Source organism: Asparagus officinalis, chromosome 10, assembly GCF_001876935.1.
Source record: "Asparagus officinalis chromosome 10, Aspof.V1, whole genome shotgun sequence".
Taxonomy (NCBI): domain Eukaryota; kingdom Viridiplantae; phylum Streptophyta; class Magnoliopsida; order Asparagales; family Asparagaceae; genus Asparagus; species Asparagus officinalis.
In genome coordinates, this window is record NC_033803.1 from 22,524,800 (window position 1) to 22,586,511 (window position 61,712).

The window sequence follows — 61,712 nt, forward strand, 5'->3', positions numbered from 1 at the left end:
TATTTAATTTAACTTGTTTTAAGTCTAATTTCATATTAAGTCCAATTTGATTCATCTTGATTCATGTTAAGTCTAATTCGGCTCATGTTAAATCTAATTTAATTCCTTTTAAGTCTAATTTATATCATGTTATATCTAATTCAACTTATTTTAAGTCTAAAAACAAGTTAAATTAGACTTAACGTGAATCATGCTAAGTCTATTTTAACTTTTTTAAATCTAATTTCAATCATGTTAAATTCCTTTTAAGTCTAATTTAAATCATGTTAAGTATAATTCAAAATTTTAAGTCTAATTTAATGTTAAGTCTAATTAAATTAGACTTAAAACAAGTTGAATTAGACATAACATGATTTAAATTAGACTTAAAAGGAATATTAAATTAGACTTAAAACAAGTTGAATTAGACATAACATGATTTAAATTAGACTTAAAAGGAATTAAAATAAATTAACATGAGTTAAATTGGACTTAACATAAAATTAGATTTAAAACAAGTTGAATTAGACTTAACAAGAATTAAATTAGACCTGAAACAACTTGAATTAGACATAACATGATTTAAATTAGACTTAAAAGGAAATAAATTAGACTTAACATGAATTAAATTGGACTTAACATGAAATTAGACTTAAAACAAGTTGAATTAGACTTAATATGAATTAAATTAGACTTGAAACAAATTGAATTAGACATAACATGATTTAAATTAGACTTAAAAGAAATTAAATTAGACTTAACATGAATTAAATTGAACTTAACATGAAATAAATTGAACTTAACATGAAATTAGACTTTCATGTTAAGTCTAATTCAACTTGCTTTTTAGACTTAACATGAAAGAATAGAGGAGATAAAGACATTTTGAGGTTTTTTTATTTTTTTATTCTCTCTATATACTTAGTTGGCATGTAATAATTGCTAAAAAAAAGGCTGCAGAACATAAATCTTTAATTTAAGGGCTAAAACACATGGGAAAAGTCAAAGGGACTGCAACACATGAAGTTTTTGCTTTTGGAGTCTTAACACAATTTTCCCAAAAAAGAAAATCTGGGCCACTCCGCTTTGGCCTGGGCACCTCGAGTCCGGGTCTGGGCTAGGCATTTTTCCCGATCAGACTAGGAAACCCGACCCGAATAGGGTCGGGCCGGCCCGTTTGGATAGCTCTAGCTGCCTGGGAAACGAGGGCTCGATTTTGGGGGACCAAATTAATCAGAGGGAAAGTTCCCTCCGGTATTTTAGTGGGCCCCACGGGTTTTCTGGCGACAAAACACTATAAGAAAGCTCATTACTGACGACAATTAAAATAGTGCGGGCTAAGATGCATTTTGTCTGGATACGGCTCGGATATGTACTTATCATACTCAAATCCACTAACCATCTCGGATACGGATACAAATATATCTCGCTAAGAAAAATTCATATCCATATCCGCTAAAATTAGATACAAATACGGATATACATGCAGATATATAATCAGATACACAAAACGAATATGATAAAACTAGATACTATTTGGGAAAATATAGTTCGTATGATACAAAAGAGTTCATTAATATTTAATTATATATGAAAAGCTAATATTAGACATCTTGATAATCAAAATCAACCTCAAACCCATAATCTAAGGATTAAAACTATCATAATAGTATGACTAATATGTATTCAGATATTTCAGATACGGATTCAAATATTTTATTATAAAACCATATCCGTAGCCATATACTATCGGTTATATATTTGAGTAACCATATATGTATCCTAATGGATACGGTTACAGATATTTCCTCGAATACGGATATGATTTAGCACCCCTAAAGCAGTCCCACTTTATTTCTAATGACGAAATGTTAAAACCCGTCAAGGATTCGTGACAGAGTTTGCCGTCTGGAATAGGTGACCATAAATTTTCCTTTAGAATGTGCCATCAAGAATGAGCCTACCTCTACTATGGAGTTGATGTTAGGTCACAGATTTAATGGAGAAGATTGTTATTGGATCTTAAATTTCTATCCTAACTTTTTACTACACTATATTGTCACGATGAGGCAGCAATCAATATATTGTGTAATTCATGCATTCAAGATGATGGCATCCAAGCACATGATGAACTGTTTCTTGGGAGGAGGTTGGACATGAAGAACTTGTGCTTCATCGATTAATATTACCTATGTGCAACTCTTCTTCAGTAATGAATGCAAGGAAACGCCTTAATTTTGTTGTAGTCAGAGTTTAGGGCATGTTGTATGCACATAAGTAGCTATGAAGCAGCTGTAAAAAGGGGGCTATTTCTACTAGTTTCGAGAATAAAAATTTGTTTACTTCTTTGGAATCCGGTCTTTCCTAAAAGCTGATGTGGTACCTACGTGTCATCTCCACTTCTTAAATCTTCTTCCTTCCCTCAAGATTCGGAAGTACCTTGAAAGTAGCTAACATTAAGTCAATTTAGGAATAAAATTATTTTTGTTATTTCATGGATATTATCTTATTCTAAATAAAATCCCAAAAGACCCTCTTTCTCTCTTTCTAATAATATTTATAATTGCTACCAGACAAAAATAAATAAATGAAATGGATGAAGCACTATTTTCTCTATTTTAAAAAATTATGAAACAAAAAAAGTAGTGCTCCCGCTGCTTCCTATTTCATAATTTTAGATGTAACGGATTTGATTTACTTCTTACTTAGCATACTTCCTATCAACCAAATATGCCCTTATTGAAGGTGTATAGGGCTTGCAATGGCTGCAAGTTTTCAAGAGATTCATGTTAAGATTAGATGTCATCGGGAATCCAAGAGGAAAATAGAATGTCAACCAAAAAGATTTTTAACATCGCATAAGATTGTATTATATTCAATTTTGGTTTCTAAATTTAGAGTATAAAACTATAACTTCAACCTAGAATATAACTTTAGAATGTAGTGGGAGGGTCTTTTTGTTAGAACTGGGATGCAAGCCTAAAGTGGGCCAGGGGGGTGTTGTGAATAGGACTGCTACAATTTTTCGACTAAATCAGAATAAGCAATAGAAATATAATAAGCTAAAAACTAAAAGAAAACCAACATAGGAACACACGAGATTTTTATAGTGGTTTAGATTAAAATCATATGTCCACTCTTTCTTCTTAAGAATGATCTTCCTCAATATGAGCAGAGTTCACCTGAATCACAACCAAATTCGATAGGCTTCAAAAACCATGCCCTAGAATCTACCCAAAACTAATCGTCTAACCTAACTCTTCAAAATGATTGGAAAAAAAATCAGCCATAGCTAGCCAAAACCTCAATTATCCTGGCTTGAGTGCCTACCTTGAGTACACCATCAAACTCACAAGTTTGGAAAACAACCAACCAAAATAATTAAAGGACAAAAGAACAATCTTACAGCCCTTTATAAAACTGTTCTTCAAGCCAATATAGATGACGATCCGTGAAGAAGTGATGTTAAAGTCAAACGCAAATCACACTTCCCCTCGTTTAAATAATTCTTCAATGATGAGCGCGACGATAAGAAGTTGAACGAGGCTCCGGGGTTTAAATTCTCAAATCTAACACTCTCTCAAACCTTAGAATAAGATCTCTTTTTTTTATTCAATTGTCTTCTCTCTTCTTGGTGTTAAACTCTCTTTCTCAATTCCTTTTAAATAGGTTTTAAAAACATAGGAAAGAGATCCTTTAATCAGAGTTCCAAAAAAAGTCCAAATCTATCAATGAACGGCTAATATTGAATCTTAAAATCTTTCCAAAACTACCAAATTACATCTAAAACATCGATAGTGGGTCGCGACTATCGATGGTCCGTTGATGATCTTTGATGGTTGACTATAGTCCATCGGGTGTGTAAATTCTAGTTTCTAGATTTCTATGATTATTGATTGATGTCCATCGATGACCCTTGTGATCATCGATGGTCGACTGTAGATCATCGATGGTTTAAATGCTAAAATCAATGTTTGTGTTGATTTTTATATTGTTTTGACCCACAACTTGTTCATACCTGTTTATACCTGAAATATATCATCTCATAAATATATCAGTAGTAAATGAGATTTTATTATTAGTCAAACAAGAGATATTGCACGAACAACATTCTAGCCCATCAACATTCTTACAATCTCCCATTTTTTATAATAACAAAACTTCAAAAATTAAAATATAACATGTAAAATATGGTGAAATATATGTATTCAGATCAAAATAAACCCATAACTTATGTATGAAATGCAATACAAAGTTCCACTCTAAATATACATATATGAAAAAAATACAAGATTCCAAAAACTTTCCCTCAATTTAAGAAACTCCAAATTTGAAAAAACATATAAATTTTCTCCCCTTAAAACAAACCAAAATTTTTGAAAATTTTCAAAATTTCAAATCTCCACTTTTTCTCCCTTTTCAAATTTTCAAATTTCCATCTTTTCTTCCCCCTGTTTGTTGTTGTTATAAAAAGAACACACCTAGGATATACAGTATGCCTGAAAATCCAAATAAAAATTATCCAAAGGTAAAAAGAAGAGAAATATATACCAGTTCACAAAAAATTATAAAAAAATAGCACGAGAGATAAATATTTACCTTCAAAACATGTGAATCATGATGATAAGTCATATTAAAATTCACACACAAACTATGAAGATATTAATAGAAAGTTTGTAAAAACAAAAAAAAAATTAATTATATTAGTTCTTAAAATGACTGTAGATATATCATATCTAGTTTGAGCTTCTTCTTTTGGTCCAAAATCTCGATCTATCACCTCAACTATATAGGAGTTTTTAAAGGAAGAACGATAATGTTTGGAGGCCGATGTACATCATCTCTAGATATTGAAAATATTTAACATAGGATAGATACCTTTGAGATATTACACAATCATATCCACGAGTGTGCATCTTTTACCATCTTTTAACAAATGCACTCGAAATTTGTTGTGTATTTATGTAGTGTGGGTCTTTGACCATTTTTCCACGAATGCACTTTTTTTGCTTGAAGTTTTACAACATAGATGTACTTTGTACATGTATAGAAAAAAAATTTGGTGTTGTATCCAAGTATAGATAGAGCACAAAACTATTTGATCTATCTAAACTCACTTCATGAACAACATATGAAACATTTTATTCTTACTTTTACAAAACTATACATGATAAGATAATACTAAGGTGTAAAAAGTAATATAAAACATATCATGAATCATAATGTTTATCAATCATACATGTATAACTAAGTCTGCACATATAATATAAATAGATGTGAAAAATATGTGAACCAATATGATATACTCATGCCTATATATCAATAGATAACTATATCTAAATATTTCATGTAAAAGCATACACATAGACATTTTAATTTTTTTTATTTTTTAGAAAATTAAAATAAAGAAAATAAATTGTATTTTATATTTGATTTTTCATAAGAAAACAAAAAAAGAACAATAAATTTTTATTTTATTTTCAATATATAAAAATAATCAAAAATCAAGAAAAATCAAATTAAAACCAAAAAAGAAGAAACATAAAAAATGTACATACAATAGATCAGGTGACCATGCATATAAGAACTAACTAAATATATATGTAGTATAAATAAATAAAAGTTAGTACATGCTAGTGTACCTCATGCATCATTTGAATATACAGGTCCAAAATAATAAGAAAAGAAAAATAAGTGTAAAATAAAGAAAAAAGAAAAATAGACATGAACTAAGAAAATAAAAAGATAGAACAATCGTAATCAGTCGCCATCTCTCTCTATCTCCTCTCGACCATATCCACGGGCTACCTCAAGCACAAAATCTCTGTAGAATGGTGGTGTGGGAAGTGTAGGATCAGATCGTCGATTTGCTCTCATCAAGTACCGGAGAGATGCATTGTAATACTGGTACTACATCCTCATCTCCATGTGTATCTGCTCCATCCTCTCTCCCATTAAATCCAGAATCCATTGAGAATCACCACCAAATGAAGAGCCTGGAAGATCATCTCCTTCATGGTGGGACCTTGATGATTGACCAATTGAGGACTCTCCCTTTCCTCTCGCCCCTAAGCTTTTTTTGCTAGTCTCATCACGTATGACAACTCTTCCCTTCTCCATCTGATCAGAAGGTGAAACATGAATCCTTTGATCCTTGCAGAAGTGAGTGATCAGGAAGGAATAGATTAGCTTTGTGATCTGCTTATTCTTCTTCTCAACCATCTCCCTAGCACTCAAAGCAATAGATTGTTGGCCTTCTTGTTTTGATGATGTTTAACAAATAATTTACTACTAATGTTGTTTGTCTAGTATTTGTGTTTTCTTATTTATTATAGACAAACAACATAGTTGGAGGATTGATGGAATAGAGCTTCAACGATCATATCAAATGGAGGTTGGCGGAATAGTAGGTGAAGCTTATGCAATTCAAGTTCAAGATCCAAGTTTAGCTTCATCCGCACAGCGTACCAAGTTGAGCTACAATGAAGATCAAGATCAAGCTTGGGTAATCTAATTTAGGTTTTATATTATGTGTGTTAAGTACGTTAAGCTCAATATCTATACACACACTTTTATTGGTTTCTTCGTATATATATATAGTTATATATATACATAAGTTTTGGTTTCTATGCATATATATAGTTATATATATTTATATACATGCATGGTTTTGGGTTTTCATGTTTATAAATATGAAATCACATATTTCATATTTACTATTGTGTTTTTGAAAACATTGCATAGAATATGCAATTTTGTGAAAATATTATTTTCTTAGTTTTTGGACTTAACAATAATCATATACATATTTTATTAAGTCTATATAATCATTGTGCAAAGTTTCAAAACATGGTTTAGCCTAATGTCAAAATTCACATGTTTACATTTTCGTGTTTTGGACTATTTTTACAAAATGATGATTTTTCACAAATGGAAAATGCAATTTGGAAAATTCTTTTTGCAACATGTTCATTTACATGTGTATATACATTTCCTAAAGTTTTATAATTTTTGGACTTCATTTGTTATTTTTAACAATTTTCTAAAAGTCAAAAAATCTGTTTTCAAACCTGTTTTTCTGTTGTAATTGTTCGCGGTCGACCGCCACGGTCGACCGCCACGGTCGACCGCCTATGAGTTCAGAACTCAGAATAGTTCTTGTTGGCTCACGGTCGACCGTGGCGATCGACCGTAGCGAGTTCAGAGACTTTCGCGGTCGGTCGACCGCCGCTTGTCCAGATTTCTTTTGACTGTTTTTCGTTGCTCGTGGTCGACCGCAGCGGTCGACCGCCGCACTGTCAACTCAGTTCCAACGGCTATTTTTAGAGCCGTTGCAGAGTGGTTTTTTGGTCTTTTTCTTGGCTTTCTCTTGGCTTTGGGGTTTGTATAAATACCCCATTTTACCTTCAGCTCCATAGACAACAAGAGAATGTTTTAAAGAGTTTTAAAAAGAGTTTAAGCTTATTTTAAGCTTGTTTAAGGGTTTGGTTTATGAAGAAAGTTTTACAAGAGCTTGAGGAGATTATCAATTGTATTTTGGGCATTCAATCCATCTCTCTCTCTTGTCATCTAGAGAAGTTTTCCTAAACTCAACTCTAGCTTTTATTTATAATTATTTGTTGATTATCATTTCTATTAAAGCTAGTTTTATATTGAGTTTAGATTTGATTTATCTCTTTGTTTACACACACCCACTTGAGCTTTATTGTATTTGTATACATAGTATATTAGGGTTGTGAGAGATTATAACTTTGAGTTGTGCTTAATTGAGTTCTCCCCTTGTGTGAGAGAACAAATCATTTATTGTTACATTGTGAGATTGTAAGGTTTTCGGTGAGCTAGAAAACCGAGTGTGTTGTGAAGTTTTCGGTGAACTAGGAAACCGAGTGTGAGGAGTGAGCGTTGTTCGGTGAGCGTTGAAAACCGACACTGTGAGGTGTAAACGTTATTCGGGTGAACGTAGAAAACCCGGTTGTGATAGTGGATTTCTCCCCGGGAGTGGGGAGCGGAGACGTAGGACGGAAGGTCCGAACTCCGTGATCATATTGCTTGTTTGAGTGTGCTTTGGCGTTCTTTGTGTTAATTTGTATATCCTTGCATATATCTCATAGTATATCTCATTGCTAGGATATTTACCTTTGTTCATTTTGCTTATTCTTGCACATAACTCTTGTATATCTATCTTGCAAGAATACAACTTGTTAATTAATTTTAATTGGCATTTAATCGGATTAGATTAGCATAAGACCCTAATCACCCCCCCTCTAGGGTCTAACAATTGGTATCAGAGCTTGGTGCTCTTTGATTTAAGGTCTAATCGCCTTGAGTTAAAGATCCAAGTTAGCTTATTGTGCTAATCTAATTTTGAGCTTTATTTGTATCTTGCTTGCCTTTTATATTATGGATATGCATGGTTTAGGTTATGCCATCAATATTGCTCCTAGATTAGATAATTTCCCCTATGCCCAATGGTGTGTTAGATTTAAACTTTTTGTTCAATCTAAACACTTTGATTTATGGGAAATTATAGATGATGCTTATATTGTGCCCACTTTGGAGAAATCCAAGTGGAATAAGAATGATCATAGTATGTTTACAATGAACAATATTTTGTTAGAATATTTGCTAAATGCTTTTAATTCATCTATGTCTAACAAGTTTGTTCATTTTGATAGTGCTTACAAACTTTAGAAATTTATAGAAACACATCAAGGGGACTTAGAGGCGATCCAACAAGCTTTGGAGGATCCCGCTTCAAGTTCAAAAGGAGCTTCATGCATACGTGCACTAGGCGATAGCCCTAGTGAGGTTTGCGAGTTCGAATCTATTAATGATTTACCTAATGATGAACTTGCTTGTGCTAGTGAGAAACTATTGCATGCCTACAAGAAATTGCAAAATAATTTTATTGATTTAAAAAGCAAGCATGAAGATTTAAAATCCGATCATGAGAAGTTAGCTTCCAAATTTGATATCATTTCTCAAGAAAGTATTGCTCTTCAAGAAAACAATGATATGTTAAATTTGGAAAATAAAAATTTGAAATTGGATATTGCTAACTTGACTCATGAAAAAAATAATGCCATGTTAGAAGTAGAGAACATACAAAATGATACTGCTTCCTTTATAAATGACTATTTATGTTCTACTTCTAAAAATGCATATGTGCCTAAAAATGAAGATTTGAATCTTATGAATAATCGCATTTCATCTTTAGATTCAACTTTGAAAATATGCTTTGATAATCATAAGAGGCTTATGGATATGTGTGTCAAGTCTAAGAAATTATCCACTCATCATGCACACATATATAGTAAAATTTACCAGTGCTCTATTTGCGACCGTAAAGGCCATCTAGCTAAATTTTGCTATGATGCACACAAACATAAAAATGTCAATGCTCCTTGTGCATCTCATGTAGCTTCTTCATCACATGTACACTCACATGCACCCATTGTTCATCATAAGCATGCTCATGTGTATAGATGTGATCATTGTGGTCGTTTTGGTCATTTAGCCGAATATTGTTTTGATTTGAAAAAGAAATCTCATTTGCCAAATGTTTCTAGTAGACCACATGTTTTTAAATGTGATGTTTGTGGTAAATTTGGCCATTTGGCGAAGTTTTGTTATGATTTGAAAAAATATTCAAACTTGCCAAATTTCTCAAGTAAACCACCTTTGTTTAATGATGCTTCTCATTTGCGATATAATTTAAAAGAAAAATCTTTATTTGCAAATGATTCCCGTGCACGAGCTAATGGTCCACAAAAACAAATGTATCTCTTTCATTGCACAAATTACAATCGGAAGGGTCATTTGAGTGAATATTGCTTTGACCATGTTAGTGCACCATATGCGCCCAAACGGGTTTATAACCCTAGGGCTTTGAGCTTAAATGATAGGGGTCATGTCCCTAAACCGTTTGGTACCAACATTACTTGGGTACCAAAACAAATTTGATTTTAAACCAACAATTTTAGTATTTTTATTTTTCTTTGTCTTGGTTTTGAAAATTATGCTTTGAAATCTTTTTATGTGAAAATAATTTTTAATTGATAAAATCTTTTGTTTTCATGATTATTTGTTTTGTTTTGATGAGAGGTTTTGTATTTATTTAACCCCCCGGATTATTGGGTGTTTATTCCTAAATCTTGTTTACCGGATTAGCTCAAGAGCTAGATATGGTTGCCTCTCTTGTTTTTTTAAGATCAATGATGATTTGGTTTTATGTTCTTATATGATTTACTTGTGATTTATGATTTCATTGGTTGATTTGTCTTCATTTGAAAACCTTTTACATGATTTTCATGTTCCTTTTCTTTTAATTTCATAAATCTATTTTTGATCTTTATGTTTTTGTTAATGAGAAACTATTTTCATATTGATATATTTATATGTGTTCTCGTTATCTTTTTGTATGTGAGTGATATTTAGCATATTCATGTATGCTTGCTCACATGTTTTACCTTGATCTTTATTGTATATATTTTATATGGCATTTTGATAGGGGGAGCTATTCCCTATTCTATGTTTGTATTTATACTCACCTATGCTTATTGATAGGGGGAGCTTTCGCTCTCTTAATTCTTTTGTCCCCTTTTTGATGTTGTCAAAGGGGAGAAATATTGTGAGTATATTCTTTCTTGTTTATATGCATGTGAATTATAAATTATATATTCATTTCCTTCATGTATATATCTCTTTTTATAAATTGTTTGTCATCATCAAAAAGGGGGAGATTGTTGGCCTTCTTGTTTTGATGATGTTTAACAAATAATTTACCACTAATGTTGTTTGTCTAGTATTTGTGTTTTCTTATTTATTATAGACAAACAACGTAGTTGGAGGATGGATGGAATAGAGCTTCAACGATCATATCAAATAGAGGTTGGCGGAATAGTAAGTGAAGCTTATGCAATTCAAGTTCAAGATCCAAGTTCAGCTTCATCCGCACAGCGTACCAAGTTGAGCTACAATGAAGATCAAGATCAAGCTTGGGTAATCTAATTTAGGTTTTATATTATGTGTGTTAAGTACGTTAAGCTCAATATCTATACACACACTTTTATTGGTTTCTTCGTATATATATATATAGTTATATATATATACATAAGTTATGGTTTCTATGCATATATATAGTTATATATATACATACATGTGTTTTGTTTTGGGTTTTCATGTTTATAAATATGAAATCACATGGAGATGTTTTACTGTGTCAAATCGATTTTACAAAGTTGGATGTTTCAGCAGTTTTCGGTATCTGTAATGTCTGTGTTCAATCAATTATTTCTCACAATTAGGAAGTGATATTTGAGAAATTATTTTTCTAACTTGTTCATCTACATGTTTAGAAACGTCCCTCAAAATTTCATAATTAATGGAGTTCATTTACTATTTTTAATTGATTTTACAAAACAAGATACGCAAAATTCCAGCTCTCTGTAAAATCTGTTTTTCACCAAACGAGGTCATCAGTCGACTGATGTATTTTTTCAGTCGACCGACGACCTCATAACGACTATAATTTTCAGATTTTGATATATCCGTTATTTTTTCTTTTTTGCTTTGTTTTCTTGGGTTTTTGGGTTTTGCCTTATGATCCTATATATACCCCTTGCCCTCTAACTTCTGAAGTGACCAAAAAAATGTTTTAAATAAGTTTAAAGAGTTTTAAACAAGGTTTAAGTTTGGTTTAAGTGTGTTTATAAGCTTTTAAGCATTTGAGTGTTTCGATTTTGTGAATCAAATTCCACAAGAGCTTGAGGAGATTATCTATTGAAGTTTGAGCTTCCAACTATCCTCCCTCCATCTCTTGTTATCAATTGAGAAGTTTTCTAAACTCAAACTCTAGCTTTACATTTATATACTTGTTTGATTATCATTGTTCTTAAGCTAGATTTTTTAATTGAGTTTAGTTTGATTTTGATTTCACTCATTGTTACACACACCCACTTTGAGCTTATTGTATTTGCATACATAGTATATTAGGGTTGTGAGAGATTGTAACTTTGAGTTGTGCTTAATTGAGTTCTCCCTTTGTATGAGAGAACAAATCATTTATTGTTACATTGTGAGATTGTAAGGTTTTCGGTGAGCTAGAAAACCGAGTGTATTGTGAAGTTTTCAGTGAACTAGAAAACCGAGTGTGAGGAGTGAGCATTGTTCGGTGAGCGTTGAAAACCGACACTATGAGGTGTAAACGTTATTCGGGTGAGCGTAGAAAACCCGATTGTGATAGTGGATTTCTCCCCGGGAGTGGGGAGCGGAGACGTAGGACAGAAGGTCCGAACTCCGTGATCATTTGATTGTGTTTGAGTGTGCTTTGGCGTTTATTTATATTTGTGCTCATTGCTCATATCGCTATTGTCTCATTATTCATATCATCCTCTATCTTGTTTCATTTTGTTTACCCTTGTGTTAGTTTATATATCCTTGCATATATTTTTATCATATAAGATATATCTCATTGTTTACATTACTTATCCTAGCTCATATATCTTGTGGTATTTCATACTTGCTAGGATAACTTGTTAATTAATTTTAATTGGCATATAATCGGATTAGATTAGCATAAGACCCTAATCACCCCCCCCCTCCCCTCTAGGGTCTAACATAGATGACATCCATACAAAAATATTATGTACATGATCAAATGATTGACCCTCGGCAATTCAGTATAAATAGATGACATCTCTAACCAATAAAGTAGTGTAAGCAGCACTAGGATAGAGATCAAAATTGAGAAAGAAATTGAAAAGAATATACTCAGGTTTTAGATAACTTGAGTTGAATACACTGGAGAAAGATTTAGCTGCAAGGAACTTAGCCATGCAGTTGTAATCCTTAGAACTTATAGAGATGTTATCAAAATATATAAATACATCGTGGCATCCCCGCTGTGGCAGTGGTAGACGAAGAATCCTATGGATGTAATCAACAGTAATCATAATCTCACGTCCTCTCACTACAATTTTAGCCTCTGAAGATCCATAAGGCCGGTTGTAGTTCATGTAGAACTCCTGAACCTAAGAGATATTGGCTTGCTCCCTTCCTTTTCCCTTCATAAGACTACATATAAAAGCCCTATCACACTCATATAATCCTATAAATGTCTCTCATCTAATCCTCTCTCATATATGATATGCAGCTTCTGATATTTCTCAAGCAACTCTTGAGATGAAAATTGTGAAGATCAAGCTCTTTTGTCGAACGACATTCTCTACAAAGTCCGAAAAACATATATTGGTATAGAGATTATTCATAAGATAGTTTAGAACCAAAGAAATTGAGTAAAATGTGAAATAGGGTCAAAAATAGCAATTTCAGCCTATATCTCATCAATGGTTTCCTGACAACCATCGATGATCCAAGACACCATTCAATACACCATCGATGGTATTCTTCGATCATCGATGGTCTATGAACTGAAACCAACGAGTTTTGCCCCGAACCGTTTAAAACTCATATACAACTCAAAAATTTATGTTCTAAACTATACTAAAACTCATTCATCATTCATCTACACAAGTCTTAATAACAAAAGTACATGTAAAAACCATAAGAAATAATCAAACTTCAAAAACTAGGGTTTTGAAAGTTACCTCTTGATTTGATTTGAATCAACAATAAGGAATAGGTGATGATGATGATGATAACAATGACAAAAAACAATGAAATCCACCACAAAAATGAAAAAACAAAGGATGTTTAGAGAGGATATACAAAATGGGGTAAAGATAAACATATAAGAAAATATTTGATGGTTCCTTTTTTTTTTGTGATGAAAACCAATACTTTACAAAGTTAGGAAACTTACCCGTATGAAGAGATAAAAGGTTAGGAAACTTACTTGTATGAGGAGATAACATATTGAAAAAAATATCAAACCTATATCTCCTCATAATACATACCAAGGATTGAAGTTGATAACTTGAATCTTTAAGCAACCACCGTGTGTCGCCTCAATTCCTAGTCGATCTGTAAGTCTACATAAAGGCAGGTAATTGTGACCTAGGTATCCACATTGGTCCATATTAGTTAGCAATAAGGCCTTGCAATAACCAAATCTATTTGACGGTTTTAATCTTATATCTCATATGATAACTTATCGAAACATGTCCAATTTTTCTACATAATGAGCATATGGAATGATAAGTTCTATTGTGAATTGGATCAAAACAACCAAGATTATTACCCTTCACAAAAGGAGGTTGAAACTTTTTATGTTTTTCAGAATATGAATAACCAAGTCCAATTTTAGCTTTTACAAATCGTTGATTGAAAAGGACTTTGTTAAGACTTTTTGAGCCTAATCATTAGTTTTAGTATTTAGTTGTTCATTTTTGGAAATAATTATTGTGCGTCGAGTTTCAAACTTAGTCTGTTCAGATGACAAATCACAAAATAACTCATTTATCCTAGCAACTAATTTTTCTTTTCATATTGAATATTTTCAAGTTGTTTAGATAAACAAGAAATTTAATTTTGTAATTCAGAATATTTATGCACTCAAAAGAGGTTGAATCAACTGAATTTAAAATTGAAGAAGAAAATTTAACTTTCTTTGATAGAAGTTTATTTTCTTTATTCAAGTTTGTATTCTTCTTTTTAGTTTTTTTATATTTATAAGTAATATTTCTCAAATGAATTAGCATCTTTTAATACTTAGAAGAAAGCTAATCATAAGAAGGAATACTTCCTCATCCAAATACTCACCATCAGACCCACTTGTGTTACTTTGGCCTGAATCTGAAAATAGTGCGCCTCTTCCTGTAAGACACTTATTCACTTATTTTTCATCTTCACTTGTCTCAATTTCAAACTCACCCTCATCTGTCAAATCACAAGTTGTAACTTTAAGACTGTTATCCTCCTTTTTTTCCATTCTATACAAAGGGCATTGATTCTTATAGTGACTTAGTTTCCTGCAATTATAATAGATATGTCTGGTTTCAGAATCACTTGAGGAATAATTGTTTACTTGTTTAGGAAACGTTTAGCAACTGTGGCATTTTTGTCGTTTCTTTTTTTTTAACAAAAACAAAGAAACGTGTTTGGCAACCGGGACGTTTTTTTGACTTGTCCCTTTATAAAATCTAAAAATTAAATACTTTTCTCAAAACACCAAAAAGGTGTTTTGAGATTCTGTTTTTTCATCTAAGCCGTCGTCGCCCGCTCGCCTTTTTTTTAACAAAAACAAAGAAACGTGTTTGGCAACCGGGACGTTTTTTTGACTTGTCCCTTTATAAAATCTAAAAATTAAATACTTTTCTCAAAACACCAAAAAGGTGTTTTGAGATTCTGTTTTTTCATCTAAGCCGTCGTCGCTCGCCTACTGTCGCTATATAAATGGTCAAACTAGTTTGACCAAAATGGTATTTTTAAAACACATTTGAAAAAGAAACACCATTGCATGGTGTTTTTTACAAAAACAAAACAAAAAACACATTGATTGCCAAACATACCCTTAGTAAATTGATTCTGTTTTTCTGAAGAAAATTTTGTCCTTTCTTTGACTTTAAAAAAGACTTGAACCCTTCTGCAAGAAGCAGAGATTGATCATCTTCATCTTTTGAACATGAATCTGATTCCATCTTCTTCTTTGATCTAGATTTCTCCTTTTTTGCTCGTAAGGCTAACGACTTCTTCTTCAAATCTTCTTCTGATGTATCTTCTCTTTCTTTTAGCTAGACTTCATAAATGATGAGACTGCCTAAAAGTTCATCAAGTGAAAGTTTAGAAAACTTCTAAAGTTCTTTTATTGCTGTTACTTTTGGTTTCAATCTCAAGATAAAGAATTGATTTTGCATAGGTCCTTGTTATCGTACTCCTTCTGTGAAGCTTTTGATTTGTTCACTATATCAGTAAATCAAGTGAACTTCTCTTGTATGCTCTCGGAGGCCTTCATCTTGAAATTCTCATATTTTCTCACCAGCATTACAAGCTTTGCCTCCTTAACCTATGAAGTTTCTTTATGTGTGATTTCAAGTATTTTTCAAATTTTCATGTGCATTAGAATAATTGAAATACGGTTAAATTCTTTAGTAGTAAAAGATCAAAATAAAACATTCATGGCTTTTGAATTATAAGAATAAATTTGTTTATCTTGTGTGGAGTCCACTTCTCATTGGTTTGAACAACTGTAACACCATCTACCTCAGTAGTAGGTTCCTTATACCCATATTCTACATTCTCCCAAACATCCAAACTAGTAGACAATAGAAAAGCTCTCATACATGCTTTCCAATATGTGTAATTGGTGCCATAGAAAAGAGAGGGTTGATTGACGGCGCATCCTTGAGGAAAAGCTGGAGCGATGGTAAAGCTTGATATCTCTACCCAAGGTTGTGACACCTAAAGATGGGTAATGATGCTCTGATACAACTTGTTGGAATTGGGATCCAAGCCTAAAAGAGGGTGAATATGATTGCGACAATTTTTCGACTAAATTAGAATAAACATCAAAAATATAATAAGTAAAAACTAAAAGTAGATCAACATAGGAACATGCGAGATTTTTAATCAAAATCTTATGTCCACTCTTCCTTTTTATGAGGGCCTTCCTCACTATGATTAGAGTTCACTTGAATTATAACCCGATTCAGTAGGCTTCAAAGACCACGCCTTGAAATTTATCCGAAACTAGTCATCTAATCTAACTTTTCACAATGACCAGAAGATCCTACTCCTAACTAGCCAACCCTCAATCAACCAGGTTTGAGTATGTCAACCCTTACTTACCTTGGTTTGAGTATATCGTCAAATTCACAAGTTTGAAAAACAATCAACCAAAACAATTAGAGCACAAAAGAACAATCTTACAGCCCTTTATTAAACCGTTCTTTAAACCAATGTAGATAACGATCGTGAAGAAGTGAAGTTAAAGTTGAACGCAAAGTGAATTTCTCCTCGCTGAAATAATTCTTTGATGATGAACGCGATGAGAAGAAGTTGAACGAGGCTCCTGGGTTTAAATTCTCAAATCAGATGCTCTTTCTCAAACCCTAGAATAATATCTCAACTCTTCTTGTTGTTAAATTCTCTTTCTCAATTCCCCTTTAAATAGATCTTGAATACATTTCAAAGAGATCATTTAATTAGAGTTTTGATAGAAGTTCAAAACTATCAATGAATGGCTGAGATTAAATCTTAAAATCTTTTCGCGTCCAGACCATCGATGGCGGGTCACGACCATCGATGGTCCATTAATGATCATCGATGGTTGATTGTAGTCCATCAATTATGCAAATTCTGATTTCTGAATTTCTGTGATTGTTAATTGCAGTCCATCGATGGTCCTTGCAATCATCAATGATCCACTGTAGGCCATCGATATTTAATGGTGCATCGTGACCATCGATGGTTCAAAGGCTAAATCAACGTTTGTTGATTTTTGCATCGTTTTGACCCGTAACTTATTCGTACCTATTTATACCTGAAATATATTATCTCACAACTATATCAGTAACAAATAAGAGTTTGTTATTAGTCAAACAAGAGATATTGCACGAACAATATTCTACCTGAACAACGTTCTAACACTTTTAAGGCTAAACACATTCGAAAAGTATTAACATCTAGAGAGAGAGACATTAGAAATTTGTAAGATCCACTTGTGCATCCAAATTTGCTGCAAACCTATGATTCATTGCGTAATAAAATTTATCACATTCTCCTTTCGAATGATCTAATGTTTTATATATATAAAACAAACAGATGACGAATAAATATATCACTAAACTGGAAAGAAATGGTTTGCAGCTTAACCTTTAACTTTAATCTATATATATCAACTTTAAATCAAAACAATATAACATTATAAAGACTTTATTCAAAATATTGGACTATGCCTGCTCAGTATTATACCTACTCAAATTCACACTTCAATTGGATGGAAATAAATAAGGTTTCATTTTGTTAGACTCCAGATTAATTCTTAATTGTATACTAGGACTCTACATCTTCATATTTCTAATTCACATCTCTGGAAATGGGGATTTTATAATATAAAACCCTACATTTTTCTTAATTTTGTTTATAGACCCTCCAAATCTTCATATTTCTAAATAGCATCGTTAAATCTATTAATTATAAGAGTTAACCATACCAGGACAATAATTATAAACAAAATTCAACCTGAGGTTGTTATCTAAATTACGTTAATTGATTTGGATGTAAATTAGAAATATATAAATTTTGAGGCCTAATATACAATTAAGTAAGAACAATCTCTAATATGCAAAACCCCAAACAAATATTAGCATTTATCTGAAAATGAAATCGAACTCAGAACAAATTATTTCCATCCCTCTACTACTTTTAATTTCTAACTTAAAAACAAAACCTTAAAATATTATTCATAATACAGTAACAAGTATTCACTCTAAAGTATAATTCAGAAAACATTGAAATTACTGTTATTGCTGCAGTATTCCGGCCTCCAGAGTTTAGACCGATTGTGCCCGGTGCATTGATTTTTTCCGTCGTACATGCTATAATAAAATTAGGCTACCGTACAATTTTATCCTTTTATCCACTGCTCAAGTTGAAGTAAAATTTTTTGTTCTACCACTTTTTATACACTGTTCATATCTGCTACTTTTTTCCCATGCAAATGATGATTTTAACTTTTACCAGGCATTTCACAAAAATCAATCATTTTTCTCTATTAAAAAAATTGATAAAATCGCTAATTTGCACATTTTTTTTGTTAACTAGTTTTGAGATTTAATCTTTAAATAATAGTAAAAAAACTATCATTAAAGTTCTTATAAATAGTTATATATAAAAACCATATTATCAATTTGATAATACATATATCTTGATAAATAACAAGCGCAGCAATGCGCTGGCCGGATACTGCCATTTGCATGCATGTTCGTGTACAGGTGTGTAATTTACCAACATAAGTTAATATTGACATCAAGGCCTATATATGACAATTTTTCAAGCAATTACGATTATACTCTGATGAACTGGCGAATACATCATATGATTTTCAATAATCATTCTAAATTATAATCAAGCTGATGCATGGACGCACCATAGAAAACTCTTGCTCACAAGCTCCTATACATGGCGACAATTATGGACAAAATCCGACCAGATATTTCAATCAAATAGCTTGCGACATCTGGTATCTAAAGGAGAAATATGAAGACATGGGGCCTAATGTAAATTAAGAAAGAATTCAGGGTCTAAACTGATAAAACCCCAAACATATATTAACATTTGGCAGAATATGATATCAGACCCAGGTCAGATTATTGTCATCCATTCACCCCCAAAAGGCCGTACCATACTGGATCATTAACAGAGCTAGAATCTATCCAACACAAGCTGATGACATCAACACACCCATATTTGAAAACTTTTCAAGCGGTTAAGATTATACTCTCATGAAATGATCAAAATCCCTCACAAGCTTTTTCAAGGACCATTCTAAGCAACAATCATACTCTGAAACTAAACCTAGAACTCCTACACGTTGAGAGTACTAGTCACATACACAGCCAGCGGAATTCTCACTACATGCCTCTGATCACCATGCAACACCACCTCACCAAAGGCATATGTGTTCGTCACCTCCCTTGCCACCAGGTCGATCCTCAGACCTCTTGATGCGTTCGGGCTGATCGTGAACTCCGACGGCGTCACCGTCACACTGACGCCCGTCAGATCACGGACCACGGCCCGATACCTGTTAGATAGACATTTAATGTACTGGGAGAAAGCTGCAAACTTATACAGTGTTTTACTTTGCCCAGCGCTAAGGAATCTTTAAGGGGGTTTCTCAACATTAGTCCCCCAAATCTTCATATTTTGAAGTAAGCCCCCCAAATCTTGTACGTTCTTTAAAATTAGTCTCTTTGTTACATTTAGCATCCAAATTATTAATCATGGTTGGCTTTGCGGTTAACCGAGGATTGATAATCATCAAATTATTCAAATAAACCAAAATCAACTCCAATATCCAACAAAATAAGTTCAAAATCAGTGGATTTAGTTCTAACCTTATAAGTACGCTAAAGATGGCATAATATTCACTCAATTTCAACCAAACTATAACTAGAAGGACTAATTTCAAAATGCATAAAATATTTGGGGGGCTAGTTTGAAAATATGAAGATTAGGGGGACTAATTTCAAGATATAAAAGATTTTGGGAACTAACATACAAAAAGCTATCAACTAATTACTCCCACCATACCTCTCTACATCGTTCGCCACGCTCGTCACCCTCCGAAGAACCCTCCTCGACCCCACAAGGTTGGCCACCGTCACGCTCGGCATGTTGAGGTCCGAGCACCCAACACGAAGCCCGCGAGCTCGGACAGATCGGTCCCCACCAGCTCTCTAACCGACTCATCATCAACCCAGGGAACTGCACACAGGAACTGGATGTAGTTCTTGTAATCAATGTCGAATATCAAGCCGGGATCGATGGCTTTGGCTGGGTTGATGAGGCCTGCCCCGTAGTCAAATGGGGTTGCAGGGATTACGTCCGATGAGTGTTGGGCGAGGGTTGGGAAGCCGGAGCTGTCAGTGGTGTTGGCAGTGGTCATGATGGCTGAGGCAATGGCGGCAGGGCTCCAGTTTGGGTGTCGCTGTTTGATTAGGGCAGCGATACCGGCTACGTGGGGAGTTGCCATGCTTGTGCCTGAGAGTAGCGCGAAGTCCTGGCCTGAATTTTTAGATAAACATGAAAAACTATCTATTAAATATTTGTACGGTGGTGACTAATTCTAACTCTAGCACTTACCGGATTCGGATCCTCTCCACTACAAAAAAAATAGTGGAGGGACCACTACATAATCACAGCCATTGATTATCTAGTTGATGGTTATGATTTTTTCTTTTAGTGCAAATTAGGAATGAGTGCAATACACGGGGGTATGGTAAGTGTTAGATTTAGATTGTATCATAACCGTCTACTAAATAATCAATGCTTGAGATTAAAAGTAGTGGTCTCTCCACTACTTTTTTGTAGTGGAGAGGATCCAAATCCGCACTTACCATAGCAACTGCGGTTGGTATTTATTTCCATGTTTTACTCAATATAAATCTACCATCCACCAAAGATTAGATGGTGGTTATCAAAAGTAGCATTCAATCTAGGCTAAACCCCTTATAGTACGCCAAATGGAACTTACTATCCCTGTAGGCTATAGTTCTATTGCTGCAGATAGACCCAAGTGAAATGTTTTTTGACCCGTAGCTAATTGTGATTTGCATTTATTACCATGTTTTACGCAATATAAATCTACCATCTACCAAACATTAGATGGCTGTTATCAATAGTAGTGTTAAACCTAGGGTAAATCCCCTTATAATGACAAATGGAATTTACTACTCCTGTAGGTTGTAGTTTTATTGTTGCAGATAGACCCTCCACGTGAAATGTTTTTTGATCATTCTCAAGGGGTTTATCTGCAACAATAGATTTTCACTTAGGGGGTAGATATGCAACAATAGAACTTTTTAGAGGGTCTATCTGCAATAATAAATTTTCACTTAGGGGTATATCTGCAATAGTAGAATTTTTTTAGGGGGTCTATCTGTAACAATAGAACTACAGGGATAACAAGTTCAGGTTGGCAATAGTACAAGGGTCTATCCGCAATTAATGCTTAAACATATTGTTTTCTAATAGTGGAGAGGATCTAATGTATAACTGTCATCCCCATCTCAATTGGTAAAAGATACGAACATGTTTTATTTTTAACGATACTAGTATGCACCCCCGCAAAGCACAACCCCCTATTTTTTAAGTATTATATTTTGAACTTACCTCCCTCTAAATTTTAATACATTTAATTGATTACTGTATGCTTAAAACTATACTTAGAGAATAATCCAAGTTTTAATACATTTGATTTAGAAATCATATCTTCTTCATACTTAGAGGAGGATCTAAGTTTTTATATATTTGATTTGATTTACTGTTTATGAAAAATACTGTAGCATAAACAGTAACATCAAAAAAAGAATAGTTAAGGTAGCGTTTACTGTAGCATGAGTAGTAATTCTTTGGATCCTCCTATAATATAGAAGAGTAGATATAAGATAGGTTTCAAACTTTGCATTTAAATTAAGTTATTTCTTAATGATCCTTCTGATATCAAGGACATTGGAGGTTTGTTCTCTCTGCCATCTATTTAAATATTACGTAACCCAAAAGAGTTGCTGAACCAGTTATAATGGTTGCATGATCAACTGCAACCTTTTTGGGCTTATATTTTGAAGCTTTTCAGTTTATGTCTTCAATTAAAATGAGCACAATTCTCCATTCTAGTAAAACTGAAACATAGTTTGAAAAGTGAAGTTTTTGTTATACCTCTGATGTACTGCTCATTGTTAGCCTTGGGGCTCCATGAAGCCCAAATGGAAGAGCCAGGAGCCATGATGTTGGGTTTTAAGATATCAGCTGTCTGCATGTTTGCATTGTTCACATCAGGGCCTCTTGATGAGTAGGATGTGGATCCTTGCAGTTGCTCCGAAGCTGACAACGCCTCCACTTATGCCTCTCAAGGTGTCAGAGTCGTAGTACTCCCACAAAGCCTAATATGTGAAAGGGAAAAAAATAGTCATGACTTATCAGGGGAGTTCAAGCAACTTTCAGTCGAGAATCCATCTTTCTTCCGTCTCCATAAACTTGCATGTTCACATAAATAGCTGAAATGTTTCAAGTTGAAGGACAGTCACCATGTCGGTCTCTTGATTGGTAGTGGAGGTAATTAGTTGGAACTAAAAACTTTTCTGTATTGGGTTTGAATGGGTATCTGAATATGTTGACGAAGTTTGATACCAGGTGAGGACCTGTTAGTAATGAGTTGGTGCCTGGTAGTTGCATTTGAGTTAGTAATCTTGGTTAAGTTTTTAATAGGTAAACCGTGGCCTCCTCGGTTCCGACTTTTAACACTGTAGCTTCTGCAACGAAATGGAGTATAATTTGGATGTTTTTCATTCTCCTTGTCAATTTCGTAGAGGGTGTTTGGGGGAGCTTACTTTTTGGTCAAACTAGCTTTTTAAGTTAGCTTTGTCACATATACCTATTTGGTAAAGTACAAAATTAGTTAGCTTATAAGCCCCATTTTAAGAAGCTGGTATACTCCAAGTTTTGAAAAACTAGCTTATAAGATCACTTAAATAAACTAGCTTTGACCAAACAAATTACTAATCTACCCAAACAACTTTTATAGCACTTTTTTCCTAAAATCCAAAAGCCACTAAAAACCAGCATAACTTATAAGCTTTAAAATATAAACCCTTCCAAAAACCGTCTAATAGTCTAAGCATTTTGGAGGTTCATCCACTGTTGCATGAGTTAAAGTAGGATAAATTTCAGAAACATATCGTAATGAGTTTTTGCACACAACTACCGTGAAGCTTGAAAATTAGAGACAGAAATACCAGGAACTATTGGAAATTGTTGCTAAGTGGCGTTAACAGCTTAGGTAAAAGGTTTAAACTACTCTTGAAAATTGGAAGGGGGGTGGGGGGTAGTGTAGAAGATAATGTATAGTACATAATAGAAAACTTGTCTGAATCATGTCGCGTGCAAGTCACATAACAATTTAATCTGTCACCAGATATGATAGTTTCATGAAAAAATTTCGTTGTAGTTCTCTCCAATAAAAAGTTCTATGGTAGTTTGTGCAAGATTCTTTGAACTGGTAGTTTCCTGAAAGTCACTCTTAAAATTACATGATCACTAAGCTGGATGTTATTGCTTCTCAACTAGCTCTGTGTGGTAAATCCTTTTTGCATACAATTTTTTTCTTATATCACTGCACGATTTAGAGGTCTAGAATCTTATCAAAGGAGTCTATTGGTATGAGCGTGATCCTATTTCTATGGTAGAACACCCAAAAGACATAAGCATTTAACTGTGAGTTAAGTTGATGGATAAACATGCTCTAGAGCATGGCCAAAGTGTGAACATCCACCTACTGAGGACCAAGGCTTGATCCATATAAAAATGTTAATACTGAGTAAAACACTCCACAAAAAGGCAGAGAATTTCATATAGATGGATTGTCTAACCATTAAATGCACATGCAAACATAAACAGAAGCAAGGTCAAAATTACCTGAGAGGCTTCCCTACTACTGAGAATAATGCCGGGAACCGATAGAGGTAGATTGGCATCTGCTATCGGCTGAGAATCAAGGCTTCGGCCCATAGTGAAAATGAACCCCGCTGCTCCAATTGTCTGGATAGTATCAATGACAGACTCAATGCTTCTAGGTGTAAACACATAGTCAGAAGTATATGAGCAGATGATAATCTTCCTCCGAGCAATTGCTGGAATGAAGGCATCTGGTTGCTGGCAGTTTTGCACTGACATATAACTAGCATTCGTGCTGCATACATCTTCTGCAGCAGCTAGTGTATAGAAATGGTTTTCAGCAGTTGGAGCTGAAATAGGAGCAGCAAGGTGAGAATGTAGAACTTGGATGACATCCAACAAATTTGTCAAATCAAAACAGAATTTGCTAGATACAAATGAAGGCAGAAGCACAAAAAACATAGTAATAATATAACCTATGTTAATGAGTTTTTCATTCATACGTTGACTGTGAAATCTTGCAAACAGGAAAATTGTGGAAAATAATTAGAGAATAATGGAACTCATGATTTTTTAAAGTAGTTGGACAAACAATAGTCTTAAGTATTTTAAGGAACTCGATCAAGAAATCTGAATGGCTTAACAGAAGATGAGAAAGTGCTATATTCGTATTCTGAAAATGATAAACTCAGAAATTAGCAGCCTCAACAAGGAATGACATTATTAATTAATAATTTACAAGTTGAATAAACGATGGAATTTGTAAATGACTAGTGAAATATGTAATGCATTCTTATATCTCATGAGTACATTTAGTTTAGCATGGTTCATGAAAATTGATAATTTGGAAATAAATTGGTCACTGGAGACAATGAAACTGATTCCCTGCTTTTTAACATTTATCTTCTCTACACATTCTCTTTGCGAAAATAATCCGACACTTTTAAGTAGTAAAATATTGTTGTTGAAATGTAAGTAGAGAAGATTACGTAGTATGAATTTGAGCATGCATGAAAAGTTGACCGATGACTCTAAAAATTTGAGATTATACACGTATAACTTTTTCAACCTGACTAACCTATTCATTTAACATAAATAAGATAGAATTCATGAAAGGAAAAGAGAAGTCATGCTAGTGTTTATAGAATTAGGAGGAAAGGCATAAGAGCTATACGTGATAGCCCAATCCCAGACAAGCTTTGCCCGGAGCCTAGCGTCATGGAATTATTGTACTTGCGGTCAGTGGAAGAGGCAGCCACACTCATAATCCAGGGGCTGAAGGAGAGGATTGAGCTCGGACCAGGCCCTCCATTTCCAGCAGCCTGAACTACAAAAACTCCCGCTTTTGTTGCAAGCAACAGCTCCATCTCTAAGATATTGAGAAAAGAAGCAGGTCCTGGTGGAATTGTTGAAGGTCCTATTGAGAGGCTCAGAACATCAACTCCATCTTCCACTGCCTGGAAACTTATAATTTGTTAAAAATATTTACATTGTATGATTAAGGTGGACTATAAGGATGATAAAGTACTAAATTAAACCTTATCAACTGCAGCTACAACGTCAGACATATACCCACCAAAAGAGAAGATAGCTTTATAAACAGAGATACTGGAAACAGAAATAGAGGAAAATCCATAAGTAATTCTTCTGAGGTAAATACAACTTTGACATGTTTATAAGGTCAATTACTTACTGTGCTCCTGGGGCCATCCCACTCGCATATCCGAAGTTATAGCCGTTGGATATGAGTGCGATCCGATAATTTCCAGCAGCGGTTGAAGCAGTGTGGCTGTTTACATAAATTATGAATCAGATAATTTCATATATCTCTGCCACCTACTTGTAATGATTAAAAAAAGAAATATGATGCTATTAATGCCCAGACTTAGTGGTATCAAATGACAAAGACAATAAGTAAACATGCCAATGGTATGGACTTGAAAATAGTCGCCACAGAAACAACAGAAATAAGATGTCTTATTAGCATATATAAAAGCCATGAGTAAAAACAGGACCTAGCTTCATCATAAGGTTTTGAGTAGCTTGACATCTACAGGGCTTGAAATCTACAGGTTGCTATGTATTACAGGCAGTATTATAATGGTTATCTAATGATCAATCAAAAGATGAAATGCGTAGAAGTGTAGGCTAATCAATCTATATTTGAGTGGCTCGTAATTTGAATGGCTCGTATGTGACTTGAACTGGAACAAGAGAATTGCTCCACCTGCATGTCAGAGCTTCAAATGTCACAAGTGACATTGTATAACCACTTGAAAATATTTTAGCCCCCCACTTGCACCAAGAAATTGAGAAGGCACCATATAGAGCATGTTAATATTTAATAATTAAATTTCAGAGCCTCTTATCAAGTAAATATCGCATGTTCCCCAGTTTCACCAAGAGAGTAAGAAACCTCCGAATAGATACATGTTTACTTCAAATTTACTTAAGAATATACTACGCTTCTAGTTTTATTGTTGCAGATAGACCCCCTGAGTGAATGTTTTTTACACTTTTACCCTCAGATAAGGAGAAATTTCTTGACAAATAGGCTTCATGAGGGTAAAAGAGTAAAAAAAAAACGCTCAGCAGGTCTATCTGCAACAATAAAACTAGAGGGGTTGTAAGTTAAGAACGACAATAATACAGAGGGTCTATCCACAAACCCTTTAATTAAACAGCATCTTTTAGTTTGAAATTTACTACACGTGGTCACCTACTTACTGGAATTTACCTTCCATGGCCATCAGAATCAAATGCTGAAGCAAACTCACTCGAGGAGTTGAAGTCACCTGCAGCAATTGCTGCACGGGCAAAATGCTGTGCACCCACTATTTTCCCATTGCATGCACTGAGAGGAAACTCGCTTCCACTTTCACATCTCCCTTTGAATTTTGTAAGCCGAGGACTCCGTCCAGTCCTCAAATTAGAAAAGCTGGGGTGATCGGGATTGATCCCAGTGTCTATCATTCCAATCACCACTCCTTCACCAGAATGCTCAGCTTCTCCTAGTACTGGCCATACTTCAGATGGAATGCCTAGATAATCTGGAGTGTGAGTGGTCATCTTCACCATTTTGATATCCTCTTGGATGATTCGGATTCCTCTTGCATCTCGAAGAACTTCAATTGCCTAATCTCCAAATAAAAATAGTTCCCATGCAGAATAAGTAGAAATAGTTTCTGTGCATTTATCAATAGAAATTAACAAGTGCATGTGTCTCATACCTTGCAAAACCACAAGTACGAATTTAAATTTCTGGAGGTCTACATTTTTCAACTATTTTTCCAAAATGCATCTCAGGATATCCAGTTTTAGAAAATTTGGCTAAACAACAGACGACCTATGTACATATGGTATATACAAAACAGTGGATAACTGAGACATGGAGGAGATTTATTTTCTGGCATTGTATCCACAGAAGGATATAAGATATAAGAGAGAGGTGGAACTGGCAAAACATCTTTGAAGTTTTAATGCAGGCTGGGATTGTTAGAATAACTTAAACCGTAGATTTCTTGTTCATTATCTGGTTATCCTTCTTTTTGCTTATTGAAATTTGACATGTTTCAATGACTCTAGGTGGCTTCAGCTGCCCAGCAAGATGGTAAAAAGACTTTGAGAACAACTCAAATGGTTTGTTGTGATTAATTTTTTAGTCCATGGAAGATCGTCCGTGAATGTTTTATAATGACAACGGGGAAAAAAGAACCCTAATGCATATCTAATCTATGCAAGATAAGTGTGGTTGCATTATGTAGGATATATTTTATTAAGCTAAAGATGTATATTAGTATTTATGACCCCAATGGTTTTAGATGACAATGGGGAAAAAGAGCCCTACATGCATATCATATGTGCAAGATATGTTTGGTTGTTTTATATAGGATATATTTCATTAAGAAAAAGATATATTAACACTGGTGACTCCACAAATTTTCTTAGACTGGTGATATTACTGTTGTGTAGGATCAGACAGTAAGTTGTGATTGGACATATCTGTCCATTTCATCTTCAGGAACAACTTCAAATCATAACAATTTATACCTTTTCCCCCTAATTACTTTGAGAAAAAGAAGATATAGATAAAGATGAACCTCTTCAGATGATGTGTGCAGTGCAAAGCCATTGAGGAGGTGAGTGTAGCTGTAGAGCTTTGTGTAGGATCCTGAAGGGAGGAGGGACTCCAGAAAAATGTCATGCCTGCTGATAACCTTCTCCTTGTACTTCTGAGCATCATCGCTGCTCCTGCCAAGTAAGAAATCACATGGCATACATAAGCTAACAAGTCATGAACTGTACCACAAGCAGAATTTACATCAAATGAAGTATGACTTACATCTTGTAGTTTACACTAGATTTGTAGGTGATAACTGGATCATCTTCCATCAATACAATAAAAACCTTGCCGCTTACAAAGGGGCGATGATTTTGAATCAAAAAAATTATAACAGTGGTCAGAAGCAAAAATATGAAGTTAGGAGCCATGGCCATGGAGAATGATAAGAGTTAAGAGGTAATAAGCCAGCTATCTATAACATGGTATTCCTACTGCAGAGCTTTCTTATTGACGATATAAGGCTGGTTAGGCGCACCTTTTTTGTGATACCTGGTAGATAGACTGGAAGGGAAAGGCTCATTATTTGATAATAAGTGAGGATTTGGTTAGCAGTAGATTCATGCAGATCACATTTGGATGCATGTCTAACTCATTTCTCAACAGCTACTTGCTAATAATACATTTCCCAACCAAACCTTTTCTATGCACCACTTTCTCATGTGAGCTAGGTGACGCAAATATTCACTAACATGAAAATAAAAAGCTTGACAGCATAATATAAATGGTAGTCAAAATTAAGATCATGAAACAAAGTGAGTAATAGCATACTACATAATGGCACACAGAAAACCACCCAGATCTTTTACAGGTAAATAGCATCTGTCAGACTTGAGATGGAACAAAATAATTATATGGCACATTCTTCTACAGTGAACTTTATTGCTCATTCTGCTCAAGGTAATAATATATGTTAAAGTTCCCTTCCACTCCACCAAAACTTGAAATTTGCGTTGAGGGTCGAGGGTTGATGGTTATAATTGTTCTAACATGCTCTCTCAGATAGGGCAGCCTTTTATGACTGGAACTTGGACTCCCACAGCGGTTTCTTTATTTAAATCGGCTTAATTCAAGGCAAGTGAGATTTGAAACTAGGTTGCTTTGATGTCATGTTAAAGGCCCCTTCTACTATACCAAAACCCCAAAGTGGTGAGAGTCGAGGGTTATAATGTTATAGTCTACAATATATTTGAAAACTATAAATCATAATTCTCAATCGTCACCACAACTTGGGAATTATGGTGCAGTGGCAGGTCCTTGGACATGGTATCAAAGCAACCGATGTTCAAATCTACCAACCACAACTTTAAAGTGGATTTTAGAAAAATGACACTATTGCCTAATTCCAGGTTCCAATCCATGAAAAAGGCGCTCTACCTACCGGGGCATGTTAAAGCATAAAAATACAACCCTCAACCATCATCACAACTTTGAAATTTTGGTGTAATTATAAGGACTTTTAACTTTGCATCAGAGCAACTCATGTTCAAATTACCGGCCACAAATTAAAAGTGGATTAAAATATATTGCTTCATAGATTCTAGCTTTCAGCCCATAAAAAAGGGCCCTCAATATGCAAGGGAATGTTAGTATAAAATTATAATCCTCAACACCAACTTTATAATCTGAATCTTTTGATGTAGTGCCAGGGTCTCTTGGCAATATAAATATTAACATAAGGAAGATCAAATTCTTTTTTGAACATATAATTAAGTTGAACTCGTCAAATGTTCAGCTTCCTCTCGTTTATAGCATAAATGTAGCCAGTCAAGCTATAGCATGCCTTGTAAGTTTTTGTATTGCAAAGCTTTGGGAATTATGGTGCAGTGGCAGGTCCTTGGACATGGTATCAAAGCAACCGATGTTCAAATCTACCAACCACAACTTTAAAGTGGATTTTAGAAAAATGACACTATTGCCTAATTCCAGGTTCCAATCCATGAAAAAGGCGCTCTACCTACCGGGGCATGTTAAAGCATAAAAATACAACCCTCAACCATCATCACAACTTTGAAATTTTGGTGTAATTATAAGGACTTTTAACTTTGCATCAGAGCAACTCATGTTCAAATTACCGGCCACAAATTAAAAGTGGATTAAAATATATTGCTTCATAGATTCTAGCTTTCAGCCCATAAAAAAGGGCCCTCAATATGCAAGGGAATGTTAGTATAAAATTATAATCCTCAACACCAACTTTATAATCTGAATCTTTTGATGTAGTGCCAGGGTCTCTTGGCAATATAAATATTAACATAAGGAAGATCAAATTCTTTTTTGAACATATAATTAAGTTGAACTCGTCAAATGTTCAGCTTCCTCTCGTTTATAGCATAAATGTAGCCAGTCAAGCTATAGCATGCCTTGTAAGTTTTTGTATTGCAAAGCTTTTTGATTAAGCCGTAAATTTAAGGGTCCACTTTATGGGTCTCAATTGCCCCCTCATTTTAGCCTTAGGTTCAGCCATTTAATCTTTCCCTGCTGCATTGAACTCCTAAGTCGTTTTCTCCCAACAATACGAGCATCACTTATCCAGGTTTCAGGTTATGGTGCCTACTGATCACAATCCTAAAATATTTACCAAACTTCCGATGGAAGAAAATAATCAACATGCACATCATGGAGCAATCTTGCACTATATTCTCTTGAATGAAAGAACATACAATTGAAGAGAACACTAAAACATCATGGCTGCTTAGATCTTTGTTTCCAAGTGTATTCTACACAAAAGCAATGGCACCACTGACACAAACATAGAGTGATTTATAATACCCGGCTATGGAATCTCAATTCAGGCATCTAATATATTGATGATGTCTACAAATATGGCCTCCGTTTCTCATCCAAGGACCAAACTGAAATACATGTGAGGCATCGGGATATGCCATTTTCACCCAAAGAAAATGATAGACGAAAAAGATAAACCATTTAATTTGGAAAGGAATAAATTAATAGTGGTGAGCTATATGTTATCTGCTCCTAACCTAAGTGAAATTGCCATGCCTTTTCTTCTTTTTGCTCCTAACCTAAGATAGCGAAATGGTCATGCCTTTCTTCTCCAGGAAACCTTTCCTACTGCTCAGTGTCAACCTCTAAGATAGGTACCGTGTATCAGCTCTAAGTCTGAACAACAAAATAATAAACAATCACTACATTTATTAGCATAGTGCTCATAATAGCATAAAAAAATATGCCGACCATTAACCTGAAAGGATTGGGACTTTCAAAAAGTAAAACTCAGAGGAGCAATCGGATTTGGATCTTATGTATAACACATTTTTGTCTAGTATAATATGAATTTGGATATGGATATTTCTATGAAAGGAAATCTAATATCCATATTTGGTAGAACATATGGATATAGATCAAGTATGAACAATGACCATATCCCAATACAAATGCAACAAGACACGAAAAATGACCAAATTCAATAAAACTAATACAGGTAAAAACCAAGAAAATAAAACCAATCCTAATCGATGTGCTAAGTGTTAAGCCTTCTTTATTTACATTTTATTCCGCAAGCTGTAATACTTAACTTGTTTCCAATCTACAATATATCAATTTCGCCTTCATGTGCCCCAAAAATGTGTTGAACGCCATCATATCTGTGCCAAAGACATATCAGAATAAGCAAATCTGGTGGATACATGCGAAACACATCCAACATGTGTCTGGCCCTGGACCACTTTGGTGATGACAGTTTGGTTCAACCCAATTTATGTTTAGTTTTCATGATTTGTACTGTTGACATTTTTTGAGTTAATATGAAACTGCGATCATACAATTTATTATGAATCTTGAGGTTGTATCATGCCTGCCCCATGTGGGTAGACAACTAACAGTTGGGGACATCAAGATTTGATGGAAGAGAAGACGTGGGGTACGGGATTTTGGTCTTTTAATGAAGCAGCCATTCTCTGCCTAGAGCCTTCTTTATATGATCTGGTTCACTTATGGACCTTTTTCTTCCTCCACCAATTCCCTAATATCCCTAGAAAGGCTGGGGTCACATTACTGTTCTCCAATGGGTCGACAAAAGAGCACATCATGTAATTGTTGAAGCATGTTAGATAAGGACAATGTACACCAAATCCTGAGATATGCCTCTTTCACCTCCCGAGCTTTGACAAGAGAATCAATGCAAATCTACTTATCCACTCCTCAAAGCCTGATCTTTCCAATAGTGAAGCAGTAATGTCTCAACTGTGATCAATACTTGAACTGGGATTTGAACGTAGTAAATATTTTTTTTTTCTTGCCCACCTCTAAACTCTGAGACCAGGAGCTCCCACCTTACAATCTTTAATTTTAAAATTGATACGAGTTGCCGTGCGAGAACCCTTAGGTTGCGGAATTACCAAAAGGTGGGTTGAAAAGAAGACAACTAAAACACAAGACAATTCAGTATGGCGAAGAAAAATACATTCTTCTAGATTATGAAGAACAAAAGATTACAATCTCTCCCTCACAATCTCACTAGAATCGAGAACAACCTCTCAATCCTCTCTAAACCCTAATACAAAGATTAGAATCTCTCTCTGATCTAAGATCATAAAACTGATTCTAAGATCTCATAGATCCTCACAATCTAAACCTTAATCCTTTTGATTAGGATCTCACTTAGACCTAAAACCCTTTAGATCTACATCTTGGTCTCTCCCCCCTGTTTAGAACCCTAAACAGCCCCTATTTATAGGGTTTACAACATGGTGGCAATCTGGTAAATAACCAAAACCAAACCTAACTAGGATTCCTTCAAAACAGAAACCAAGTCTGCCCAGGAAACCTCGATGAGTCGACTCATGACTGCATATGAGTCGACTCATGACTGATGAGTCGACTCATAAACTGATGAGTTGACCGAACAGAAACTTTTGACAAAACGGCTGGGTTTCGTGAGTCGACTCATGACAGACATTGATGCGGCATAAACATGTACCAAAAAGGTTGCAAGTGCACAACCGTGTCAAGTTATAGTATTTAAGATATCGATCCCACGAGGAAGGTGTTTTGTAGGAGAAAATATAAATTCGGTTTTTATGTTGTGTGCGTGACAAGTAGGAGTGATAAGTGAATGTGATTGTGAAGAGATTGAGAGAGTGAAAATGGTGTGTGAATAGGTGCAAAGTGTAAGTGAGAGTGGATTTGAAAAAGAATGAGTATGATCAATAAGGTGAGAAGGAAAAATGAATAAAATCAAGAAACAAAAATAAAAAAATCAAGAATGAAGAACAAAATTCAAGAATAAAAGAAAATGCAAGAAATTAAAGATGGTGGATTCAATTATAGATATGGGTAATCTAAAATTGAACCCACTTCTTAGAAAAGGGTGATTCCCTAGAGGGTTCTAGCCTAAAGGTGAATCAAACAAAAAGAAAAATAAACAAAAAGAAAAACTAAACCCAAAAGGGTTCTAGCCTCAAGGTGAATAGTATAAAAAATTAAAATCTAATTACAAAATAAATTACAAAGTCTAAACTACAAAATAAAATTGCAAGAATTAAATGCAAGAAAATAAATCTACTCTATAAGCATGAAATAAATCTAAGGCAAGAGGGTTCTAGCCTCTTGGCTATTTAACAAGAAAATAAAATCTAACTATAAGCATAGAAATAAATCTAAACTAATAAGCAATAAAAGAGAAAAAGAAAGAAAAGCAAAACTTCAAATAAGTCTCCATCTTCATCTTCATCTTCATCATCCAACAAAGAGAAGAAGAGAAAAATTTAAAGTGGTGAAAAAATTATTATTATTAATTACAACTAAAGTTATAATTTTGGAAGGCCTTCTCAATTAAGAGTAGCCCTCCTCTCCAAAAGGAGTTACAAAAATTTTCACACCTCTAACCCCTCACTCTCAACCCCTATTTATAGTAAACATCAGTGAATGAGAGCCATTGGATCAAACTTGAGCCCCAAGACAAGCAAAATCAGCCATTGACGCGCGCTACAGTAATCTGGTATCGATGCAGGCATCGATGCAGGTATCGATGCCAGCATCGATGCCCACATCGATGCCGACATCGATGCCCACTATTTCCAAATTCTGATTTCACGGATAGCTTCGTCTCATCGAGATAGGCGATTTTCATATATTATATGTTAAATTCCGCCTTCCGGATTAGGAGATATCGTCGTTTCTTTGTGGCCAACCATTTTGAATATGATTTCTTTTCATATTGGATTTTTGATTTTCTCCGGCTTCTACAGGCTACACGACTTGATTCTGGGCTTTTGGATAATTTGGAAATTGATTTTCCAATGTGCTTCTTTGCTTCATTTCTTCATTTAATCAATGGGTTTTTGTTGAGAGATGAGAGTTTGAGATTTATTCTTCATTAACCTGCAATTAAAAGATAAAAATAATTATTAGTGGTATATTTATTCATATAAAATAGATAATGAGGGTATAAAATTATAATAAAATATGATTATCAAATACCCCCACACCTAAACTTTTGCTAGTCCTCTAGCAAAGAAAATAAAAAGAAAATCCTAACTCACTTTCGCAGGAATCGCGGTTGTATTTAGCGCATACAACAAGCCTTTAAACCCCTAGGTTACCCTAGTGGACGAGTTGTAGTCTCGTGAGGGTTTGCAGTGAATATACCCACAAAATTCGGTCAACTTGCCAAATTAAAGAAGTCAGTAAATAACTAAATTCACTTGATAACTTTTAGATAATCTAATTGGAGCCAGTTATTCCTCAAGAAAATATTTTTATATATAACTCTAAGGTATATTTTTCAAGAAAATCTTCTCATTGTAGTAATACAAAACCAAGCCAAACTTAGAAATTTAATTTAAAAGTTTTGAAAAGAACATGCTAACTCTTTGTTTTAAATAATTTTCAAGTTGCTTGATCTAAAATATTTTCCCAGACCATATATACAACTATAAAACATTTATTATTATTATTATTTTTTTTAACTCTTTCACCCTTGGTGATTTTTTTCTATTTTAACGGGCTTTCTAAGTGACCTTTTAACGAGTTTTGGGCCAATGGATCCCAACCCAATTGGGCTTAGGTCATTAAGTATGGAAATACTCCTTGGGTTTAATTACTCGGTCAGCTTAGGCTTTATAAGATAGAATCACCTAAAATTCAAGAGTATTATTTTTATTTCTTTTTGGTGCCCATTTTTCGCACTCTTCTTTTGTAATTTTTTTTTTGTATATGTATATATATTTTGAAAATATGTAAATCAAGACACTTTGAAAAAAATTATTTTCAACTCTAAGTTAAGCATGCAAAAATTTCATTATTTTAAATAAAAGTCCAAGTTAAGGCTTAAGTAAAGTATACTACTTTGAAAATCATTTCTTAAGAAATTTATTTAGAGTTATCATGAAAGATGAACTTAAGTAAATAACCAACTAGTGATTAGAAAATTTCAAATTTATCAAATAAATCAATTATTACATAACTCTATCAATTTGGCAAGTGACGATATTTTTAAATTTTTTTTTTAAAAAAACAAAAATGTAACTAAAAATGTAAAATAAAGAGAAAAAATAACTAATTCTCACCCCCCCACACCTAAATTTTGCATTGTCCTCAATGCAAACTCTATGATGCATAAAGTAAAGCAGATAAGAAGTGAAGCACTTACATTTGGTCGGCTGATAAAAATCTGCAATTACCTTTGGTCTGAGGAGGATGAAATCAAAATTTTATTCTTTTTTTTTCTTTTTTCTCTTTTTTTTTTCTTTTTTTTCTTTTTTTTTTCTTTTTTTTTCTTTTTTTTTTCTTCTTTTTTTTTCTTCTTTTTTTTTAAACAATTGAACAAGAAACTCTCAAATGAGAGAAGAATAAATTCTTTTTATTATTTTGAAGTCAACAAAATAAACAATGTAGAATAAAATATTCAACATGAAGAGTTCTTGTTCTACATTGAATCCTACCTTACTGTTGAAAATTCTTCCCCGGATTTTAAATAAATTCAGCATGATATAATCAATAATGTGAATTTCCAAGCATTTCGGGGTGTTCAGTAATTCATGCAACAAGGTAAGGTAGGTATTATTGGTGTCATGCATTTTGTATTTCTTAATGAACTTAGACTCTTGTACTGTGAAGTTTTATTTTCCAACAACCAATTCTTCTGTGAAGTTCAGAAAATTTGGTTGTTGATTATTCTCCAAGAATCTAAGTTCATCAAAAAAGAGTTCTTCAAAATTTAATTCAAAGCAGCAAATGTTTAACACAGTTTTATTATTCTCAAGGACCTGATCTGCTTCTTCTAAAAACTCTAACTCTTCATCAAAAATTTCCTCAAAACTTAAATCACACTCTTCTTCTTCTTCTTCTGATCTTTCCTGAATGTAGTTTATTTCTAGAGGCTGATTATTTGGTTGGTCCCCTGGATTAAAAATGTTGAGATCAGCAGTCAAATTCCCAAAGGACAGCTTCATTTGACCAGTTCTACAGTTGATGAGAGCATTAGAAGTGGCCAAGAACGGTCGTCCTAAGATGACAGGTGTCTGTCCTTTGGGATTGAAAACAGGCTGTGTTTCTAAGACTACAAAATCTACTGGAAAAATAAAATCTCCAACCTTAATCAGAACATCCTCTAACTCACCCATAGGGACCTTAACAGATCTATCAGCCAACTGTAAGGTGCATTTGGTTGGGTTCAGTACACCTAGACCCAATTGCTGATAGACTGAATATGGAAGCAAATTGACACTGGCCCCTAAGTCTAAAAGCGCCTTATCAATGTGAGTATTACCAATGATACATGAAATGATGGGGGAACCTGGATCTTTACGTTTCAAAGGTATGGGATTTGACAGCATTTCACTGATATTGGCGGCTAAAAAGACTTTCTTTGGAACATTTATTCTCCTCTTCTTAGTGCACAATTCTTTTAAAAATTTAGCATAAGATGGAATTTGTTCAATTACATCTAAGAGAGGAATGTTGACCTTAACCTGCTTGAATGTCTCTAGGATTTTCTCCTCCTGAGGAGAGTGTTTCCTAGACCTGAGTCTATCTGGAAAGGGAGCAACCGGTCTAAATCTATCAAAAGCAGGCTCAGGTTCGGGTTCAGGTTCTTGGTCATCTGAGGGGAGTGATTGTTGAATAGATTCATCAGAAGGAGAAGGAGAAGGAATTTGTACAGGATCAAGAGTTTGACTTGGAGGAGTTCTCACTTGATTATCGACCTGTCTACCTGACCGAAGTGAATGGATTGCATTCACTTGAGCTTCATAGGATGAACTGCATCCTGTGTTATTAGGGTTGACCACGGGTTGACTCGGAAATTTTCCTTTCTCTCTTTCACTCACGGCACTAGCTAGTTGACCAAGTTGGGATTCTAATCTAGCTATAGCTTGAGTGTTGGAGTTGAGCATTTGTCCGGTTGATTGCATGAAGGAATTCAACGTGCTAGATGTTTGAGTCAACATATTCGTGGTTTGAGTAGAGGCCTTAATTATGGTTTCTAAACCCCTTTCCAAGACATTGAGACGTTTATCCTGATCTGGATTGTGAGGAGTCTGAATTACAGCTTGATGAAGAGGAGACTGATTTTGATACGGCAGATTGGGTTGTTGAAATTGTGAATGAGAATTGAATGGAACTGTGTTTCCCCTAGGAAAATGTTGGGTCGAAGCGGGAGTGAAATTTTGAGTTCCGGGAGAATTTCCTAGATTCCATGCAAAGTTGGGATGATTTCTCCAACCTGGATTGTAGGTTGGAGAAAATGGATCATTTCTAGGGTGCTGGAATGCAGCGTTCATCTGTTCTAATGAATGATTGTTTCCTAAGAGAGGGCATTCCTCTGAAACGTGGGTAGGAGACTGACAATTATGACATCCTGGGAAAGAAACATGATTGAGTTGAGCTGGAGCTCGTTCCTTAATTTCTAAGGCTTCTAACCTCCGCAGAATTGTCGCCATCTTCGCTTCAGAAGCAATGTTTGACTCCAAGGAAAGACCACTAGACTTAGAATGGGGAACTGATGAAACCCTGTCATCGCACTGTTCCCATTGCATTGTTTTTTCAGAAAGACTCTCCAAAAACTCCCAAGCTTCATCAGCATTTTTCCTCATAAAATCCCCGTGGCACATTGATTCTAAGGAAGTTTTTGCAGAATAATCTAATCCCTCATAAATTATTTGGCACAATCGCCATTTCTCTAAACCGTGATGAGGACATTGGATGAGAAGATCTTTAAATCGGTCAAAATACTTCCAAAAAGGTTCTCCCGGGATAATTTTAAAGTTTTGAATGCTGTTCCTAAGCTTTACCGTTTTATGAATAGGAAAAAATTTCTTAAGAAAAACGGTGACAAATTCATCCCAAGTTGAGATGGAATTTGTTGGTAAGCTGTACAGCCATTTTTTAGCTTTATCCTTAAGAGCAAATGGAATAAATCTAAGCTTAACCGCATCTTCATTTAATTCTCTCATTTTAATCATAATACACACTTCCTCAAATTCCGAAATAAAAATATATGCGTCTTCTGTTTCATTACCAAGGAATTTGGGAAGCATGTTTATGTATTGCGGTCTAAGCTCAAAACTTATTCCATTTGTTTCGGGGAGCCTAATGCATGAGGGGATTGCATTCCTAATGGGATAGCACATATCATGAAGAACGGGTGGATTAGGATGCTCCATTTCTATGATTGGTTCAAAGCGAATTAATCGATGTGTATTATCCCTAATCCACTGTTGCATACACCAAAATATTTCTTTTTATTATTTTTTTTATTTTTTATTTTTTTTCAAAAAAAGAAAGAAAATTAGTTTTTTTTTAGAAGATAAAGAAAAAGAAAAATCCTAACTGAAACAAATCAAAACAATCACTTTTCAATCAACTCTAATTCTAGGGTTTAGCCTAACTCAACTAGACCAGCTCCTAACCAAAAACTCCTACAGTGAAAAGATCAAAGTTTTACCCAGGTAGTTAGCCAGGTAAGGATAGTACTAGAGGGTGATCAAAGATCAATTAAGTACCTCTTTCCTTGCGGAGCGCTTTACGCAACCCCTAAACCTTGCCTTAGACACCAACTAATCTGAGAAAACTTAAACCGGTTCACTTAAGGATTTCTTGTTCCTTATTGAGCTCGAATCCTTAGGGGCCAACGTCTAATGAGTTTTATTAGGCTTGGGTGGTGTAGTGAGGAATTAGTGATTTTTGGGCTAAGGAAAGGGTGATGAAATCCCTCACCTTATCTTGATTATGGGGTTTTGCCCTTAAAAATATTTTTAAGTGTGTGTCAAATCAAGATGCTCAAATCACTTGGTGAATTCCTACACTATATGAAATGCAACCCTATGAATTAAAAGCAACTAAAAAGGATGGAAAAGAAAAATCTTTTTTTTTAATTAGGGTTAACAATCAAACAAATGAGAAGGGGGGATTTGTTTGAATTTATTATCTTGTTAGTAAATGTCAAAGTGGAGGATGAATTTTATTATGGTCAACAAAAAATAAAATCTCTTCTTCTTTTTTAAGTCCTAATTGTCTCTAATTGTGAAGAAGTAGCTAAAGGGTGGAATTAAAAACTAGAAAGAGGACTTACCTGAAAGCAAATCTTCAAATCCTAGCTCTCCAATCCGCGATCTTCAAGCTCCAAGCGTTTCCTTCACAAAAAACACACAAGTTAAAGAACCAAAATAATTAAAACCTACTTAAGCACCTTCCCCGGCAACGGCGCCAAAAACTTGATGCGGCATAAACATGTACCAAAAAGGTTGCAAGTGCACAACCGTGTCAAGTTATAGTATTTAAGATATCGATCCCACGAGGAAGGTGTTTTGTAGGAGAAAATATAAAATCGGTTCTTATGTTGTGTGCGTGACAAGTAGGAGTGATAAGTGAATGTGATTGTGAAGAGATTGAGAGAGTGAAAATGGTGTGTGAATAGGTGCAAAGTGTAAGTGAGAGTGGATTTGAAAAAGAATGAGTATGATCAATAAGGTGAGAAGGAAAAATGAATAAAATCAAGAAACAAATAAAAAATCAAGAATGAAGAACAAAATTCTAGAATAAAAGAAAATGCAAGAAATTAAAGATGGTGGATTCAATTATAGATATGGGTAATCTAAAATTAAACCCACTTCTTAGAAAAAGGTGATTCCCTAGAGGGTTCTAGCCTAAAGGCGAATCAAACAAAATAATCAAGAATGAAGAATAAAATTCTAGAATAAAAGAAAATGCAAGAAATTAAAGATGGTGGATTCAATTATAGATATGGGTAATCTAAAATTAAACTCACTTCTTAGAAAAGGGTGATTCCCTAGAGGGTTCTAGCCTAAAGGTGAATCAAAAAAAAAAATAAACAAAAAAAAAACTAACTAAACCCAAGAGGGTTCTAGCCTCAAGGTGAATAGTATAAGAAATTAAAATCTAACTACAAAATAAATTGCAAAATAAGCATGAAAATAAATCTAATCTATGAGCATGAAATAAATCTAAGCTAATAAGCAATAAAATAGAAAAAAAAAAAGAAATGCAAACCTTCAAATAATTCTCCATCTTCATCTTCATCTTCATCATCCAACAAAGAGAAGAAGAGAAAAATTTAAAGTGGTGAAAAAATTGTTATTATTAATTACAACTAAAGTTACAATTTTAGAAGGCCTTCTCAATTAAGAGTAGTCCTCCTCTCCAAAAGAAGTTACAAAAATTTTCACACCCCTAACCCCTCACTCTCTATCCCTATTTATAGTAAACATCAGTGAATGAGAGCCATTGGATTGAAATCTTATCCAAAAACAACAAATTTCAGCCTTAGATTCGTAACAAACTGCCCAGCGTATCGATGCAGGCATCGATACAGGCATCGATGCAGGCATCGATGTTGGTATCGATGCAGGCATCGATGCCGCCATCGATGCAGGCATCGATGCCTGCCCTTCTCCTTTTGCTGTCCGCAGCTTCTTCTTGTTGTTTGCTTTTGGGCTTTGAACATTGGGCTTTTCTTGGACTCTTGGGCTTGAGCTTTGATTTATCTCTTCATTAAATACTTGAAAGAATTCATTGGGCTTCATGGCTTCATTTCTTCATTAAATTGTGGGCTTTTTTGTTGAGAGATGAGGGTTTTGAGATTTATTCTTCATTAACCTGCAATTAAAGATAAAAACAATTATTAGTAGTATATTTATTCATATAAAATAGATAATGAGGGTATAAAATTATAATAAAATGTGATTATCAGACATGAATCGAATCAACCTGATGAGTCGACTCATGTACATGTATGAGTCGACTTATGAGCTAAAATCTGGATTCTTCGAATCTGCTGCTCGTCATCTCGTTCCACGCTTCCACCTGTGCTCCGTCGTGTCGCTTCACACCACTATTCTCAATATATCATGAGAATCGTCTATCCTCAAGCTCGCATGAGGATCGTTTTTCCGAAAAAAAAGATACACCCGTATCATGGGTCCCCCCTTTAGAAACTTAAAGTCTCATTCAAGTTAGAACTTCAGCTGAGAAAACTCTCGAACCCCTCCATCTTTGTTGACTTCAGTCATCTTCTTCTTTCTTAATCTCTGAACTCCTTCCAAAGAAAAGGATCTCGCTAAGCTTCTTGTATTGCGATCGAGTCAGGACCATACACAGGATGCCCCCTTCATTGGATCTGATTGCTCTGATACCAACTTGATACGAGTTGCCGTGCGAGCACCATTTGGTCGCGAAATTATCAAAAGGTGGGTTGAGAAGAAGACAACTAAAACACAAGACAATTCAGTATGGCAAAGAAAAATACCTTCTTCTAGATTATGAAGAACAAAAGATTATAATCTCTCCCTCACAATCTCACTAGAATCGAGAACAACCTCTCAATCATCTTTAAACCCTAATACAAAGATTAGAATCTCTTTCTGATCTAAGATCATAAAACTGATTCTAAGATCTCATAGATCCTCACAATCTAAACCCTAATCCTTTTGATTAGGATCTCACTTGGACCTAAAACCCTTTAGATCTACATCTTGGCCTCTCCCCCCAGTTTAGAACCCTAAACAGTCCCTATTTATAGGGTTTACAACGTGGTGGTAATCTGATAAATAACCAAAACCAAACCCAACTAGGATTCTTTCAAAACAGAAACCAAGTCTGCCCAGGAAACCTCGATGAGTCGACTCATGACTGCATATGAGGCGACTCATGACTGCATATGAGTCGACTCATAAACTGATGAGTCGACCGAGCAGAAACTTTTGACAAAACGGCTGGGTTTCGTGAGTCGACTCATGATAGGCATGAGTCGACTCAACCTGATGAGTCGACTCATGTACATGTATGAGTCGACTCACGAGCTGAAATCTGGATTCTTCGAATCTGCTGCTCGTCGTCTCGTTCCACGCTTCCACCTGTGCTCCGTCGTGTCGCTTCACACCACTATTCTCAAGATATCATGAGAATCACCTATTCTCAAGCTCCCATGAGGATCGCTTTTCCGAAGAGAAGATACACCCGTATCAGAAATCAATCAAGCCATCTAGAGCATATTCAAGAAGGGATTCGAGGAGTAAGCAATTGTCATAATCCAAAAGCTCCCACGACCATTTGGAATACTTTATGCCAGACTCATGCAGAGGTTCAATGCTATTCAAAGTGGACAGATAGCCCCCTATGTTCCAAATTTGTGCAGTTTACTTTATAATACTAGCCTCCTCCACAGCGAGTCAATGTTGTTGTTTCTTTCAGCTTTAAATGAATGTATTCAGATAAGGACTTGGGGGTGGTTTTGAAGAAGAGGTCCTTGCTCCTGTTAGCTTCTGGCATGACCCTTGTCCCTGGCCTTTTTTTTTAATCTTTGACCTCAATCACAGCCATCATCCTCTTCTTCATCACCCTAAAAGCACATAAAAATTGTGAGAATATTTGCATAGAACACTAATGTATAGAACAAGGTACCGTCATTATTCGATCCCATTTTGAGATGCATTGGTAAAATTCTCTCCCTTAATGCCCCTTTATGTTAACATTTGGTCATCTTTAGGAAAGGCAAAATTATTTGCGTATAAACTCAAGCTCTTATTACAATGAAGATATGATTATATCCTCACATAAAGTCTAATATTTCTCACCAGAAAGCAAGACATAAAGGAGTAAAAATTTGTATGTTAGCAAATGAGAAGTTCTCCTCCATTGTAGGCAAGTAAACGTGCCTACACCCTCCACAAGAACACCTCCAAGGCTCCAACAACACTAAACATCTAAATCCAACCAAAGCAACATTTTGAATATGGATAAGCAATATTTTGAATATGGATTAACACCTATATCAACACTGAGCAATCTGTCAATTGCGCCATGATCTTAATCATTTGTCTTCATAACATGCATAAAAAGATGGCAAAGTCAAAGTTCAAAATCAGTATATGCGCATTAACAAAGATGGCTAGTTTCTAGCCTAAAACTGGCATTCTCAACTTCACCGCGCAGCACGCAAATCAACAAATCACAGAATTTGGATAAATTTTAGCGACATTAGCAGGCTTACTATTCCAAGATTTCAAGTTTCAGCTCACCAAAAAGATCTTTCTACTTCTTTTAAAAAGCTTACCCATTTTACCAAGCAACCTTCTATATCAAATTAGGGTTATTCGCACTTTAATACCCCAAGTTTCGCCCTTTTATAACTTTGGCATCCTAAAGTTCTATTTTATATTTGATGCACCAAAGAGCAAAATGTTGACATTAATATAGTTTAAGAATATCAACACAGAAAAGTGAATGAGAAGCAAATTTCTTATTAAAATTCAGTTTTTGAAGTGAAAGTGAGGAGCAAAGCCGGGGCTCTGGGGTATCAAATTGTAAAATTTAATTCACATTGAAAACTTAGGGAGACAAAATTAGGGTTTTTGAGATATTGCTCCCCAAAAACTTGACTAATTCGAAATAACGCCTGCAAAACCTATTATTTTGAGATAGCTCCTCAAATTCTTCTTAATCACCGCTAGTAGGTCCCTCCGGTTAAGTCGACTCAAATAAAAAGTAACAAATTAAAAAATGGTGAAACTTTGGAGTACTAAATTGCAAGAGAGACTAGGGGTTGGGCAACTCACGCTCCCAATGAGATCGTAGCTAGGGTTTCAAAAGCACCAGCAGAACCTTCATGAAACAAATCAAACCACGATAAATGGCAACGAAAACGACAAGAAATCTAGAGAGAGAGAGAGAGAGAGTGATAACTTTGGCCTGAATCTTACGGTGTCCTCGATCTCTGCACGATTTGATCGGATCACAGAACGGAAAACTCTTAAGGAAAAAATGGTCAAGAAATGGAGGAGATAGAGATGTCGCGTTGGGAGTTGGGATCGCCGTCGGCCTTGTCTCCGGCGTCGGCGTCCATCTTGTCGCCGGGTACCTCCGGATTTCGAGCCCGCCAAAATTTTCGCGGGGGCATTTCCGAATAGGATGGCCAATTTTGGGATTATCGTCTATCGCGGATGTACTCGAGTTGGGCATTTTGGTAATTTCCTGATCAGAAAATGAATTATAAGTAAAAAAATATGAGATGGGGGTATTTTTTAAAAAAAAAATGAATTAATGATTTTTCAAAAAACTTTGCGGACCTCGATGGGGATTGAACCCGACGTGAATCGAACACGCAACCTTCTGATCTGGAGTCAGACGCGCTACCATTGCGCCACGGATCCACTTATAGGAGATGGTCTCAAAAATAATTTGTCCTCAAATACCTCTTTTTTTTTTTTAAGAAAAAGGATGGATTACAATTTAGTAATCCAGCCATGTAAATTAGTAAACTTGTTGTTACATATAATGTGCACATTCCAACAAAAAATGTGCACATAAATTCAACTGAAATTACAAAAGCACCAGACACATTTTTGTACAAAGTTTAAACGTCCGAAAGAAACTTAACTACCACAAAAGTAAGTATCATATTCAACAACAGTCTTACTCATCAAAATATCAACTAAACCACTGCAGATTGAGATTAATCCAGCTGAATTACCACACTGTTCTCTTTTCCTGCAGCTCCAACTGATTGTAAGTCTCCCAATCTCTCGTTCTTCTTCCTTTTTCGCGCTTGCAATCTGGCCGCTCTATCTGTAATTTTAGAACCTAGCCAAAATGTAGAAAAAGTCATAATCTTATTCAAAATCTCCAGTGTTCTCTTCTTCTTGTTAGAAAAGAGTCTATCATTACGCTCCTGCCATATGCACCAAATAAGAGCACAAATGGTAACATCTCTTTCCATCTTGCAGTCCTTATTTCCCCCGGCAGTCCAATTAATCCACACTTCCTTTAAAGACTTTATTTTGAAGTCTTTTCCAATTTTTAATTTGAACTGAATAGATCTCCAAAGTGAGAATATAAACTCACATTCAACAAACAGATGAGTATGACTCTCTTCAGCTTTAGAACACAAAACACAATTCAGCTCTAAATGAATTCCTTTTTTAACCAAAATATAAACTTTGCCTTAAAGCTAACCAAACCATAAGTTTCATTTTTAAAGGAATGGAAAGCTTCCAAATGTCTACACAGTCAGAACGTAAACCTCCATCAATAAGAAATTGATAGAAATATTTAACAGAGAAAGTACCATTTGCTTCCCATAACCAAATTCTATTGTCTTCTTTTTGATCAAAAATTATATCCTTGATAAGATTCGGTAAATTCAAAAACTGAAAAACCAAACTTCCTGTCAATTGCCTCTTGAACTTAATATCTCATATCCATGTGTTATTCCTTTTTTTCCTCAGACTGCTAACAGAAGCACAAGGAGAAGAAGTGATAATAAAGAGAGATGGGAATAGAGAAGCAATGGTATATGAGTTTAACCATTTATCAAGCTAAAATAAAGTATGTTTTCCTTCTCCCACCTCCACATGAGTACTGCATAAGAAACTATCAACATTAAGAAAAAGATTTTTCCAAAAGTGAGATAACTGCCCTCTACTTGAATGAAAAAATTATGTCCAATCTTTTCTTTCAAAATATTTATAAAAGATGATCTCTTCCCAAAGCACATGTTTATCCTCAAACCATTTCCAAAACCATTTCCCTAACAAAGCTTTGTTCATAATTTTCAGATTTATAATTCCCAGTCCACCAAAAAGCTTAGGTCTACATATCTCCTCCCACTTGATCAAATTTGTACAACTTTTATGATCTAAAGACCCAGTCCATAAAAATCTTCTTCTCATCCTATCAATCTTATCAATAACCCATGAAGGGAATAAGAAAAAGGATAACCAGAAATTAGGCATTGAAGATAGAACTAAGTTAATTAAAACTAGTCTACCCCCTCTAGACAATGTTTTGCCTTTCCACAAAGCCAGCATTCTCTCAATTTTTTCAATCAAGGGAGACCAATCATCTTTTTTAATTTTCCAGGTCTCAAAGGAATCCCCAAATAAGTAATAGGAAAGCTCCCACGATGAGGTGAAGAGGTTGGGGTTCTTTTGCGATGGTTTGTTTTGTGAAGCGGTTTTGTGGTAGAGGATTTTTTTTCGGAGAGGTACGCGAAGAAATATTTTCATTTAGGTGCCTACAATATTTTAATTTTCAAAACTTGTGGCGTGGGTTTATTTGCATATACATACATAGAATTCACGAATTCAAAATATAGAATAAGTTTGTTCAGAATTTGAAAAGGAAAAAAAAGCGGAATTTTTGGGAAATTGAACCCGACGTGAATCGAACACGCAACCTTCTGATCTGGAGTCAGACGCGCTACCATTGCGCCACGGATCCACTTATAGGAGATGGTCTCAAAAATAATTTGTCCTCAAATACCTCTTTTTTTTTTTTAAGAAAAAGGATGGATTACAATTTAGTAATCCAGCCATGTAAATTAGTAAACTTGTTGTTACATATAATGTGCACATTCCAACAAAAAATGTGCACATAAATTCAACTGAAATTACAAAAGCACCAGACACATTTTTGTACAAAGTTTAAACGTCCGAAAGAAACTTAACTACCACAAAAGTAAGTATCATATTCAACAACAGTCTTACTCATCAAAATATCAACTAAACCACTGCAGATTGAGATTAATCCAGCTGAATTACCACACTGTTCTCTTTTCCTGCAGCTCCAACTGATTGTAAGTCTCCCAATCTCTCGTTCTTCTTCCTTTTTCGCGCTTGCAATCTGGCCGCTCTATCTGTAATTTTAGAACCTAGCCAAAATGTAGAAAAAGTCATAATCTTATTCAAAATCTCCAGTGTTCTCTTCTTCTTGTTAGAAAAGAGTCTATCATTACGCTCCTGCCATATGCACCAAATAAGAGCACAAATGGTAACATCTCTTTCCATCTTGCAGTCCTTATTTCCCCCGGCAGTCCAATTAATCCACACTTCCTTTAAGGATTTCTCAAAAAATTGAACTGAATAGATCTCCAAAGTGAGAATATAAACTCACATTCAACAAACAGATGAGTATGACTCTCTTCAGCTTTAGAACACAAAACACAATTCAGCTCTAAATGAATTCCTTTTTTAGCCAAAATATCTTTTGTATTTAAACTTTGCCTTAAAGCTAACCAAACCATAAGTTTCATTTTTAAAGGAATGGAAAGCTTCCAAATGTCTACACAGTCAGAACGTAAACCTCCATCAATAAGAAATTGATAGAAATATTTAACAGAGAAAGTACCATTTGCTTCCCATAACCAAATTCTATTGTCTTCTTTTTGATCAAAAATTATATCCTTGATAAGATTCGGTAAATTCAAAAACTGAAAAACCAAACTTCCTGTCAATTGCCTCTTGAACTTAATATCTCATATCCATGTGTTATTCCTTTTTTTCCTCAGACTGCTAACAGAAGCACAAGGAGAAGAAGTGATAATAAAGAGAGATGGGAATAGAGAAGCAATGGTATATGAGTTTAACCATTTATCAAGCTAAAATAAAGTATGTTTTCCTTCTCCCACCTCCACATGAGTACTGCATAAGAAACTATCAACATTAAGAAAAAGATTTTTCCAAAAGTGAGATAACTGCCCTCTACTTGAATGAAAAAATTATGTCCAATCTTTTCTTTCAAAATATTTATAAAAGATGATCTCTTCCCAAAGCACATGTTTATCCTCAAACCATTTCCAAAACCATTTCCCTAACAAAGCTTTGTTCATAATTTTTCAGGTTTATAATTCCCAGTCCACCAAAAAGCTTAGGTCTACATATCTCCTCCCACTTGATCAAATTTGTACAACTCTTGTGATCTAAAGATCCAATCCACAAAAACCTTCTTCTCATCCTATCAATTTTATCAATAACCCATGAAGGGAATAAGAAAAAGGATAACCAGAAATTAGGCATTGAAGATAGAACTAAGTTAATTAAAACTAGTCTACCCCCTCTAGACAATGTTTTGCCTTTCCACAAAGCCAGCATTCTCTCAATTTTTTCAATCAAGGGAGACCAATCATCTTTTTTAATTTTCCAGGTCTCAAAGGAATCCCCAAATAAGTAATAGGAAAGCTCCCACTTTTACAATTCAACATAGTGGCCAAGCTTTGTTGTAAAGAATCATTATTCTCAAGAGCTATAAGAAAAATCTTGTTAAAACTTATTTTTAAACCAGAAGCAAGTTCAAAACAGTATAAAATCAGCTTTAAAACTGTCAGCTGTTCTTTTTTATTTTTTCAAAATATCAACGTATCATCTGCATATTGTAGGCAACAAACTTTGTGAGTCATATTAGGAGGACCTAGACCTTCAATTTAGCTGAGAATCAACTGCAAGATTCAACATTCTGGTGAAAGAATCAGCTGCTAGGACAAAAAGAAGAGGTGACAGAGGATCTCCTTGACGAACACCTCTTTTGGACATAATCCACCTCCCAGTCTTACCATTAACATTAATGGCAGACATACCCCCATTTAAACACAAATTGATCCATTTTATCCATTTAACACCAAACTTTTTTGCCTTCAACAACTCTACAATAAAATCTCAATCCAACATATCATAGGCTTTCACAAAATCTAATTTTAATAAAATTCCTCCTCTTTTTTTATTCTGAAAGCAATCAGAAATAATCTCCTGGGCTGCAGCCACTCCATCAAGCAAAAATCTGTGTTTGATAAAACCAGATTGGACAGGATCAATAAGCCATTCCAATTTAGCATTTAATCTATTTGTCAAAACTTTGGTAATCACTTTAAAAATAACATTTAGTAGACTGATAGGTCTATAATCATTAACTGTGATAGCCCTCATTCTTTTTTGGAATAAGCACAATATGGGCATAATTGAGCCTATTGATTTCCAACTTACCCTCAAAAAACTCCTTAAACAACTTCATAATATCTACTTTCACCGTATCCCAAAAAACTTGAAAAAATAAAGCAGGAAATCCATCTGAACCAGGGGATTTATCCCCATTCATATCAAATACTGCTTTATAAACTTCCTCTTCAGTAAAAGGAGTTTCAATATCATTAGGACCCCATTCAACTACAGGGAAAAGCTTATTCCACTCAAGCTGACATCTATGAGGCTCTCTCTGTCCAAAAATCTTTTCATAATGATTTGAAAAAATTTGAGCTATTCCTTCTTCAGAACTCACCACCACATTATCTACAGAAATTGACGCAATCAAATTATTCCTTTTCCTACCATTAGCAATTTTATGGAAATATGCAGTGTTATTATCCCCTTCTTTTAACCAATGTGCTTTGGATCTTTGCTTCCACATCTGTTCCTCTTGCATCAAAATCTCATTCAATTGCATGGAAATATCATTTTTTTAATCAATTCATCATCCTCCAAATCTCTATTTTCCTCTAATACTTCCCATTCTAAAAGACTATCCAACAAGTCTTTCTTTTTTTGTTTAACACTATAAAAATTGGAATGAACCCATTGCTTGATGCATTTTCTCATGAATCTCAACTTACCAACAATATTCTTAGCAGCATATGAACTTTTTGGTGCACACTTCCACCATAAAGGAACACCCTTCTTAAACTCCTCAGATTGTAACCAATTTTTTTCAAATCTGAAACTTTTAACATAATTTTGATTATCTCCACAATCAAAACTAATTGGAGCATGATCAGATAATTGACTGTAAAGACCTTGTTGTCTGGAAAAAGGAAATACATCTTCCCATTCAGAGTTGAAAAAAACTCTGTCCAATCTAGCCATAGAAGGCAATCTTCTTTTATTAGTCCAAATAAATTGTCTCCCATGTAAAGGACTATCAATCATCTCTAACTCATTGATAATCTCATTAAACTCTTTCATTTCTTTCCTATGAATAGCTTTACCCTTTCTTTCAGCAGCATTAGCAGTAACATTAAAATCACCCACCACAACCCAAGGACCTGAGAAAATATTTTTGATATTTCTAAGCTCCTGCCAAAAAAGAGCTCTCTCATTGTTACTATTTGGACCATACACTGAAGAAATATTCCAAACGAAACCATTTCTCTTATTTTGTAAAACCACAGTCAAAACAAACACTCCAGAATACTCCTGCAGCATCTTCCATTTATTACTATTCCAACCAATCAAAATCCCACCAGAAGCACCAATAGAGGGTAAACAAACCCACTCAAACACATTACCTCCCAGACTATTTAAAATTTTCTCATCAACACAACTCAATTTTGTTTCCTGTAAACAAATTATTTCAAGTTTATTTAACTGACAAAAATCTTTAACTCCAAATCTTTTGATACTCAAACCAAGCCCTCTCACATTCCATGTAACCAACATATGCAGTAAAATCAAACTCCTCAAACACAAATAAACAGAGACTACTCAAAAGTAGCTCTCTCTTGCTCCATTTGCCTCACTTTTTTAAGGGATCAAAATCCCCTTGAGGTTCAAGATTAATGGCACAATTTGAAGCAAATCTTTTTAACTGCTTATCAGAACAGACATCAAAAAGAATAGGAATAAAAGAAGAACCCAAAGAAGAAGAACTTTCACCTGAAGAAGCTCCATGAGAACTTTTGTCAGAGTCTTTCAAAGCAGCTCTTGACGTAGCTCTGTCCAAAGCAGTCATAGGTTCATAATCTACAAACCTAGAGCATCTTCTAACATAAGCAACTTTAGAGCTAAGACTAGGCTCTGTAGGAGGTAAGGAATTCAAAGGTTGAATAATTGGAAAATCTTCTTCTCTTTATGTTCCTTCCTCATTGTTGTAAAACACTGGTAGCCAATTTTCCCCATCAATATTTTCACTAACCATAAGAGATTTACTGTTAAACTCTTCAACTGCAACATTTTCTTTTATCTCCTGAACTACATTGTCTTCACAAAGCAGCTCTTGACGTAGCTCTGTCCAAAGCAGTCATAGGTTCATAATCTACAAACCTAGAGCATCTTCTAACATAAGCAACTTTAGAGCTAAGACTAGGCTCTGTAGGAGGTAAGGAATTCAAAGGTTGAATAATTGGAAAATCTTCTTCTCTTTATGTTCCTTCCTCATTGTTGTAAAACACTGGTAGCCAATTTTCCCCATCAATATTTTCACTAACCATAAGAGATTTACTGTTAAACTCTTCAACTGCAACATTTTCTTTTATCTCCTGAACTACATTGTCTTCAGAGATGATAAGAGACAAAGAGACATTCAATTCCACCTCAACCTCTGTTCTCTTATTATTATCACCATTCACAACTTGATCCACCAGAATTTCATTTTCAGATATCTTCATTTGTTCTGAAACTTGCTCAGCTTCACTATCTTTTGAAAATTTATTTTCCCAACTTCCCCACACAGACTTTTTATTTTGATAAAACGATTTGGCTTCATTCCACAATCTGGCAGCTGGAGAATCCCATGGATTATTCCGTAAGTCTTGTCTAACAGTCCATGAATTATTACCAGAAGAACCAGATCCACTATCCTTTCTCCCTTTAAACCATTTATCCTGATAAGAACTCTGATTATTATCATCTATATGATCCACTTTCTGTTTTTTCTTATCGACTTCAACACTTTCACCCATAATCGACATAATAGAAACTTCAACATTATACTGATTTTTATCTTCAAAACTTTAGGAATATCAATATAATCTAAACACCTGACTAACATGTTGGCCTTCTTGTTTTGATGATGTTTAACAAACAATTTACCACTAATGTTGTTTGTCTAGTATTTGTGTTTTCCTATTTATTATAGACAAACAACGTCGTTGGAGGATGGATGGAATAGAGCTTTAACGATCATATCAAGAGGAAGTTGGCGGAATTGTGGAGTGAAGCAACGTACAATTCAAAGTTAAAGATTAATGTTGGGAACATGGTTAATGTTACAATATCTCTTGTATTTTGATGATAACAAATCATTGTTTATCTAACATATTTTACTGCAGATTTAAGATATACATCTCAAAGCAACAATCAAGATATTAAGGCTATATCAAAGACAAGATTTCAAAGATCAAAAAGATGAAGTTAATCAAGTCACTTCGCGCTTCAAGAAGAAAATATACTTTACAAGAGTGATGCAATTTTGTCTTTTCTTTTAGAATCTTTGTACAAGCCTTGATCACACACACAACACACTAATCACTTAGAAAATCATAGAAAATATTCTAAGTATAATCCTAAGTCTAATCAACGAATGAATAACATTTTAAACTATTGAAAATATGTATAACATAGTTTCTGGCCGACCAAAGAAATGTCTGGTCGACCAGATATAATAACCAGATACAGAGATTCAGAAATTTCTCTGTCTGGTCGACCAGATTGGGAGCCAATTCTTCCATTTTGGCAGACTGTAGATTCCGCTCGTTCTCAGTCTCTCTTTCTTCAGAATATGAACGTTTTGTGAACGTTTTTGGCAGTTATTTTTGAATATTTTTGAACGAAAATTATACCTATAAATAGGTGTTAAGTTCTGAAAATTGATATTAGAATTCCTTTCTATAAACTTGAGTTTTTCTTGACTTCTTAAGATCATTTCTGAAGAGAAAAACTAAGTGAAATTTTCAGTTTTGTTCTTGATAAAAGTTCCATTACTCTAGAACAAAAACCATCCCTATAGCCTATTGTAAGTCACTCACATCTACACATCAAGGCTTATAGGAAGAGAAAGAGTTGTACCATTTTGTTTCAGTTTGATAATCTCTTGAAAGAAGAGATTGTTGTGGCATTGGCAATTGAAGATTGTCAAGGTTGTACGGTTTGCTTGCGGGTTGCAAGTGCTTGCGGTTTTGCAAGTGGAAATAGTGGAGAAATCTCAAGCGAGGCTTGGGGACTGGATGTAGGTCTGGAGGACCGAACCAGTATAAATCCTTGTGTTTGCGTATGCAATTTTCTGTGATTGTCTACACATTGGTTTGATCTTTCTTACTCTTTGTGATATTATTTTATTGAAATTTAAAGTTTCCGCATTAGATTTCATAAACACTATTCAACCCCCCCTTCTAGTGTTTGAATGCCATTGCAGCGATCCTTCAATTGGTATCAGAGCAGGTTGATCAAGAATAACAATGGCTACATCATCTACATCACAGTTCAAGGAAGGACATTCTACTCAAAGACCACCACTTTTCGATGGTTCCAACTACAACTACTGGAAGTGTAGGATGAAGATCTACCTTCAATCGATAGGATTCGATCTCTGGAACATAGTGGAGTCTGATTACAACAAGCCTACTACTCCATATTCTGAATGGACATTGGTGGAAAGGACAAATGCGAATCTTGACGCCAAGGCAATGAATGCATTGTTTTGCGCAATGGATAAGAATGAATTCAACCGCGTGTCTACTTCCAACACTGCACATCAAATCTGGCACACACTTGAGGTAACCCACGAAGGAACTTCTAAGGTTAAAGACTCAAAAATTTCTGTTTTAGTGCACAGGTTTGAAATGTTCAAGATGAAAGACAACGAGACAATTGGTGAAATGTTCACAAGGTTCACCGACATCATCAACTCCCTAATTGCGTTAGGAAAGGACTATACACAAGTGGAGATGGTTAGGAAAATCCTCCGGGCTCTTACTTCGGATTGGGAAAAGAAGACTACCGCAATAGAGGAAGCCAACGACCTCTCCACATTGACAGTAGAAAATTTGATAGGGAATTTGATGGCATACGAGGTGCAACTTGAAGATCGGAAAAAGGATAATGAAGATAAGAACAAGAAGGTTCTTGCTTTCCAAGCATCTACTGATGATGAGGATTCCGATGACGAAGAAGAGTTTGAAATAATCACACGCAAATTCAGAAAATTCTTGAAGAAAGGTAAGTTCTCTTCTAGTAAATTCAAAGATACTAACAAAGTCACTTGTTTTGGTTGTAATAAGCCAGGACACTACAAGAAAGATTGTCCCCTACAACAAAAGTTAAAGTCGAAGTCTTCTAACAATTTCAACGGGTTCACAAAGAACAAGAATGAACAAGTGAAGAACAAAAAGAAGAAGGCTTTGTCGATAACATGGGATGATAGTGACCAGTCATCTTCAGATGAAGAAGAGGAAAAAGAAGATCATCAAGCGAATATGTGCTTTATGGCAAATGAATCTGATGATGATCAAGTAAGTAATCATGATGAGTTACTTGACGCATTTAACGAATTATTTTTGAAATACAAGCAACTAAATTCTTCTTTTAAAATATTAAAAAATGAAAATGAAAATTTGAATAACACTTTAGTCTCTCCTTATGCTTCACAAATAGAAGATCTTAAAGAGAAGAATAAAGAGTTATTTTCTGAAAATTACAAGTTATCTAGTCACAATCAACTTCTTAAAAAAGAATGTGATTTCTTTAAAGTTCGTATTTCAAATTTGGATGATAATGTTAAAAGTCTTAAAACCAAATATGAAACTATATTAATGAATGTAGGTAAATTTAACAAAGGAAAAGAGAATCTAGATAATCTACTTTCTTATCAATTACCTGCTAAGAGTAAACAAGGATTAGGATATGTTTCTAACTCCAGTAATGAGAAAACATACTCTTCTATGCAAAAGAAAAATTATGCTTATTTATATTCTAAATTTGTGAAAAGTAATTATCATGCACATAGTGATACATCTATGCATGCTAGTTCTAAGGTATTTTCACATAATGATAGAAAAATGCATATGAAGAAAGTTGCATGTAAGAATATTTTAAAATCCAACTACATTTGGGTTCCTAAAAATGCATGTTTAAGTGATAGAAAGATATACTTATCAAATTACAAAAAGGATATTTGTGATTCTAAAAACTATCTTTCATACAATGTAGGTAAACCAAATTCTTATTGGGTTTGGTTTCCTAAATGCTAATCTCATGGACCCAAAAGTTAAAGGGTACCAAAACATATTTCTTTTATTTTGCAGGTACCTAATAAAAGGGAAACATGGATTTTAGATAGTGGCTGTTCCAAGCACATGACCGGGAACAAGGACTTATTTTCTTCCATACAATTTAAAGATGGAGGAACTGTTACCTTCGGTGACAACAACAAGGGTCAAGTGGTAGGAATTGGAACGGTCGGTATGAACTCTAAAACTCTTATTAATAATATGTTTGATATGTTTGCTTTTGCTAGTTATTAATGAACAAGTATGTTTGCTTTTGCTTAATGAATTTTATTTTTAGCAAATATTCTTGTTATTTATCTTGGTTAACATAAGAGAAATGTTTCATAAATTTTTGAACTCATATTTTAGTTCTTCTAACCAATTCTTAAATAACTACTTGATGGTTAGTCTCTAATAACTACTTCCATGGTTATAAATAGAGAAATATTTCTTCTTAAACAACATAATACATTCAATATGACTCCCATAGAAAACTTAATTTTCATTGCAAGCTTATGTCTTCCTATTTGGATGGGAGATGTAATGGACTATGTGCATAATCTTGAAGATTTATTTGAAGTTTTAGGCCATGTTGAAGAAATATTAGGTTGTATTGAAGAAATGTATTAATTGTTTCATTATTTATTATTATCTCCCTTTCTATTCTTCTTTTTGTTAATGACAAAGGGGGAGATATATTAGAATATTGAAATATTGACAACTATTGCAATATTGAATATTGACATGTATGCATTGTTATACAATATTAGGATTACTAATAAGTGCTATTTTTTGTGTGTTAAATTAACATGTATGCATTGTTGCAGGGGAAGTAAGTATGTTATTAAAGTTTTTTAATATTATTTGTCATCATCAAAAAGGGGGAGATTGTTGGGAACATGGTTGATGTTACAATATCTCTTGTATTTTGATGATAACAAATCATTGTTTATCTAACATATTTTACTGCAGATTCAAGATATACATCTCAAAGCAACAATCAAGTTATTAAGGCTATTTCAAAGACAAGATTTCAAAGATCAAAAGATGAAGTTAATCAAGTCACTTCGCGCTTCAAGAAGAAAATATACTTTACAAGAGTGATGTAATTTTGTCTTTTCTTTTAGAATCTTTGTACAAGCCTTGATCACACACACAACACACACTACTCACTTAGAAGATCATAGAAAATATTCTAAGTATAATCCTAAGTCTAATCAACGAATGAATAACATTTTAAACTATTGAAAATATGTATAACATAGTTTCTGGCCGACCAAAGAAATGTCTGGTCGACCATATATAACTGAACCAGAAACAGAGTCAGAAAATTCTCTGTCTGGTCGACCAGATAAGGACCTGGTCGACCAGAGGCCCCAGACTCGGACAAAAATTCCAGAATTTCTCTGTCTGGTCGACCAGGCCTCAATATGGTCGACCAGACAGCCATTCTAACAGCTATATTTTTCAAATGAATATGAACGTTTTGTGAACGTTTTTGGCAGTTATTTTTGAATATTTTTGAACGAAAATTATACCTATAAATAGGTGTTAAGTTCTGAAAATTGATATTAGAATTCCTTTCTATAAACTTGAGTTTTTCTTGACTTCTTAAGATCATTTTGAAGAGAAAAACTGCATGAAAATTTCAGTTTTGTTCTTGATTAAAACTCCATTACTCTAGAACAAAAACCATTCCTATAGCCTATTGTAAGTCACTCACATCTACACATCAAGGCTTATAGGAAGAGAAAGAGTTGTACCATTTTGTTTCAGTTTGATAATCTCTTGAAAGAAGAGATTGTTGTGGCATTGGCAATTGAAGATTGTCAAGGTTGTACGGTTTGCTTGCGGGTTGCAAGTGCTTGCGGTTTTGCAAGTGGAAATAGTGGAGAAATCTCAAGCGAGGCTTGGGGACTGGATGTAGGTCTGGAGGACCGAACCAGTATAAATCCTTGTGTTTGCGTATGCAATTTTCTGTGATTGTCTACACATTGGTTTGATCTTTCTTACTCTTTGTGATATTATTTTATTGAAATTTAAAGTTTCCGCATTAGATTTCATAAACACTATTCAACCCCCCTTCTAGTGTTTGAGTGCCATTGCAGAGATCCCACAATTAAGTTCAAGATTCATTCGCGAGATTACCAAGTAGAGCTTATTGAAGACCAATCAAGCTTGGGTAACTTAGTTTAGGATTTATATTATGTGTGTTAAGTACGTTAAGCTCAATATCTATACACACACATTATGTTGGTTTTCATATATATATATATAGTGATATATATATATATATATATACATATGTTTTTGGTTTTATAGTTTTCGGGCTTATATATGAAAAAATGCATAGAATTAGAAAATACTATTTTGTTTCATGCTTATATGTATATATATATGATTTCATCTTTAACGAGCTTATATTTAATGAAATCATATTTAGTGTTTTGAATACATCGCATAGAATATGCAATTTTGTGAAAATATTGTATTCTTAGTTTGTAGACTTGAATATCAGTTTATACATGTTTTACTAAGTCTATAAAAACATTTCACAAAGTTTCAAAAGTTGGTTTATGTCAAAACATCAAAATTCAAGTATCTCATATTTTCATGTTTTGGACTAGTTTGTAAAATGATGATATTTTTCATTTGGGAAGTCCTTTTTCGAAACCAGTCATTGTAGCATGTTTATTATCATGTCTACAATCATTCCCCAAAGTTTTACATTTTTTAGAATTTATTTGATATTTTTAAACAGCACTTTAAAATCAGCAAAACAGTTTTTTGAATATGTCAGTTTTCGGTCGACCGAACCTTTTCTGAGCTGTCTTCTGGGGACTTTTCTGTCTTTTTGCTTGGGGTTTTTGGCTGAGTTGTGAGAGGGTATAAATACCCCATTGCCTTCAACTCTTAAGAAAATCTAAGAAGTTTTTAAAACAAATTTTAAACAAGGGTTTAAAGTGTGTTTAAGGGTTTGTTTTGTTTGTGAAGAAGTTTTCACAAGTGGAGGAGATCATCTTCTTGTTTGGGCTTCAATCTCCATCTCTCCATCTTGTTATTCAGAGAAGAATCTCTAAACTCATTTCTAGCTATTTATTATTTTGTTTATAATTTCTATATGCTAGATTTTAATTGAGTTTAGTTTTGATTTTGATTTCACTCATTGTTTACACACACCCACTTGAGCTTATTGTATTTGCATTCATAATATATTAGGGTTGTGAGAGTTGTAACATTGAGTGTGGGCTTTTATTGTGTTCTCATCCATATTAGAGAACAATTTATATTTGTTACATTGTGAGATTGTTAGGTTTTCGGTGAGCTAGAAACCGAGTGTGGTGTGAAAGTTTTCGGTGAACTAGAAAACCGATTGTGAGGAGTGACGTTGATCGGTGAGCGTTGAAAACCGATACTGTGAGGTGTAAACGTTATTCGGGTGAACGTAGAAAACCCGGTTGATAGTGGATTTCTCCCCGGGAGTGGGGAGCGGAGACGTAGGACGGAAGGTCCGAACTCCGTGATCATATTGCTTGTTTGAGTGTGCTTTGGCGTTCATTCATATTTATGTTCATATCTTATATCGCCATTGTCATTAGCTCATTATCTATATCATCCACTATCTAGTTCACATTGTTTACCCTCGTGTTAGTTTATATATCATTGCATATATATATCTATCATATAGGATATATCTCATTGTTCATATCGCTTATGCTAGCTTACATATCTTGTTGTATTTCATACTTGCTAGGATAACATATTAATTAATTTTAATTGGCATTTAATCGGATTAGATTAGCATAAGACCCTAATCACCCCCCCTCTAGGGTCTAACATAACACAACAGCATCCACAAACTCTGAAGCAGCATTTGTCAGCGGATCAAGATCAACTAAATCAGCAAAAGGCTTCACCATCAAATCAAAGGATTCTCTATTCCATAAATGAGGAGGAACATGTTTCAATTTGATCCACACCTGAGAATTTCTCTTTTCCACCACATTTCCTTCCCAAGCATTCCATCTTCTAAACTTGATTTTATAAGATCTTAGGGATATAACTCCCATTTTTATCAGATCCTCCATTTGCCTCCACGGCTGAATTTTAACTAAAACTTCTCCATTAGTAAAAAGTCTCACATCCCAATGTTTATTTACTAGAAAATAAGCTCTCAAATCTAGTTCCAGTCTTTCTAACGAGACATTACCCCCCTCCATAAAAGATATAATAGCAAAGTTTCTAAACTTTTGAAACGCAGAATTCACCTCTCCTTCAAAACGAAGAACAACAGAGGAAAAACGAGGACGATCACCTGAGATTTTCAGTTCAACCTCCAAATCCCCAAAATCTCTAGGCCCATGATCTTGACATTGGAACACATGTTCCTGTTCTTCAGTAACTGATGAGAGAGGTCTTTTCTCTTTATCTTGCTGTCTTAACTCCTGATTCCTTGAAGAAGATTGAACTGATGTCGTCCCCATTGCCAAGGGTTCAACCGACCAGCACCCCCACCAGAATTAGGGTTTTGACCAAAACTTCCCCCACCACCACGGTTTCCAAAATTACCTCCAGATCGACCACCCAAATAGCCACGTCCCCCAAATCCAGAACCTCTACCATTACCACGACCTCCAGCTTCAAATCGAGAACAATTCTTAGCTTCATGCCCAACTTCTTGACATCTGAAACATACAATCGGATCTCTACAATCTTTTTGCCATGTGTTTCGATCCTCCACAACGAAAGCACAAACTATTCCGTCTGATAAAATCAGCAGAAAGATGAAGAAAAGGAGCAAATTTTTTGATCTGAGGCGATCTAGGGTTTCGTTTAACAACGCTAACCCAATCGCCTTTATTTATATCCACTTTTAACTCTTCTAGAGATCTGCACGATGGATCCAATCCCACCTAACCCTAACCCAGCCCCCTGTTAACCCTAGTATCCTCACAAACCCTAGTTTCCTCCAAAGCAGGCTTGGGCTTTGAAATGGGCTTTGAAAAAAAAGAATCAGAAATTAAAGATGGAAAAGCTTCACCCCAAATTCTTTGAGCCACAAAATTTGTTGTATCAATTGGCCCAATCAAATCCTTCGAATTAAACCCCAAATTTGCCATATTTTCCACTTTTTTTTATTTAATATGATATCAACCAAATTCACTCAATAATCTTTCTATCAAAAGAAAACTCAAACAAAAGAAACGAATCACACCAAGATCCAAAGAAAAACTGATACCTCCGATCTCTAGAAATTTCCTCTTTTTTTTAATTCATATGAACTCAACAAAATTCACTCAAAAAATCCTTATACCAAAAGGAAGAATCAAACAAAAGAAACGAATCTCACCAAGATCCAACAAAAATCAAACAAAATGAAGAAAATATAATACCTCCGACTGCTAGGGTTTTTTTTAGATCAGCAAGTGCCAAAATTGCACCCAAAACTAGGGTTCTTCTTGCAAAATTGTGTTTGTGCCCCAATTTGTTCAACCTACCAACTTTCAAGTCGAATTCATGCAAAAAGGCCAACTTGTTATTATGTGAGTACATTATACATATAAAACTCAAAACCTGCAGCCTTCCTAAGGTATCATTCCACCAGCATGCACGAGTCCTCAAATACCTCTTAAAATTTCAATTTACTTATTTTGCCCCTGAAACTATATTTATGGTCTCAATGTGGTTATTATGGAACTCTACAGTCAAATATTTAACAGATTAAAGGCATGCCAATTTTTTGATATTTTTTTTAGTTTATATCATTTTTTCAAACTAAAAAAATATTTTTAATTACTTCTGCCCGAAAAAATTTACCCTCTAATCCTTTCATGAATTAAAAAGTTATATTTTACATTAGAAAGAAAAACAAGAAATGCCAAAAAAAGAAACTAACACATCATTAATCTATTGAATATCTGTCTGAATGCTCACAAAATAATCATATTGGGCAGATAAACATAGTTTAACGGGGAAACGAGCAAATTGATACTTTAGGAGGCAACTTGAAAGTTCATTAACACTTTAAGAGGGACATGATCATTTTGTCGAAAGAAATGTAGTAGAGCTTTTCAGGTTGATTTAGACTTTGAATGGTTCAAGGAATATGCTAATTGTACTATATTTCTTATACTACTTTTATACTAACACCGACAAATATGTGGGGTCTTTTTAAAAAAAAAATTACAATTGGTGTGTTTGGAAGTTTTTGTTAGGAGGGTAGAGAGGGAAAGGGGAAGAGAAATGCAATATTAACCTTGTTTGGGAGTTTTTGTTAGGAGGGTAGAGAGGAGGAATGAAGGGGAAAAGAAGGGG

At 34.5% G+C, this 61,712-nt stretch overlaps 1 protein-coding gene and 2 non-coding genes across 3 annotated transcripts; all 3 read right to left on the minus strand.

Moving 5' to 3' along the window:
• Window positions 19,184-28,687, minus strand: LOC109825017 (subtilisin-like protease SBT2.5). The gene is given in 13 exon segments (XM_020391687.1): window positions 19,184-19,684; window positions 20,194-20,291; window positions 20,293-20,319; window positions 20,321-20,667; window positions 22,321-22,463; window positions 22,465-22,544; window positions 24,076-24,404; window positions 25,229-25,511; window positions 25,593-25,662; window positions 25,748-25,843; window positions 26,792-27,189; window positions 28,155-28,305; window positions 28,397-28,687. Coding segments are annotated over 13 exon segments (2,397 nt in total). The 5' UTR covers window positions 28,552-28,687; the 3' UTR covers window positions 19,184-19,464.
• TRNAW-CCA lies at window positions 44,734-44,805 on the minus strand. Its single transcript has one exon. It is a non-coding gene; the product is annotated as a tRNA-Trp (tRNA).
• On the minus strand, window positions 46,802-46,873 carry TRNAW-CCA. The gene has a single exon. It is a non-coding gene; the product is annotated as a tRNA-Trp (tRNA).